This window comes from Pongo abelii, chromosome 5 (genome assembly GCF_028885655.2).
Source record: "Pongo abelii isolate AG06213 chromosome 5, NHGRI_mPonAbe1-v2.0_pri, whole genome shotgun sequence".
NCBI lineage: Eukaryota > Metazoa > Chordata > Mammalia > Primates > Hominidae > Pongo > Pongo abelii.
The window spans coordinates 116,392,894-116,464,982 of NC_071990.2; the positions used below are offsets into that span (position 1 = coordinate 116,392,894).

At 35.7% G+C, this 72,089-nt stretch overlaps 2 long non-coding RNA genes across 2 annotated transcripts; one reads left to right on the plus strand and one right to left on the minus strand.

Moving 5' to 3' along the window:
* Positions 1-2,193: 2,193 nt before the first annotated feature.
* LOC129060045 (uncharacterized) lies at positions 2,194-35,951 on the plus strand. The gene is made up of 4 exons (XR_010140325.1): positions 2,194-7,541; positions 28,702-28,757; positions 30,379-30,529; positions 35,595-35,951. It is a non-coding gene; the product is annotated as an uncharacterized LOC129060045 (long non-coding RNA).
* Positions 35,952-38,428: 2,477 nt separating this feature from the next.
* On the minus strand, positions 38,429-55,786 carry LOC129060046 (uncharacterized). The gene is made up of 4 exons (XR_008526382.2): positions 55,336-55,786; positions 40,845-40,928; positions 40,022-40,091; positions 38,429-38,629 (listed from the first exon to the last, which is right to left on the minus strand). It is a non-coding gene; the product is annotated as an uncharacterized LOC129060046 (long non-coding RNA).
* Between the last annotated feature and the right edge of the window lie 16,303 nt (positions 55,787-72,089).

The window sequence follows — 72,089 nt, forward strand, 5'->3', positions numbered from 1 at the left end:
TCACTGTGGTTTTTATTTGCATTTCGCTAATGATCAGTGATGATAAGCTTTTTTTCATATGTTTTTTGGCTGCGTAAATGCCTTCCCTTGAGAAGGGTCTGTTCATATACTTCACCTACTTTTTGATGGGGTTTTTTCTTGTAAATTTGTTTAAGTTCCTTGTAGATTCTGGATATTAGCCCTTTGTCAGATGGATAGATTGCAAAAAATTTCTCCCATTCTGTAGGTTTCCTGTTCACTCTGATGATAGTTTCTTTTGCTGTGCAGAAGCTCTTTAATTACATCCCATTTTTAAATTTTGGCTTTTGTTGCCATTGCTTTTGGTATTTTAGTCATGAAGTCTTTGCCCATGCATATGTCCTGAATGGTATTGCCTAGGTTTTCTTCTAGGGTTTTTATGGGTTTTGGTCTTATGTTTAAGTCTTTAATTCATCTTGAGTTAATTTCTGTATAAGGTGTAAGGAAGGGATCCAGATTCAGTTTTCTGCATATGGCTAGACAGTTTTCCCAACACCATTTAAGGAATCCTTTCCCCATTGCTTGTTTTTGTCAGGTTTGTCAAAGATCAGATGGTTGTAGATGTGTGGCGTTATTTCTGAGGTATCTGTCCTGTTCCATTGGTCTATATATCTGTTTTGGTACCAGTACCATGCTGTTTTGGTTCTGTAGCCATTAGTATAGTCTAAAGTCAGGTAGCATGATGCCTCCAGCTTTGTTCTTTTTGCTTAGGATTGTTTGGGCTATCCAGGCTGTTTTTGGTTCCACATGAAATTTAAAGTAGCTTTTTCTAATTCTGTGAAGAAAGTCAATGGTAACTTGATGGGGATAGTATTGAATCTATAAATTACTTTGGGCAGTATGGCCATTTTCAAGATATTGATTCTTCCTATCCATGAGCATGGAATGTTTTTCCATTTGTTTGTTTCCTCTCTTATTTCCTTGATCAGTTTTTAGTTCTCCTTGAAGAAGTCCTTCACATCACTTGTAAGTTGCTTTCTTAGGTATTTTATTCTCTTTGTAACAATTGTGAATGGGAGTTCACTCATGATTTGGCTCTCTGTTTGTCTATTACTGCTGTATAGGAATGCTTGTAATTTTTGCACATTGATTTTGTATCCTGAGACTTTGCTGAAGTTGTTTATCAGCTTAAGGAGATTTTGGGCTGAGACGACGGGGTTTTCTAAATATATAAATAATGTCATCTGCAAACAGATATAATTTGACTTCCTCTCTTCCTATTTGAATAGCCTTTATTTCTTTCTCTTGACTGATTGCCCTGGCCAGAACTTCCAATACTATGTTGTAATAGCAGTGGTGAGAGAGGGCATCATTGTCTTGTTCCAGTTTTCAAAGGGAATGCTTTCAGCTTTTGCCCATTTAGTATGATATTGGCTGTGGGTTTGTCATAAATAGCTCTTATTATTTTGAGATATGTTCCATCAATACCTAGCTTACTGAGAGTTTTTAGCATGAAGTGGTGTTGTATTTTGTCGAAGGCCTTTTCTGCATCTATTGAGATAATCATCCGGTTTTTGCCTTTGGTTCTGTTTATGTGATGGATTACATTTATTGATTTGCATATGTTGAGCCAAACTTGCATTCTAGGGATGAAGCTGACTTGATCATGGTGGATAACCTTTTTGATGTGCTGCTGGATTCAGTTTGCCAGTATTTGATTGAGGATTTTCAAATCGATGTTCATCAGGGATATTGGCCTGAAATTTTCTTTTTTTGTTGTGTCTCTGTCAGGTTTTGGTACCAGATGATGCTGGCCCCATAAAATGAGTTAGGGAGGAGTCCCTTTTTTTCTATTGTTTGGAATAGTTTCAGAAGGAAAGGTACCAGCTCCTCTTTTTACCTCTGGTAGAATTCAACTGTGAATCCATCTGGACCTGGGCTCTTTTTGGTTGGTATGCTATTAATTACTGCCTCAACTTTGGAACTTGTTATTGGTCTATTCAGGGATTTGACTTCTTCCTGGTTTAGTTTTGGGAGGGTGTATGTGTCCAGGAATTTATCAATTTCTTCTAGATTTTCTAGTTTATTGGCATGGAGGTGTTTATAGTATTCTCTGATGGTAGTTTGTATTTCTGTGGGATCAGTGGTGATATCCCCTTTATTATGTTTTATTGTGTCTATTTGATTCTTCTCTCTTTTCTTCTTTATTAGTCTGTCTAGCAGTCTATGTATTTTGTTGATCTTTTCAAAAAAGCAGCTCCTGGATTCATTAATTTTTTGAAGGATTTTTCATGTCTTTAGCTCCTTCAGTTCTGCTCTGATATTAGTTACTTCTTGTCTTCTGCTAGCTTTTGAATTTGTTTGCTCTTGCTTCTTTAGTTCTTTTAATTGCGATGTTATGGTGTCGATTTTAGATCTTTCGTGCTTTCTCCTGTGGGCATTTAGTGCTATAAATTTCCCTCTAAACACTGCTTTAGCTGTGTCCCAGAGATTCTGTACGTTTTGCCTTTCTTCTCATTCGTTTCAAAAGAAATGATTTTTTTCCTGCCTTAATTTTGTTATTTACCCAGTAGTCATTCAGGAACAGGTTGTTCAGTTTCCATGTAGTTGAGCAGTTTTGAGGGAGTTTCTTCATCCTGAGTCTTAATTTGATTGCACTGTGGTCTGAGAGACTGCTTGTTATGATTTCCATTCTTTTGCATTTGCTGAGGAGTGCTTTACTTCCAATTATATGTTCAATTTTAGAATAAGTGTGATGTGGTGCTGAGAAGAATGTATATTCTGTTGATTTGTGGTGGAGAGTTCTGTAGATGTCTATTAGGTCCACTTGGTCCAGAGCTGAATTCAAGTCCTGAATATCCTGGTTAATTTTCTATCTGGTTGATCTGTCTAATATTGACAGTGGGGGTGTTAAAGTCTCCCATTATTATTGTGTGGGAGTCTAAGTCTCTTTGTAGGTCTCTAAGAACTTGCTTTATGAATCTGGGTGCTCCTGTATTGGATGCATATATATTTGGGATAGTTAACTCTTCTTGGTGCATTCATCCCTTTACCATTATGTAATGCCCTTCTTTGTCTTTTTTATCTTTGTTGGTTTAAAGTCTGTTTCATCAGAGACTAGGATGGCAACCCTTGCTTTTTTTTTTTTATTTCTTTCCATTTAGTAAATATTCCTCCATCCCTTTATTTTGAGCCTATGTGTCTTTGCATGTCCGATGGTTCTCCTGATTACAGCACACCAATGAGTCTTGACTCTTTATCCAATTTGCCAGTCTGTGTCTTTTAATTGTGGCATTTAGCCCATTTACATTTAAGGCTCATGTTTTTATGTGTAAATTTGATCCTGTCATTAGGGCGCTAGCTGGTTATTTGGCCTGTTAGTTGATGCAGTTTCTTCATAGTGTCAATGGTCTTTACAATTTGTTATGTTTTTGCAGTGCTGGTACCGGTTTTTCCTTTCCATATTTAGTGCTGCCTTCGGAGCTCTTGTAAGCCAGGCCTGGTGGTAACAAAATCTCTCAGCATTTGCTAGTCTGTAAAGGATTTTATTTCTGCTTTGTTTATGAAACTTAGTTTGGTTTGATTTGAAATTCTGGGTTGAAAATTCTTTTAAGAATGTTGAATATTGGCCCCCATTCTCTTCTGGCTTGTAGAGTTTCTGCAGAGAGATCCACTGTTAGTCTGATTGGCTTCCTTTTGTGGGTAACCCAACCTTTCTCTCTGGCTGCTCTTAGCATTTTTTTCATTTGTTTCAACCATGGTGAATCTGACCATTATGTGTCTTGGGGTTACTCCTCTAGAGGACCATCTTTGTGCTGTTCTCTGTATTTCCTGAATTTGAATGTTGGCTTGTCTTGCTAGGTTGGGAAAGTTCTCCTGGATAGTATCCTGAAGAGTGTTTTCCAACTTGGTTCCATTCTCCCCGTCACTTTCAGGTTCACCAATCAAGCATAGGTTTGGTCTTTTCACATAGTCCCATATTTTTTGGAGGCTTTATTTGTTCCTTTTCATTCTTTTTTCTCTAATCTTGTCTTCAAGGTTTATTTCATTAAGTTGATTTTCAATGTCTGATATCTTTTCTTCCGCTTGATCGATTCTGCTATTGATACTTGTGTATGCTTCACGACATTCTCGTGCTGTGTTTTTCAGCTCCATTAGTCATTTATGTTCTTCTCTAAACTGGTTATTCAAGTCAGCAATTCCTCTAACCTTTTTCCAAGGTTCTTAGATTCCTCGAATTGGGTTAGAACATGCTCCTTTAGCTCAGAGGAGTTTGTTATTACCCACCTTCTGAAGTCTACTTCAGTCAATCCATCAAACTCATTCTCTGTCCAGTTTTGTTCCCTTGCTGATGAGGAGTTGTGATCCATTGGAGGAGAAGAGGCATTCTGGCTTTGGAATTTTCAGCCTTTTTGTACTGGTTTTTCCTCATCTTTGTGGCTTCATCTACCTTTGGTCTTCAGTGTTGGTGACCTTCGGTTGGGGTTTTCTTGTGTACGTCATTTTTGTTGATGTTGATGCTATTCCTTTCTGTTTGTTTTCCTTCTAACAGGCCCCTCTGCTGCCGGTCTGCTGGAGTTTGCTGGAGGTCCTCTCCAGACCCTGTTTGCCTGGGTATCACCAGCGGAGGCTACAGAACAGCAAAGATTGCACCCTTTTCCTTCCTGTGGAAGCTTCATCCCAGAGGGGCACACCCCAGATGCCAGCCAGAGCTCTCCTGTATGAGGTGTCTGTCGACCCCTACCGGAAGGTATTTCCCAGTCAGGAGGTACGGGGCTCAGGGACCCACTTGAGGAGGCAGCCTGTCCATTAGCAGAGCTCTAGCTCTGTGCTGGGAGATCCACTGCTCTCTTCAGAGCCAATAGGCAGGAATGTTTACTGAAACTGTGCCCACAGCTGCCCCTTACCCAAGGTGCTCTTAGGGAGATGGGAGTTTTATCTATAAGCCCCTGACTGGGACTGCTGTTTTTCTTTCAGAGATGTCCTGCCCAGAGACTAGGAATCTAGAGATGCAGTCTGGCTATGTGTTGCTTAATTTAACCATTCATGGTGGTAGTAGCAATTAGGAACAAGTAGTGTTCATTATAGATAATGTAAGAACAACTTTCACCTTTTTATAGTGCTTTTAGTAGGACCTGAACCTCCCAAATACAGATTTAACTCTCAATCATATTTTGAGAGGTAGAAAAAAAAATAGTGTTGCCTCTCATTGTATTGCCAAAAGAGAAAAAAATTCTCTTTTGATTCCAACATCGTATCTAACACCATGTTGAAAGATGCATTTTTTTTTGTGCACTAACTAGCATCTATTTATTTTTCAAGTACAGTCATTTGATAGTTTTTTTTATAGTTTTGCAAACTTTTAAAACCTTAATACATGTTAGTGTTCAGATTTATATTTTGTATGTAATAGAATGTGGCATAAACTATAATTCTCTATGTAAGTTTCTATAGTGGCCCTTTTTAGTCTTTGTAAGAAATACAGATTTCAATAATTTTATAGCTGTAGGTCATCTGCAAGAGTCTGTTGTAATAATTTGGATTTATGAGACTTTTCTGTTTTATACAAAATATATGAAATATGTTGATTGTTCAGTAATTATTTCTGAGTGAATATTGTGGGCAATATGCTGTACCAGGAACTGTGAATAAAGCAGTAAAAATGACTGAAAAGCCCTTTACCTGATGGAGCTCACCTACATATGAAGGCGAGCAACATCAAACAATGGATTCCAAACATGCCATTACAACTGTGAGAGGTGCTATGAAGAGGTAGAGCTTCCTAATCTTCAAAGTGCATTTGAATCATCTGGAGATGTTATTAAAATGCAAACTCTTATTCAATAAATGTGGGCAGAGGCCTGAGGTTCTATGTTCCCAGCAAACTTTGCAGCGATGCCAGCACTGCAGGCTGTTCTACAGCTCACACCTGTACTAACAAGGAGCCAGCATTGGGCAGAATGTACAGCAGGAAACCTGGCTGAATTTAGGAGGATAAGGATAGCTTTTCTGAGAAGTAATGCACACATTGTCCAGACTTGAAGGAGAAATAGGAGTCAATTGATAATTGAGGAGGAATAGAGAATATTTTGTGTAGGAAGAATAGCTAGTGTGAAGGCCCAGGCAGAAAGAAATCCTGTCACACACATGAACATGCAAGGCCAGCATGGTTCCAACACAAAGTCCAGGAGAGAGAGCGAGGGTTGAGGCCAAGGTATTGGCAGGGATCAAATCACTAAGGGGTTAAGGAAGGGATGTTTGGAAGCATAGTGGAGAGAGTCTAAAATGTAAGGGATTGGAAAAGGTTTGAGCAAATGGATTCTCGAGGTTGCAGGCAATAGGTTTTGCAGAGGAGAGGAATGCAGTTGAGAGCCAGGGCTCCAGGAATATTCTTCGGGGCACTCTTAGGGGTTTGTAGTCAGAGAGGGTCCTGAGAAGTTAAAAGAATGCCTCTAGGGATCCCCAAAGGATGACATTTAAAGTAAGAGGAGAGAAAGGACAGAGGACAGATAGAACTCAAAATGTCTTGATGAAGTCACATTAGACAGCAGAGGGGGAACCCAGACTTAGAACGATCATCTAAGCTTTAAGTCTAGCACCACTGTTGTGTAATAAAGAATGTGAGAAAGCTTGCTGAGTGGCCAGGAATAATGGCTTTGAAACCTGTCTGCAGGAGTCAGGACCCGCCTTAGCATCCTCCTAGCCCTGTGAATATGAGCAATATTCTTCACTGCTCAGTTGGTAAATGTCCTCATCTCTAAAAAGAGTTAATTTAAGTGTCAATGTCCTAGGGTGGTTGTGAGGATTAAATGCAACAACACATATCAAGAGATTCTTGGTATATGTTAGTCAATAAATGTTGGTCATTATTATTTGTATTCTTATATAAATCATGTATTTATTTGTTGATGTTAGTTTTCTGAGGAGATTGAAGTTTGTTATATGCAACAAATTATCTAATTTAAAGATACTGTCATTAAAAGAAATATATTTAATATGGAAATAACACAATTAGAATTATGCGGTTTCCTACTCCAAAGTTCTTGCACAGGTGTCCCTATCATTTGTGCATATGACTATCACTTTTTAACTAGCTTTGTACTTTGTTCTTTTAGTACTGTAATGATATTTTTTGAACATAGCCACCAAAAGCAACTCATGTAGGCGACTGTATCTATACATTATTTCATTTTTTGATGGTTTTTAAGTAAGTTGTATTAGAGACAGCAATTTGCACAAATATATGAAACTGGGTGTTTTTAGAGACTTAAAATTAAGACTACCTTTTCTAGTCTTTCATTTTGTAGGGTGTGGTCAAGAGATGAAAGATCTGGCAAATGAGATACACATAAACATGTTATATGGTAGCCTACAAGAAATCTCACTTATGTTTTGGGGCTCTTCTCCCTTTTTCATCTTCTCACTTACCGGAGCGTGGATGTGACGCCTGAACTGACATATCATATAGGAGAATAAGATGGGAGTCAGGCTGATGATGGAGAAGAACAAGATATAAAATACCTGCATCTCTGAACACATGCTACTATGCCAGTCCAGAATAACCTTCACCTTGGTTCCGTCATGTGAGTGAGGAATAAACTTTTATCTCATCTAAGCCAGGCATTTTGACATTTCAAAAATGTTTGTTACCAAAATTAATCCTAACTACTCTACTATCATAAATAATAAAATTAAAAGAATATATATATAACATATATATAAAAGCTTTCTTTTTTAACTTTTTAAAATTATACTTTAAGTTCTGGGGTACATGTGCAGAACGTGCAGTTTTGTTACATAGGTATACACATGCCATGGTGGTTTGCTGCACCCGTCAACCCGTCACCTACATTAGGTATTTCTCCCAATGCTATCCTTCCCCTAGACCCCCACCCCCCGACAGGCCCCAGTGTGTGATGTTCCCCTCCCTGTGTCCATGTGTTTTCATTGTTCAACTCCCACTTATGAGTGAGAACATGTAGTGTTTGGTTTTCTATTCTTGTGTTAGTTTGCTGAGAATGATGGTTTCCAGCTTCATCCATGTCCTTGCAAAGGACATGCATTCCTTTTTATAGCTGCATAGTATTCCATGGTGTATATGTGCCATGTTTTTTTTTCTTTATCCAGTCTATCATTGATGGATATTTGAGTTGGTTCCAAGTCTTTGCTATTGTGAATAGTGCTGCAATAAACATATATGTGCATGTGTCTTTACAGTAGAATGATTTATAATCCTTTGGGTATATAACCAGTAATGGGATTGCTGGGTCAAATGGTATTTCTAGTTCTACATCCTTGAGGAATCGCCACACTGTCTTCCATAATGGTTGAACTAATTTACACTCCCACCAACAGTGTAAAAGTGTTCCTATTTCTCTGCATCCTCTCCAGCATCTGTTGTTTCCTGACTTTTTAATGGTCGTCATCTAACTGGCATGAGATGGTATCTCCTTGTGGTTTCGATCTGCATTTCTCTAATGACTATATATAAATTTCTTTCATATATATTTATATAAGAAAGTTATATATATGAAGTTACTTGTATATATAACTTGTATGTATATATAACTTCATATATATAGTTATATATAAACTGTATACTTAACTATATATAATTATATAGTTAATATATAGCTCTATATAAGTATATAGTTATATATTTACACATTTTAAAAATTTTGTTCAAGCTTTTTCAAAATATCAAAGTAATTTAGGCCACAAAATAGTTAAATATGTTTGTATGAGCCTAAGATCTTCCATATATATATATATGTATATATATACTATATAGTTTACATATAACTACATACTTATATATAGTTTATATATAACTATATACTTATATAGATATATAAATAAATTATAGTTCTATATGTATAGTAAGTATAACTTATGGAAGTATTTATACTTACTATATAAACTATATAGTTGTATGTATTTATACATAAAGTATATATATACACTAAGTGTATATTATACCATATAACTATATATACTATACTATATACAGCTATATAGTTTATATACAGTAGGTATATATACTTACTATATATCATAATCATATATATCACCATTACTAAATTACTAATTTAGTATATATATTTATATATATACTGCATATATATATTTATATATATATACTGCATATATATATTTATATATATATACTGCATATATAGTATATATACCTAATGTGTATATAGTAAGTATAATTATATACTTCCATATGTAAGTATATAGTTATATATATAAACTATATAGTGTGTGTGTATATATGTATATGGAAGATCTTAGTCTCATACAACAAATTTAACTATTTTAGGGTCAAAATTTCTTTGATATTTTGAAAAAGCTCCAACAAAGTTTTTAAAAATGTATAAATGTGTATAAGTTCATAGCAGTGCAGGTATATATCAAATTATAGGAAATCAGTAATGGTTTAACAACTGTGAAGGTCAAACACATAATCCATGAAATGCAAATTTATGATTTATTTTATTAATCATAACAAATTTTGTTTCATGGAGAAAAAAACTATTTAAATGTGTTCAAAGCAGAAGCAAGAGGGGGAAAGATCCTATAAGATTATGAGTATCTTGGACAATAAGTAAAAAATTAAAAAAGAAAAATTTAAGAAAAAAACAACCAAGCCCAAAACAAGAAGAAATAAATAAACCTAAATCCAAGAAGTATATGAACTGAGTTGTCAATAGCAATAATTCCTAAAGAATACCTCTAATGAAATAACTCAGGATCTGATGTCTCATGGTTCAAACTACTAAAAGAATAGTTGAATCTGATGGGCCCATTCCAGTCTATTACTCGGTTCATCTTTGATCAAATCTCCAGCCCTGATCTAATTTCTATGGCCAAATATATCTAAATTATTTGACACTATCAACATTGCCAGTCCTCTGATAAGAAAGACATTCTCTTCAAAGGAGTCTGAGGAAGTAAGTAGCTATTAACTTTCTTAATATACTAATACATTAGTAATTTAGTAATTGTGATATATATGACTGTTTTTAACCTGTGCTAGAAATTATTTAGCAACGAGCACTCATTCTCAATCTCTTCTACGTCAATAATTTTTAAGGATTTGTATTAAATCATTTTTGCTTAAAATACTTAGAGAAGTTTTCTTTACCCTGACAGATACATTATTCTGATGCTGGAGATAGCTAGCAGAACTCAAAATATTAAGTAAAGAGAGTTATAGCCACCCAATGATTTGATACTAGTATTTTGGCATTTGAGCCACTATGGTGATGTAAGTTTTATGAAAATGAAAGTATGAAATTCTATGTTTAAAAACTGCTATATCCTTAGTATGTAGATATATATAATGTACTTTTTTTAATCAATAAGCTATTTACCTATAAACACACTGTATAAAACATGCAATAGTGCATGTTGGGCAGTAGGCTACTAGGGATAAAACTCTTGTACAAAGACCATATTTTAAGCAACAAATAGATACAGCAAAACAATGCTAATGTAAGTCCTCTAGAAAAAAACAATGTGCTTTTCTTTTAAAGGGTGAAGTTAAATTATTTTGGTCTTTTCATGTTCTATCAGCAAATTATATCCCACATGTGTGTACATAAAACAACAGCGTATACACACACACACACACACACACACACCCCAACTCTGATAAAATCCAGTTTTCTTTTACAAAATTAAACAAAATAGTTTTATTTTAAACTTCTTTTATTAAAAAAACTGTTAGTTTAAAATTATAGTCTATGATTTATAACTGTTCATTTTATAAAATATGGTTTGTGACTGATTCTATGCTTTAAAATCAAAACGGGAAATCCCAGAATTAAGTTTTACAATTTAGAGTTTGAAGAGAACTCAGAGACACTAATAGCTCAACTTCCCCATCCAAGGCAGGAATAACCTTCAAAATGTCTTTGCCAGTACACAACTGATTATTGTTCAAGGCAATAGTTTCCAAAATTGAACATTTCCATTAGCTGTAAAACCCTTTTTGATTGTGAAATTAAAAGTATCACACAGAAATGTCCACTTACTGATAATAGTTCAGAACTTGAGTATGAACTGAAGTCAATCTCTTCTTTGCTCCATGTGAAAGCCTTCTGAATTTTTGAAGATGTGCTTCATCTTTTTCCTTTAGTTCCACGTCTTTACAGTTCTAATATACCCTACCAAGTCTTCAACGACCTAATCTATGACATTAGATCCCTTCCATCTCTTCTGTCTAAAAAGACAAGGTATTTTTGACCAAGACAACCATACCACAAATGCTTTAGACTCTGTGTCTTTTTGAATCTTGGAGATTGTCAGCATAACTTAACAAGTTCATTAATTGATTGTTTCTTGATAGTAGAGATCATTCCTATATTACTCTTCATCATAAGATTCATAGGAATCTACCATTCCTATATTAATCTTCACACATAGAACAGGGCATTAGTGTCTGGCACAAATAATAATAGAACGAATTTTTATAATTTATATTGTCAGTAAGTTTGCTAAGGCTGAGAACTACTTAAAGTTAAGGCATATATCTTAAATGTATCATTTCCTAGAATATTTTGTTAACTCTTTAAATATATTACTGAGCTGATCATGAAGCATAATTGAAGCAAAAAAATTCAAAAAATATACCTCCATAATTACTAATAATGGGTCAAAATGTAATCTTATCTATTAGTTCTCTTATAATTGAAAGCCACAGTGAGACTTCAGATAATACATACAACTTTTTCTATATAAACTAACTTTTCTGTGAACAAAAACAACAAGATAATGATGACAGAACATCTCCAGTCACTGCTGCTTTGTCATTATACCAACAGAGACAATCGTTCAGTCCCACCAGTTATTATGCTGGACTATCTCTGGAATGTCAATGAATACTTTATTATTCTCTTCTTTAGAGAGGATAAGTTCAAGTTCCAATTGAAGAATCATTGACAAATCCCTAAATTAAAAACAAAAATATTCAACATTTGCTTTGTCTTAGGAAACAGGTGAAAGTCCTTTACAAATTTCCATGTTGATTAGTGGTTCTTAACATTTATTTTCAATTCTATACCTCCAAGGGTGTATTAACAGTGGTCCTCTACAAAGGAAATTCTCAAAAGGCAAAGAAAAAAGGAGCAAACTATTACATGCGGTTTGAAAAAAGTCTCTCGAAGAGATTCTAACAAATAACTTTTAACACCTCCCACTGAGCCAAAGCCCCAGAGAATTGCTGGATTTCAAATTGAATAGCATTCTGTTTCCACATTAAACATTATAACCATAAAAAAGTCAAAGCCAAATCATGAGTGACCTCCCATTCACAATTGCTACAAAGAAAATAAAATACCTAAGAATACAACTTACAAGGGATGTGAAGGATCTCTTCAAGAAGAACTACAAACCACTGATCAAGGAAATCAGAGAGGACACAAACAAATGGAAAAACATTCTATGCTCATGGATAGGAAGAATCAATATCGTGAAAATGGCCATACTGCCCAAAGTAATTTATAGAATCAATGCTATCCCCATTGAGATACATTGACTTTCTTCACAGAATTAGGAAAAACTACTTTAAATTTCATATGGAACCAAAAAAGAGCCCACATAGACAGGACAATCCAAAGCAAAAAGAATAAAGCTGGAGACATCATGCTACCTGACTTTAAATGATAATACAAGGCTACATTAACCAAAACAGCATAGTACTGGTACCAAAAACATATATAGACCAATGGAACTGAACAGAGGCCTCAGAAATAACACCAAACATCTATAACCATCTGATATTTGACAAACCTGACACAAATAAGCAATGGTGAAAGGATTCCCTATTTAATAAATGGTATTGGGAAAACTGGCCATCCATATGCGGAAAACTGGCCAGCCATATGCAGAAAACTGAAACTGGACCCCTTCCTTACACCTTATACAAAAATTAACTCAAGATGGATTAAAGACTTAAATGTAAGACTGGCCAGGCATGGTGGCTCACGCCTGTAATTCCAGCACTTTGGGAGGCTGAAGTGGGCAGATCATGAGGTCAGGAGATTGAGACCATTGATTGGCTATCACAGCAAAACCCTGTCTCTACTAAAAATACAAAAAAAAAAAAAAAAAGTTAGCCAAGCGTGGTGGCGGGTGCCTGTAGTCCCAGCTACTCAGGAGACTGAGGTAGGAAAATGGCATGAATCCAGGAGGCGGAGTGAGCCACCGCACTCCAGCCTGGGCGACAGAGCGAGACTCTGTCTCAAAAAAATAAAAAGACCAAAAACCATAAAAACCTAGAAGAAAACCTAAGCAATACCATTCAGGACATAGGCATGGGCAAAGACTTTATGACTAAAACAACAAAAGCCAAAATTGGCAAAGGGGATCTAATTAAACTAAAGAGCTTCTGCACAGCCAAAGAAACTATCATCAGTGTGAACAGGAAACCTACAGAATGGGAAAAAATTTTTGCAATCTATCCATCTGACAAAGGGCTAATATCCAGAACCTACAAGGAACTTAAAAAAACTTTCAAGAAAGAAACAAAGAACCACATCAAAAAGTGGGTAAAGGATGTGAACAGGCACTTCTCAAAAGAAGACATTTATGTGGCCAACAAACATATGAAAAAAAGCTCATCATCACTGGTCATTAGCAAAATGCAGATATGCTCTATAATAACTGCTACAGGAAGTTATCCAGGCTGAAGGGAAAGAAATTCAAAGGAAAATTCAGATATTTTAGAAATGTAGAGTTAAACCAGCAGTTTTATATTTTCTGTCACATTTTATAAAATATATATGATGCAAGCAAAAAATGTATATTATTATGAGTTTATAACATATAAATATATTCTATAACAACTATAACATATAAAATGGAGCTAGATGTAACAAATGGACCTAATATTGCAAGATTTCTACATCATAAAAAAGTGATCCAGTGAAATAGTTAAGAATGTATATTGGGGTCCTTAGAGTAACAACTAAAAACGAATGTAAAGATAGAACTAAAAATAAAATAAGCCCTTAATTAATATAGGATATTCATATGATAATTCTGTCAACACTGTCCCTAATGATGCCTGAAGTAATGGAAAATAAGAATATCTGGCAATTAATTCACGAGTTTATAATTCAAAAGCAACTATCCTTGAGAAATTCTAAGCATTCAATGCTTCCCTATGAAGAGAGAATGTGAACAAGACTTAGAGTGATAATCTATCAGCTATAATTTTTTATGTTAACTGGCTACTTTAAGGTATTTCTTATTGCTTTAATACTTGAACATATCCAACATCTAAGATACAATAAAAAATAATTTGACATTTAAAAAACAGAAAAAATAAACAATGAAAATTAACTTCAAGGTGATCCAATGTTGCCCACTGTTACATATTGACACATTGTTACATAACTACAAAATGATTTATTGTAAAACTTTAAAAAATATATGCATAAAAAGGATTAGTTGTCAACAGGAAGTCAGTGTACCACAAATAGTTTAAAGTCGGATATACATCAGTGATCAATTTTTTAAAATGTTTGTTATAGAGAGCAGAAGAGTAGCTATGTGGTTGGGGTGGAGATGGGGTGACTGCAAAGTGGTATGGTAGATAAATATTAAAAGTAATAAAAATAATGTTTTATATCTTGATTGTGGAGGTGGTTACGTGAACAAATGCATTTGCCAATACTCATTGAACCTGCCACTTAAAAGAGGTGCAGTTTAATATGTAAACTGTACCCCAAAAAGTAAAAAATGTAGACCAAACTCATTAACTTGTTGTATTTCTGGGAAATCAAATAATCATAATCAATAGTTATTGGTCAACATGAAATTTGACTTAATAATTTCAGAAAAAATATTTTGAGGAGAAAATTATTTCCTCAAATTAGCTATTTAATTTTATAATACAGCAATCTTCTATGTAACAAGTTTGATCAGAGCACATTTTTCCCCCTTAAGAGGAGGAAAAGGTTATCAAGTAACACCTGGAGAAAATAATCGGAGGACAGAGATAAAATTCAAGTAGTATATTTCCTGTTAATGAACCACAAATTGGGTATAAAATACAGGCTTCCGGAAGATAATACAGGTAGATGAGAAAATGAAACAAAGTAATGATGCAGAAAGATTCTAAAGAGCTGCAGGTTCAGCTTTGCATCTTTACTATCAGCAAACAAAGGGCCAAGCAGATTATAATGGTTTCGTCTTTACTTTTCTATTTCTCTCAAGTTTAATGTGATAGCACGATTTTAAATTCTGAGTTAATTAGATACTTCAGTGTATTAACTTTCTCTCCCTTTTTTGGCAGTTAGTATCTATACTGTTAAATTCCTCTAGCATCTGTACTTTTATAAATAGTTCACTTAAACTTTAAAAATAAATAAGAGTAATAAATTACTTTGATAGAATTAGGCCCTGTAACTTGATTATATTCATTCATCTATTTATTTAAGTACTCACAAACTGTACTATGCAAATGTTACTCCCAGCTACTGAAGAGCATGAAAAGAAATGCAGGCATACTGCCTATTCCAAGGACTTCACATATAAAAAAGCAGAGCTGGAAAAAAATTCTGAGTAGCAAAACAAGGTAAAATGGAATTACTTACCAAGTAAATTACCTAGATGCCTATTCAAGATAATAATTGCTAAAAATGCCAATGAAATTTAAAAACTTCTTAGTTTACTACCACCCAAACAAAATGGAACTTGCTTCGATCTTTAAAGATAATATGACAAACACTGAAATACTTGAACTCTTTTGCAGTTTCTCTTTTCATTTTCTCAAGGACAATATAAAAATAGTCTTGGAACATATTTTTTCTCTAACTACTGATTAAGAGCTTAAACACAGCTTGATTTTATAACAATGTGTTTATTTTTTAAATTGTAAAGGGACATTTTTGAAAGAATATATTGCCCTCACAGCCAAAGAACCCAAACTATTTTATGTTTCTCTTCTGAAGCCACTTTTATGAAACATAAATGCAATATGTTATTGGAAAGAGAAATAAATTTGTATGCATGAATTCACACTTTCTTGTGAGCCTTTTCCATGGAAAATACTATACAAATGTACTCTGTGACTACCAGTATTATAAGGTAAATGCAAAATTATTTTTTGGCTATTATTATAATTAACGTATATGAGCTATGTAAAGGGAGGAGAAAATGAATTCAAAGTGAATCTGAATATTCTGGGTAATACACGGATTGCAAATGGATTAATACACTAGGAAAGAAGTAACACTGTAGATAAATTAAGAACAAAGTAGCTTTATAGGGATTTATAACCTTATTGCTAAATTTTCTTACTAGACCTCTGTTGGCAAAATGATTGCTCACTAGAAGTTTCACAATTCTACATATTTACATTTAGAATTATAGGACTGGTTAGAATAAAGAGTAGTTTACCCCATTGTCTCTAGACCCCATTGTCTCTGAGACAGGGTTTCACCATGTTGGCCAGGCCCATCTCGGACTTCTGGCCTCAAGTGATCTGACTGCCTCAGCTTCCCATAGTGCTGGGATTACAGATGGGAGCCAACACACCTGGCCGATCAGTTGACATTAAGTAAATGAATTACCTTTGATAAGGTGGGTGAACTTCATCCAATTAGATGGAAAACATTGAAAACAAAACTGAGGTTTCCAGGGAAGAAATATACCTGAAAACTGTAGCATCAACCCTGCCAAAATTTCAGCCTGCCTGCCTACCCTACAGATTTCAGACTGGCTAGTTCATTGTGTGAGTCAATTCCTTAAAATCTCTTGGTAGAAAGATGGATAAATAAATGGATAGATGATAGATAGGTGATAGATTAGATAGATATCCTATCTATCAGTTATATTTCTCTGCAGAAACCTGACTGATACAGCAGGACTGTATTTTTTATCCTTAAGGGATGGTAGTAGAAAAGAGAAGTACGGAGCAGAGAAGAAAGAGGAAAGACAAGAGAGAGAGAGGGAGAGAAGAGGGATGAATAGCATCAAGAACCTGAGCCAAGATTGCAGAAATAGCCATAATTTTCGAGAAATATCATGGCGAAAATTCAACTTTATTTATATTACTGCAAAGGAAGTATCTATATCCTGGAAGTATTTAATAAATACTGCTATAAAGATAACACTTTTGGTCAGTGAGGATCAGGGAATACCAGATTGCCAAAAAATAAAAACACCAGCACGGCACTGAGTTTGCATGAAAACCCTTAAGCTGAATTAGGCTCTGAGCCATAGACAACATGATAATTTCCATATCCATTTCATTTAGATTTTTCTTGCTAATCATTTCAAATCTGTTACTGATGGCTTCATCCCACTAATAATTTCTAGAAATCTTAGAAAGAGCTTTGAATTTCCTGAAATTATGAAGTGAAAGAGCAAATACTATCAAGATCTTAAAAAGCAGTGGGGCATGGTGGCTCATGCCTGTAATCTCAGCACTTTAGGAGGCTGAGGTGGGTGGATCACCTGATGTCAGGAGTTCAAGACCAGCCTGGCCAACATGGTGAAACCCTGTCTCTACTAAAAATACAAAAATTAGCCAGGTGTGGTGGCAGTCACCTATAAACCCAGCTACTCAGGAGGTTGACGCAGGAGAATCACTTGAACCCTGGAGGTGGAGATTTCAGTGAGCTGAAATCACCCCAGCCTGGGTGACAAGAACATATAAAACTCCATTTTATATGTGTGTGTGTGTGTGTGTGTGTGTATATATATATATATATTTAATTAAAAGGCATATGACCCCAGCTAACAACTGTGGTTACAAAGGTGACTATGATATAAGCATCAGTTATCTATTGCTTATGTAGTTATGTATGACGTTTATTTTTACATGGCAGCTTGTGGTGAGCTTCACAGGAATTTAAAATAATTGTATTTCATATTTTAAAAATATTTCCCCAAATGTATTTTTTCCAAAATTAACTTTCACGGTCCATTAATAAGTTTTCAAAAACAGAATTAAACTATTAATATAGTTGAAGAGAATAATTTTACCCTATGCTTTTTCTGTTTTAATCATGTACATTGACTTCTCGGTTATGATATGCAGTGTAATTTTGGTAAACTTAGACTTATTTGTTTATATTCTTTCTTTTCTCCAGAGGAGAGTTAACATTGCCTACATAAATATCTACAATGCAAATGAAAGCAGGTGCAGTATAATAAATTAAAATTGAGATGAGTATAATACCTAGGCAATAAACTTGCTAATTGTGGTTGTAAAATATGTTTCTTGGCAATCCAGTAGCCAAAAACAGAAAAGAAATGGTCACATCAAATCACCTGTAATAAAAAATAGACTGGGTACTCAGAGCAATGTAACTCTTCCACATGTTGAAGTATCCTGAGTTTTCAAAAGGAGAATAGCAACTCGTGGTACTATAAACACATTCCTCAGCACCATCCTTACAATGAACAGGGCAATGAGAATTTCAAAGGCACTTTTGGATAACATCCTTCCAGGTAGGCTGAAAGCAAAATAAGAACAATCTTTTTGTCGATCAAAATTATATAGCCTAATTTCTGGATTAGGTTAAGATGGAAAAAGTACACTCTCTCTCCCAGGAAACACCACCAAAATCCCTTGGACAGTGCAGTGAATATAGGCAGAGAAATGTCCATGAAAAAGAGTCTCTTTTAGTCCAGAGAACTTGGAAGGGCCATGTCTATGGGACGTATGCATCTAAGAGGAAATCCTCTTTTTGTATTTTCTTTCTTTTTATTCTCTCAGCGTTACCTCAAAGCAAGCCCCTCTTAGGAAACTGCACTCCTGCGAAAATGTGGTGAAATAGCAATAGTGATGGCAGTGACAGTAGAGATGGCAGTCACCTAGGTACTAAAACACTGATAAAAATATTCTCATTCCTGACTAGAGAAACATGAAAGGAGCTCCTGTGGTCGAAGCATATAGGGGGAATCTCTGTTACTTGTTCTCTTTTGTCACTTTTCCTCAAAACAGACCTATTTGCAGAAAGATTGTAACAGCTTGGGAGACAAAATTTTCAGCTTTCTAGCCAGAGCACCAAAAACTGGTCCTTTGGGAGCTATAATATGTTAGAGAATTACAGGGGGTGGAGGATACAGAACAAGGTCCCTTAAAACCCTATATAATGTCCTGAACTTACTCCTGATCTGTACAGGTGAGGGAATGATGTAGAACAACAGAGCAAAGGCTTATGGAATGGAAATACTCTACAGATGGCCATTCAAGTGCCATTTATTTGACTCACTCCTGAGGACTGGATAAATAGAATGAACCAAAATAGCACTGAAAGGTATTAAAATCAAAACTAAGATTGGAACTGCAGACCACAGAAGGTGAATCTGGACTGCTTCTTGTGACATTAACTAGCAAACAACAAAAGGTACACATTCAGCAGAGGATTTTAACAAGACACAGAGACATAATCTTCAAAATTTCCGGGATACAATATAAAATTATTCAACCTAAAAAGAGGGGGAAAATGTTAAAAATTATTAAGAAAAAAGATGATCAATAAACAATCACAAAAGGATCCAGATGCTAAACTTAGAAAAATGTTTTAAAGTAACTATTCTACCTGTGTTTTATAAAATACGATGAAAAACTCTTGAAATGAAGGGGAAGATAAAACTTATCAACAAAACTGGTAAGTGAAAAACTACCAATTAAAAGTCTAGAACTAAAAATAAAATAAATTAAAACTTCAACAGAGGAGTTCAATCACAGAATGAAAATTATAAAAGAGTCACTGAACTTGCAGATAGAAATTATCCAAGCTACATCAAAAGTAACTATTGAATAAATGGAGCTTAAGAGACCTGTGTGACAACATCAGAAGTTCTAATATCTGTGTCTTTGGAGTTCCAAAAAAAGAGAAGAATGTTCTGTACGTGTGCATGTGTGCCTGTGCACACACATAAACACACACAATGTAACTTGCTAAACATTACCAAAAATTGGGAAAATACATAAATTTACAGATTCAAAATCTCAATGAACTCAAGCCGAACACATTGAAAAGAAAACCATGACCAGACACATAATCAAACTGCTGAAAAGCAAAGATTAACAAAAACAAGTCTTGAAATTAGCCAAATGAAAACAAAACATTGCTTGCAGATAAACAACTCAAATGCCTGAAGAGTTCTCATTATAAAAATGGGTGCCAGAAGACAGTGGAAGAATATTTTCAAAGTATAGAAAGAAATGAACTGTTAACCCACAAATCTAGATTTAGTGTAATATCTTTCAGGAATAATGACAAAACAAGGATTTTTTTCTCACTTGAAGGGAAACTAACATAATTTATCACCAGTAGAGCTAGTCTAAAATAAATGTTAAATAAATTTCCTCGTGATGAAGTACAATGAAAAAAGAGAGAAACTTGGAATTTCAGGAGAGAAAGTAAAGCAGAAGAATTGGTAAATACCTGAGTAAATACAACCAATTTCCTACTCTTATGTAAAATAGGTGTGATTGTAAAAAGTGATAATTATGAGGGTTTCAACGTATGTAGACACAATACATATGAACAACAACAACAAAACAGTAGAGAATAAAGACATTTATAATGTGATAAAGTTTATCATTTTTTTTTTTTTTTTTTTTGAGACAGAATCTCGCTCTGTTGCCCAGGCTGGAGTGCAGTGGTGCGATTTCGGCTCACTGCAAGCTTCGCCTCCCGGGTTCACTCCATTCGCCTGCCTCAGCATCCCTAGTAGCTGGGACTGGGACTACAGGCACCCGCCACCACACCTAGCTAATTTTTTGTTTTTGTATTTCTAGCAGAGACGGGGTTTCACCACATTAGCCAGGATGGTCTCGATCTCCTGACCTCATGATCCACCCGCCTCAGCCTCTCAAAGTGCTGGGATTACAGGCATGAGCCATCACGCCTGGCCAAATTTCTCCTTTTTTACTTGAAGTGGTAAAATATTAACTCTAAGTAGAATGTGTAAAAAGTTACGTATACCTGTATGTATGTATGTATGTAGGGCAACCATTGAAAAACAATATAGAGACAAAAAGGCAATATTTTTGTTAAAATGGAATTTTAAAATATTCAAATAACCAAAAGAAGTATAAAAGGGAAATCAGCAGAACAAACATAATGACAATAAAATTAATAATCATTCATTAATAATAAAATAGAAGACCTAAACCCAATATTGAGCAAACAGACCAACTAAAAGAGAACGTCAGATTAGATAAGTAAAATAAGTCACAAGATGTATTTTGTATCTTTTATATCTACCAGAAACTTTATGTATAATGAAATAAGGTCATTAGAAAAAGGATGGAAAAAGACGCAGTATGCAAACACTAATCAAATATTAAAGTGGCTATGTTATTACTAAAAAAGTAAACTTCAAAAGAGGGAAAACAACCAGGGATAAAAAGGTTCACTAAATAATAAGCTTACCATGAAGCCATAGCAATGTCTATACGTGAAACTTAGAGCTGCAAAATACATGAGGCAAAAAATAACATAACTGAAAGGAGACATAGAAAAATCCACTAATGGTATATACAACAATATAAATGAATCTCAAAAACATTATGCTAAGTGAAAAAAGCCAAACAGAAAGTTTCATATTGAATGACTCCATTTATATGACATTCTGGAGAAAAAAATCAAAGCTCTCAGAAAAGTGGTTACCAGGGCATAGAAACAAGGTAGTTGCTGAAAATATTTTGGGTGACAATTGCACTTGTTCTACATCCTGATTGTGGTAGAGGTTACGTAACTATGCTTTATCAAAACTCACAGAATCATACGTCAAAAAAGTGTATTTTTATTAAGTGAATTATAAATAAACAAATCACTAAATTATAGATAAATGAATTGGCGATGTAGCTAAAAATTGCACCCCTCTGTTGCTCTGACTTAATACAAAAAATTTTTAGAAATCTGAAATAATGAATCTCAGTTTTCTCAAATAAGAGAAATACTTTGTAGGATAGAATGTCTTTTCTTTTCCTGATACTTTCTTCCTCTCTGTGTACATCCCATTTTCTTGTGACTGTGTAGCTTCTTGCACTAGAACCAGCTCCTATTTCTCCACATCATTAATATTAGGCTTTGCCAGGCAATCTTTGCCCAGTGAAGTCTGGGCAAAATTAAGATTGTACCGAGTGTGAGCCTAGTCCTTAAGAGATATCGAGGGTTTTCTTTCATATATCTTGTTTTTCTCCCATTGGTAATAGATAATGTATGTCCAACTAGCACCCCCCCTTTTTTTTTTTTTTTTTTTTTGAGACGTAGTCTTGCTCTGTAGCCCAGGCTGGAGTGCAGTGGCGTGATCTTGGCTCACTGCAACCTCTGCCTCCCAGGTCTCAGTTCAAGTCCAAGCAATTCTCCTGCCTTAGCCTCCTGAGTAGCTGGGATTACAGGCACGCTCCACCATGTCCAGCTAATTTTTTGTATTTTTAGTAGAGATAGGGTTTCACCATGTTGGCCAGGCTGGTCTTGAACTCCTGACCTCGTGATCCACCGGCCTCAGACTCCCAAAGTGCTGGGATTACGGGCGTGAGCCACCGCGCCCGGCCTAGTCCACTTTCATCTCAGGGAGATGAAAGACACACGTAGCAGACCTGACCCAACCTGTAGTTTGAAGCCAAACCCAGACAAAACCAGCATAGATCAACCAACCAAGAGATAATTTGCTGACATATAGGGCAAATGAATTATTATATTTTAAGCCATTGAGTTATGAGATGATTTACTAAGCCACATTAATGCCCAAAGCTGATTAAATAGACTTTATGATATTAAAAAATGGTCCCATATCCTTAATGATAATAATTATGCTTTTATTAATACTATCTGTTGATAGGGAGAAAGGATTACAGTGAAAGCTACTATAAATCCAAAAATAATTATTAAGAAAGCTATATTTTGTTTGTCACAATAGCATTTTTATACATTTAAAAATGTAGTACATACACAAAAAGCTACTATTCAGTCTAGTTAATATTCTTGATATAATTACGGAAAATTAGAACATTTTTTGTGATAATTCTATACTCGCTCCTCATCTATATCCATCCCAATCACCCCTCAGTGCCTTCAGGAAGGGATGTCAAAAGCATTGGTTGAAATTCTTTGAACTAGAAAATAGCTTTTAAAACAAATCTCCATAGATATACTACTTTTCCTCAACTAAAGCTTCAAAATTATTTAACAGTCTTAAATTCAACATGATTATCTCGCTAAGAGGACTGTGAAGTATACCAATTATAAGTTGTAAGATAAGAGTGGTGCTAATATTTTTTGATGGTAAGCCAATCTATGAGTAAGATTAATATCTTAAAAAAAAAACAGAGAAGCTTAACAAAGACATAGCTACCACTCCTTACTCAGGTATCCATTGATTCATGTACTTTCAAATGCTTATTCAAGAAATATTTATGAAGTACCTGTTGGTGCTTAGCAGTGAGGATACATTCCTGAGTAAAATAGATGGTCCTTGTTATCATGGTGCTTACAGTATTGTGTAAGAGACTATCATAAGCTAAATAGTCACATAAATGTGTAAGTCCAAGCTCTGGCAAATACTCCAACAATAAAAACAATTTAAGAGAATATTAGTGGGGCATCTATCTAATTTGAAGGATCAAAGAAGACTTTCCCAAGGAGGTGACATTTAGTGGTAGTAAAAAACCATGAGAAAAAAAGGAAGTCTAGGCAAAAGGACTAAAAAGCCTATGCAAAGAGCACACAGACAATTGAAATAAGTTGTGTCTGAGGGCCAGAAACAAAGCCAGAGGTATTGAATCTCAGGGAAAAAAGTGAAGAGTGGCATTAAATGAGGCCGCAGAGGAGAAATGATCTGGACTTCACCAGTCCTGTGGGCCAGGAAAAAGGTTTAGGTATTGATATCAAAGCAATGGGAAACCATTTGAGGCTTTTAATCAAATGAGTGGCATGATAAAATTTTTACTTTTGTAATAAATGAATTCTTTTTTTTTTTTTTGAGACAGAGTTTCGCTCTTGTTGCCCAGGCTGGAGTGCAATGGCGCGATCTTGGATCACTGCAACTTCTGCCTCCCAGGTTCAAGCAATTCTCCTGCCTCAGCCTCCCTAGTAGCTGGGATTACAGGCATGTGCCACCACGCCTGGCTAATTTTGTATTTTTAGTAGAGACGGGGCTTCTCCATGTTGGTCAGGCTGGTCTCAAACTCCTGACCTCAGGTGATCTGCCCGCCTCGGCCTCCCAAAGTGCTGGGATTACAGGCATGAGCCACTGCACCTGGCCTGTAATAAATGAATTCTAATGAGGACAATCAAATTAGGAATAACAGGAGACCAGGCAAGAGATAAAGATATCTTAGCTGAGAAATGGAATATGTGATATAAAGAGAAGAAGACAAATGTGAGATCTATTTAGGAAGCAAAGTCAAAGTGGCTTAATGATAGATTGGGAATGGGGCGAAGAAGAAGGAGGTGCAAATAATGGATCTTAGAATTTGCTTTCACATAGCAAATATAATCCATTTATTCTACTTACTCACATAAGAAGAGAACCAGAGTTGATGGATTAAATCACAATTTCTGTTTTGAAACTAAAGAGTTCACAGTACCTTCAAACATCAAATTCATAAGTTGTGCATTTGTGAGTTTGAAGCTTAGAGAAGAGCTAGAGGTTTTAAAAGCAAGATAAGAGAATTATTTAGAATGTATATTTTTTAAAAAATACAGCACAGAAAAAAGTCGACTAGAAAACGACCAAAATGTCAAGATTTTGGTATTACCAAAGGTAGTCATTGGTGACATTTGTGACAGCTCTAAGTGGAGTGTGTTTATTTCTTGGAGTAGTAAGAGCTAAAATTGATTAGGAAGAGATTCAGAGTTATGAGGAACATAGAAATGTGGCCAGGCAGCATGAAGGGCCAAGTATGTTGATGACTATATTTAGTTCATAGTTACCAATCTACTCTATTTTTAATTTTTTCAGCAGTAATTAACTACCTGAAGGTTGAGCTCAAATATTTCTTCAGAGAAGAAATTTTGTGGAGAAACATAGTATGTTTTGGTTTGTTTTGATGTACTGATAAAAACATGTCAAGGATCTACCATCCTTTTCCAAAGAGCAGGTGTTCAAAAAAGTAATCTCATTGGAGGTACCCAGTAAGAAAATGGGCTTTATTTGCTGACGAAGTGTTTTTCCCTTTAAAATCATTTTGAATTCCCAAGGAAGGAGGGATACTTTGGCAATTCACACATGGACATAATTCCCTGGCTTGATTAACAATTTTTGTTACCTACCTATTCCCTATAAGCATTGGAGTATATAATCTATTACCTACAATATAGTTGCCATCCCATTGTCTTGAGTAAACAGTTAAATGAGGTATAATTCATTGAAAAAAGAAGACATGTCATTAAATAAGTGGATGTTTAACTTCCCAGCATAAATGAATGTACTTAAGTAAAGGGATAAGATTATCAATGACATGCCAGATAAATATTACAGATGTTAATAAAAAATAATGACAATAATTTTAGAATAAAATGCACGCCCTTTCCATCACTTCACTTTTTGACATTATTTAAATTGTTGGGCAAGTTATCTATTGAGATAGGAAGAATTCTAAGACCACACAAATAACCTATGCTCTTGTATAATCAATCCACTTCCTGTGTGAGTGAAACCTAATGAGTGTACTGGGATATCCTCACCATGATTACATTACATAATGTGGTAAAAGACATTTTGAAGATGAATTTAGGCCAGTTGACTTTGAGTTAATAAAAAGATTTTCTCTGGTGGGCCTGACCTAATCAGGTGAGTCTCTTAAAAAATACAGTGAGAGAGATTCTCCTACTGGCTTTAATGTAATAAGTTACCGTCTTATGAGAAGACCATGGCTAGGACTTAGAGGCAGCCGCTAGGAGCTGAAAGCAACCCTAGTCAACAGCCAGGAAGAAAATAGGGACCTCAGTCCCACATGGCCAAAAAAACTAAATTCTGCAAACAACCTGAATGAGCTTGGAAGAGGAATACAGGCTCCAGTTGAAAATACAGGACAGCTTACACTTTGACCTTGGTCTATGAGATTCAGCAAAGAGCCCAGCTGCAGTGTGCCTAGACTTCTGACCTATACAAACCACGATATAATAAATGAATGTTGTTTTAAGGCATTGCTTCTGATCATTTGTATGCAGCAATAGAAAATTGATACATGTATTATGGCCACATCCATTTTGTAATGATTAATCCATAACATTCTTCCACATGAGAATTATCACTTCTGTCTTCTACTTAGAAATCATTATAAAATATCTGTTAAATTTTAGAAACTAATTTTGATCTCAAGAAAATTAAGAAGCAATAAAAAATATTCACAGGCCACTTATTCACTTATTTATTTAAAAACATTGTAGGGTTTTTTTTTAAAAAAAAAACCTATAGGAACCCATGGGGTCCTATAAGGAGATCGGAGTGTACGTGGAAGTGAGAAATGTATAATCTTACAATGTAAGAATAGCTACTTCATCACATAAGCCAACAAAAATGTTGACCATGCTTTTTAGCACCAAAATGTTAACATCTGGATATATATGAGTGGTAGCAATATAAATGCAGCATTAAAATCTTTACATCTGAAATTAAGTATCAGGCTGTACTGAGAAGCCAGTCATGGCCATCAGATTTTCATTGCCTATATAGGGTATCAAAAAGCAGTAATTTCAAAGTACTCATTTGGGCTTTTCCAATTACCACTTTCCTGGGCATCAGAGAACTTTACAGTTTCTAAATGCAACTCAGAAAAACCCTTTTAACTTCTCAGTATAAAAACGTAGCAGAAATTCTTCACAAATATCATACACTCAGTAAAATAAACATTCTTAATAACACTTTGGCCTTTTTATATTGCTTCAATAGATAGTACGCTATTATTAGTTATCTCTGAACTTGTTTGATTTAGAAATAATTTGACATGTATTTTAAGGAATTATTGGCTTATAGGAACTTATGAGAAGACAGAAGAATATGTTATGGTTACACCTTTGATTATAGTCCTTGCAATTGGAAACAGTGTTAAATTGCTGACTTATTACTTAAAATATAAATTATGCATTTTTCTTACACTAGACCTCAGATAGTTATGCAGGGAAGAGAATGGGGTGGTTTAGAGCAAACCTCATGAACAAACTCTCACTTCTATAAAAAGAATAATTACTTATAATAATTACTTTGGAAGTGAGCACCTGGCTTTCTTTCCAAAATTTGTATTAGTCAGCGTTATTTCTCAAAATTTGTATTAGCATTAGTCAGCTTATCTCAATAGCCAATATCTCAATGGCTTATGACACCTAGCCTGAAGGAGCAGTCTCTGTGTGGGACATGTGTATTTTCACAGTAGAGGACAAGAAGAAGGGCTGAGAGAAACAATGCAACAGTATTAAAAGCTTCTGCTCAGACATGGCGTATGTCACATTGGCTGACGTTCCATTAGCAAAAGTAAGTCATATAATCAAGCCATAGTGCAATGAGGCAGGGACAGCTTCTTTTCACAGGAGGGGAAATGACAAAGCAATGGGTAGAGATGTATAATCTTACTGAGATGGGGGAATGAATAACTATAAACAATAGTACAATCAAACCTAGAATCGAGAGAAACAAGTATCAGCAGATGGATGGATATGAAAATTTATATTATAGATATAGATATATCAATAATATATCTATATATCATATAATAATATTCTAACATGAAAGAATTGTTAGATACTATTAGATACTTAGATATTAGTCATAATATTCTATCATATACTTGAATATTATTCAGTCTTAAAATAGGAGATTCTGACATTTTTGACAACATGGTGAACCCAATTGGCATTATACTAAGGGAGACAAGCCAGACACAGATAGAAAAATACTGCATGAAAATAGTTGAACACATAGAAGCAGAGAGCAGAATGGTGGTTACCAGGGGAGGGGACAGTGGCAGGATGGAAATGGGGAAATTGAGGTCAAAGGGTACAAAGTTGCATTTACATAGAATGAATAAATCTAAGAGATTTAATGTACAATATTAGTTAATAACAGTGTATTATATATACTGGTAATTTACCAAGAGAGTAGATTTTAGGTACTCTTATCACACACACACACACACACACACACATGCACACACACACACAGCAAGAAAGTAACTATATGGGATGATGGGTATGTTGATTTGTTTGACTGAAGTAATCAGCTCACTATGTATTTGCATGTCAAGGTAAGCATATGACAATATTTATATACAATTTTAAAAAACCTTAATAAAAACAAAAAAAATAAAAGTGTTGTCAGAATATATTGTACCTTTTCATAACCTCTTCCAATAAAAATATATTTAAATATTAGTCATTTTAAAGAGGTTCACTGTCTCATAGAGATATTTATACATTTACAGGTCAAACTCAACATTTTTCAAACTTTGGATCATAAATAGCAAGGAGAATTAAGGTATAAACAACTGTCAAATAACTTCTATTCAAGCACCATGGAGAAAAATAGGTGTAAAATATCCTCAGAAGATGAAAACATATTATTTTTAGGAAAAATCAATGAACACATAAGTTTCAAAAGCAGAATGTGAATATTCACCCATTTTAAATTATTTTAAAGTAAAAATCAAATATCACTGAAATCATCACATAATATGTCATTTCCAACAATTCATTTACTTGACCATTTTACTCTGAAAAAAAAAAATAAATGCTAACCACTATTTCCTGACTACTTTAATTTCAGGCCGACCAGCCAGATGAAGGATGCAATCTTCAAAAGTATGCCAGGAATGACTCTAGGTATATCCTTAAGAAATGTATTGCTAAATGTTTAATTTTGTTGGGAATTTTCAACATCATAGATTATGTTTAATACAAAAAGAGAGCCTGTTATATTATGTAACAAGTATTTTTAAAAACTTGTTTAAGTAATATATCTAATAGCACTGTGTAAAAAATATGTCTCATCAACTTATAAATTCACATTGAATTTGTTTTCATTTAAAAAAAGGTATGTTTACCTTTGGTGCCTGAAAAAAAATTTCATAAATTTTAAAATAAAATAATGTTATCTTATAATCTGATATAATTTTATCTTATAATCTAAATAATCTTAAAAATTATTTAAAATAACTTTACCTTATAATCTGATATCTATTTCTAAAACATTTGCAGAATAGTATTATCTTTATAAAATAACACGTGCTTTATATCTATGTGAGTGTATGTGTACCTACAATAATGTGTATCAGCAAATGATAATTTTAGTTACTATTTACTGGAAAGTAGAATGGGTGGGAGATAGGATCAAGAGTTTTAAAAATATGTTTTTGCATTGTTTTAAGCAAGGAGAATACATTCATTTTCTAATAAATATGTCAAATTAAATGTCTAAATCAGAAAGATACTTTTTGTCCTTCACAGTTCAGTTTGAATTTTAGTTTAGTATAGATCCTTGTGAAATTATTAAAATCTTCAAATAACAAAATAGCTATTTTTTAAATAATAACTCTAGATCCAGAATGTAAGGATGTTAAAAGATACATGTAAGAATATTTTTGTTTTATAGGTAGTTTAATCTCAAAAGGTCTCACTTGGTCTCAGTATTGTGAAGTCATCAATGTTATTTCAAGGGCACTATGAACATTTCTGAATGTGTTATATTGCAGAAGAAAAAAGACGTATCTAACCAATTCTCCAACTGTGAAAAATTCATGTAGCTCTCACACAGTTTTTTCATACTTATCTGGATGTTACCTAAATTATTTGTTATACTAAAATTATTTTAATGTATTTGTTTAAAATATACTATGGTATTTTACTTAAACTATAGCGTTTATGGAATATATTTGGAATTTACTTGGTAAAGAAAATTTACTCTGTAGTCTTTAAATGTCATACTTTTTATGAATTTTGCTAAAGATATATTCAAATTTGTATAAGGAACCAGGGAACTCCTGGGAAGAAAGGGAGGCCAAATTGGCCTCCTCTTTCCCACAAATTCAAGGCTACTAAACTAGTTAGAAATGGTCTCTCCCAAAGCCAGTATCTGGCAAGAGTAGTTGGCCTCAAAGTGGGAAAGATATGCTAAGGCACAAAGCAGATGAATTATGGCTTGAAGTCTCTCAGGACAGACAATAAAACCTTTCTCAAATGCATCATCCTGGAAGAAAGCAATTTTTAAAGAGGAGAGCTTAAGAGCAAAGGCAATAATTTTTTTAAAGAGCTGCAGCTTGGGGAACTCAGTTCAGTTTTGACATTAGCTCAACTTTGGCAAAGTATAACAGTGGTTTTCAAAAGATGGTCCCACCTAGTACCTTATGGGAACACTGAAACCCAGAAGTGCACTCTGCAGTTATGTTGGCAGCAAACTGACTGTGAGGTTTACATCTAACCTTCTTTCCTTGGATATAACATGGAGTGGCACAAACATTACCCCAGCAGAATCAGCAGCACCTGTCAACAGAGGCCTCTTCAGGCTATGTGTTTCAAAGCCTGTGCCAGGCTCCTGCTGTGGAAGCAGAACAGGACTGAGCTGCTGAGCTGCATCCTTCTGAAACAACCAGCTTCAGGTATGATTGGGAAGTTCTCCTGCTCAAGGGGGCAAGTATTCTCAAGGCCAAGCATTGAGTTCAGAGAAGGTGCAAATGTGATGGACGCTTCAGATAGGAGAAAGCCCAGTATGGATCTGGGGGTTTCTAAGATATTGACATTGGGAAAGGAGGTTGAGAAGATACAAGGACAGGATACTAGGCTTTCTGCTAAAATGTAGAATATTGCATGTGTTACAGTTTGGAAGCCCTATTGTTTATAAATTGAACCATTATTTACATTAATGTTCATAACAATCTGATTATGTAGACACTATTATCCCCATTTTATAGCAGGAAGAAACAAAAGTATGAGAGTTTTGCTAACATGCCTAAGGCTGCACAAACAGCAGCAAGCATACAGCTTAGGACTTAAATTAAGATTTATCTGATTTAAAGTCTCCTCAGTTTTCAGAACCACAGGGTAAAGAATGTATATTCTATTATAACCATAATTCTAAATATTGAAATGCAGACTTTGATAAGTAGAGTGGCTTGTCTCAGAGCTCAAACCTTAGCAAGTAGCAAAGCCAAGACAAAAACACAGGTTTTCCCATGGTTGACACTACATTTCATTGGCTCTTTAAGTCATTTCTTAAATTATTTTCCTGATTACTTATTAACAAAGAAACTTAGAATGTATTGCATACTTGTTTAGTATGATTTTCCCCCACAGTCTTAGATTTTTGAAATCCAAATTTCCTAAGAGTAAACACTGGGACACTGTTTACTGTCAGATATGCTTCACCAAGTGTATATTTTAGGTGAAAGAAAAATAAAAGCTTTTGTCCAACAGGATACCTCCATATTTGCACTGAAGTTCAGTTTTACTGGTTGCTGAAAGTGCAACTTTATCACGTAGTCATCATTGTTTTCTTATGTTCTTGAACCACAGAAAGAGAATCATTCATCTAGTGGGACTTGTGACAATTTATCTTCAAAGACTTCAAGTAGTGTAGAGTCTATCAAAAGATTAATCAACCGGGAGTGCAATTTTGGTTGAATTAGCAAACTGTCCAAAGTAATTGATTTGGCTTAATACAAGTCCTTGTTTATGAAAGTATAAATTTAACAAAAAATCAGAAAACTGGCAAAATGCCTCAGACTTTGAAATGTTTACAAGTTTAGGTCTTTGAGAATGTAAAATTAGTGCCTATGGTTAAAATACCTTTAATCCTGAGAGTTTAAGGATTAAAAATAATACTAATTAATTTTAAAAGCTTGGAGCTTAAAATTAATACTTAATATGGTACTTAAAGCATATATTTTCTTTATTTCATTTTCCTAGTTTTTACAATTAATACTAAGTATTTTTATCAATTTTTACCAGAGAAAAGAAATCAAATATGAAGGAATTTGTTAGGACATTTTTCTATATTTACAATGTGTAGGTCTCAGTCAAAAATTGTTCATCTTATGTATCAATATCTATTTTTTAATCACTTCACCAATTGTAATTTGTGATAAATTAATTTCTAGAAGATGACTTTATTTCATACCCTGAATGGCAGCCAAGCTTTTATATAAGGTCAAATCATTTTATTCTAATCAAAATTTTGCAGCATCTGAACAATGAGATCTAATTTGCTTTGACAAAATAAGACCTCAGAGTCACAGCAGCATAGCCAGTTTAAGCATATCAACTAATATACCCTTTTCCTTTCAGCAAACATTAATTAAGACCTACTATGAGCCAGGTATTGTAGTTGGCACTTATGGTACTAAAAACAAATAAGATTAAGTCCTTTCTTCACAAGGCATATTGTCTAGTGAGAAGGCATAAATATGAAAAAACAATTATAAATGATATAGAAGTACAGTGATATAGTAAAATACAAAATGCTGTGTAAGCATACAGAAGAGATGGTGTATTAGTCTGTTTTTGCACTGCTATGATGAACTACCTGAGACTGGGTAATATATAAACAAAAGATATTTAATAGACTCACAGTTCTGCATGCCTAGGGAGGTCTCAGGAAGCTTACAATCATGGCAGAAGGCAAAGGGGAAGCAAGGCACGTCTTACACGGCAGCAGGAGAGAGAGCAAGAGAAGGGGGTAGTGCCACACTTTTAAACCATTAGATCTTGTGAAAACTCACTCACTGTCTTCTGAACAGCATGGGAGAAACCACCCCCATAATCTAATCACTTCCCACCAGGTTCCTTTCTCAACAAATGGGGATTATAATTCCAAAGAGATTTGAATGGCGACACAGAGCCAAACCATATCATCCCACCCTTGGCCCCTTCCAAATCTCATGTTGTTCTCACATTTCAAAACACAATCATGTCTTCCCAATAGTCCTGCAAAGTCTTGACTCATACCAGCATTAACTCAAAAGTCCATAGTCCAAAGTTTCATCTAAGACAAGGCAAGTTATTTCTCCCTATGAGCCTGCAAAATCAAAAACAAGTTAGTTACTTCCGAGATACAATGGGGTAAAGTATTGGGTAAATGTTCCCATTCCAAATGGGAGAAATTGACCAAAACAAAGGGGCTACAGTCCCCATGCAAGTCTGAAACCCAAAGGGCAGTAATTAAATCTTAAAGCTCCAAAGTAATCTCCTTTGACTCCATGTCTCATACCCAGGGCACATTGATGCAAGAGGTGGGCTCCCAAGGTCTTGGGCAGCTCCACTCCTGTGGCTCTGCACAGTACAGCCCCCATGGCTGCTCTCATGGCCTGGTGTTGAGTGCCTATGGCTTTTCCAAGTGCATGGTGTAAGCTGCCAGTTGAGCTACCATTTTGGGGTCTGGAGGATAGCGGCCCTCTTCTCACAACTCCACTAGGCAGTGCCCCAGTGGGAACTCTGTATGGAGGCTCCAACCCCACATTTCCCCTCTGCATTGCCCTAGTAGAGGTTTTCCATGAGAGCTCTGCCCCAGCAGGACAGAAATGGCTGGACATCCAGCCATTTCTATACGTCCTCTGAAATCTATGCAAAGGTTCTCAAACCTCAATTTTTGCCCTCTGCATACCTCAGGCCCAACATCACATGGAAGTTCCCCAGGCTTGGGGCTTGCACCCTTTGAAGCAATGGCCCAAGCTGTATGTTGGCCCCTTTAAGCCATGGCCTGGACACGAGGCATCCAGTCTCAAGACTGCACAAAGTAGCAAGGCCCTGGGCCCTGCCCAGGAAACCATTTCTCCTTCCTAGGCCTCTGGGCTTGTGATGGGAGTGGCTGCCATAAAGATCTCTGAAACGCTCTGAAGACATTTTGTCCCCATTGTCTTGGAGATTAACATTTGGCTCCTGGTTACTTAGGCAAATTTCTGCAGCCAACTTGAATTTCTCCACAGAAAATGGGTTTTTCTTTTCTATGAAAACCCATGGTCAGGCTGCAAATTTTCCATACTTTTATGCTTTTCTTCTCTTTTAAACATAAACTCCAATTTCAGACCATCTCTTTGTGAATGTATATGACTGTATGCTCAGAAAAAGCCAGGTAACCTCTTGAACACTTTGCTGCTTAGAAATTTCTTTTGCCAGATACCCTAAATCATCTCTCTCAATTTCAAAGTTTCACAGATTTCTCAGGCAAGGGCAAAATGCTGCCAGTCTCTTTGCTAAACAATAGCAAGAGTGACCTTTACTCTAGTTCCCAGTAAGTTCCTCATCTCCATCTGAGACCACCTCAGCCTGGACTTTATTGTCCATATCACTATCAGCATTTTGGTCAAAACCATTCAACAAGTCTCTAGGAAGTACCAAACTTTCCCACATCTTCCTTTCTTCTCCTGAGCCCTCCAAATTATTTCAACCTCTGCCTATTTCCCAGTTCCAAAGTTGCTTCCACATTTTCAGGTATCTTTATAGCAGTACCCCACTCTCCTGGTACCAATTTTCTGTATTAGTCCATTTTCAACTGCTATAAAGAACTACTTGAGACTGGGTAATTTATAAACAAAAGGGGTTTAATTGACTCATAGTACTGCATGGCTGGGGAGGCCTCAGAAAACTTACAATCATGGCTGAAGGCAAAGGGGAAGCAAGGCATGTCTTACATGGTGATAGGAGAGATAGTGGGAGAAAGGAGAAGTGCTACACTTTTAAAGCATCAGATCTCATGAGAATTCACTCACTATCATGAGAACAGCGTGGAGGAAACTGTCCCCATGATTCAATCACCTCCCACCAGGTCCCTCCCTAGGCAAATGGAGATTACAGTTCAAGATAAGATTTGAGTGGGGACACAGAGCCAAAGTATATCAGAAGGCTATCCAAATCTAGTCTCCCAAGAGCTGTGTCAGAGAAGAGGAGGTGTTGACTACCTAGATTATTCACAAAGAAAGAAGAGGTAACAGCACTGCATTAAGAGGTAAGATCATTCTAGACAGAGGACACATTAGTTTGTTTTGCATCACTATAAAGGAATACCTGCGACTGAGTAATTTATAAAGTAAAGAGGTTTGATTGGCACACAGTTCTGTAGAGAGTACAGGAATCATGGCATTGGCATCTACTCAGCGTCTGGTAAAGGCTCCAGAAGCTTTCAATCATGGTGGAAGGCAAGTGGGGAGCTGGTGTATCACATGGCAAGAAAGGGTGCAAGAGAGAAGGCGGAGGTCTTATACTCTTTTAAACAACCATCACATGATCTAACTGATCATGTTAGATCTCACATGATCTAACATGATCAGTTAGATCTCACATGATCTAACTGATAACCCACTCATCTTGGTGCCCAAGAGGAGGGCACCAAGCCATTCATGAGGGATCTGTCTCCATGATCTAATATCTCCCAATAGGCCCCACCTCCAACATTGGGGATCACATTTCAACATGAGATTAAGAGGTGACAAATATCCAAACTATATCACAGAAGATGACATAAACAATCCAACAGATGTCAAATATGGAACTATGAGTGCTGAGATGCTGTGGCCAAAATTAGTCAAAGAAATAAACATAAACTTCAGTCCAGGAAGCAGCTGGAATTGTGGTGGCTGAATTGGCAGATGGTAAATCAAGGCATAAATTTGTGCTAAGGAACTGAAAATTGGTCTATGGGAGGCATTAGCTTTTTTTCTTTTACTCACTCAGGAACTCTGGGAAGAATGGTTTAAGAGTAACAGGACTGTGAGCAGTGGGATAACTATGAAGATTTTCTCAGTCCAAGTGAAGTTCTTGTCTGGGGCAGTGATAGCAAGGTGAAGAGGATTTGATAGATTTTGAAGGTACTTCAGAGGATAGCTCAACAGCATTTGGAGTTGGAATTTATAAGAACAGGGAAAAGGGGCTAACGTTTAGAATTATTATCTTGCTTTGTTTAATTTCTGTATCTTTTTTTGCCCTGATTTAATAACTACACATTGTATGCATGTATCAAAATATCACACGTATACTATAAATATGTACAATTACTATGTATCAATAAAAATAAAAATAATTTCTGTATTTTTATTGAGGCATGATTATACTTACTAAAATACTGAGATTTTAAGAATAAAGTTTAATAAGTTTTGAAAAACATACATACCTGTGTAGCCCACAACCTAGTCAAGATATAGTACATCCCCAGCTCCTCAGAAAGTCCCCTTCTATCCCTTTTCTGCCAATCTCTCACCTCCAATATAGAGCCACAGTTCTGATTTCTGTCTCCTTGGGTTAGTTTGGTTTGTTCCTTAATGTTTTCATGTGTGTCTAGATGCTTTTTCTCAGCATACTTTTGAGATTAATTCCTGTTTCTGAGTGTTCAAGTAGTCCATTTCTTTTTATTGCTGAGTAGAATTCTACTGTATAATTCTATAATTTGTATATCCATTTTTCTGTTTATGGGTATTTAGGTTATTTACATATTTTTGTTGCTATTTGCTCTGAGACTTTCTCTTTTATTCATGGATTATTTAGAAGTGTGTTTTTAAGTCTCCAAGCCTTCAGAGATTTTCCTTTTAAGTTAACCATATTTATTTCGAGTGTGATTCTGTTGTGTTCAGAGAATACAATGATATCATTCCTTTTAAATTTGTTGAGCTTCGGTTTATGGCCCAATATTATCTATCTCAGTATCTGTTCCATGACTACTTGGAAAAGTGTATTTTCTGCTGATGATTAGTGGAGTATTCTATAACTGTTGATTGGACCTTTTGGTCAATAATTTTGAGTTCTTCTATGGCCTTGTTAATTTTCTGTTCAGTTGTTCTATCAATTGGTAAGAGGGGGAAATGACATCTCCAACAATGATTTTGGATTTCTCTATTTATCTTTTCAGTTCTATTACTTTTAATCATTTTTATAATTTTTTAATTGTGGTAAAGATCTATCACTTTTTGCTTAATATATTTTGTACCTCTGTTGTTTGGCACAAATACATTTAAGATTGCCTTGTCTTGATAAATTTACTTTTTTCGTTATATAAAATCCCTTTCTGACCACAGTAAATTTATTTGCTCTGAAGTCTCTTTATTCTATATCAATATAGCTACTCTTGCTTTTTTGATTTATATTTTATATATATACAAAAAACTCCATATATTATATATGCATATATAATATATATTTCCATTCTATATTTTTAACTTATCTATGTCATTATATTTGAAGTGAATTTCTTATACACAGCATATAGTTCATTGTATTTTTAATTTTTGTCAATTTCTGTCTTTATACACTTAATGTAATTGCTGATATTTTAGGATTTAATTGTACCACTTTATTTTTGTTTTGTTTTGTTTGTTCCACCTCCCTATGGGTTAATCTTTTGATCTGCTTTTCAATAAATCTCTTTGTATAGGCCTTTTCTGATATCATCCAATGGAGAGAGGTGCCTTGTTACTGCTGGGTGGGGACAGAAGTCTAGGCTCCACATGTGGTCTCTACTGCCCAGCTGGGCTCAGGAATAGAGAGGTGGTAGTTCACTACTGGACAACAGAGATGAATTCTCAGCTACCTACTTGGCCTTCTCTGAAATAACCACAACAGTGGTTTTGGACTATCTCAGTACAACCTTGTGATGGTGGAAGTCTAGGGTTTCATCTGGCTTTTGCTTTCATGGGAGAGGGGAATAAATTGTGTTTTAATATTAGACTAAAAGTTGTATACAAAGCTACACTGCCCCTTTCTGGTCCTTTGATTAAAGAGAGCAGGTTTGTCAGAGCTTTTGTAGTTTGTGCCTGTTGACATTTCTGAGTTGTCAACTTCTATGTCTGAGATCTCTAAGATAAAAAAGAAAACCCAAGGGAATTAACAACTGTGTCCCTAGTCAGTCTCTCTTCTCTCTACCTTTCAGAACCTTCTCGTGTTTGTTTTCTTCTCTATATTGCATGCAGGGATTTTATTTGTACTTAGTTTTCTTGAAGCAGAACTACTTCATTCTTTTTTATATTTTTCATCTCTTCTGAGATGTCCACATTTGTTTACTAATTCTTTACACCTTTTCCTACATATTTATAAACCTTTCTGTAGTAGTTGTTTTAAAGTCCTTGTCTGCTAGTCCCAATAACTGGATCATCTGGAGATTGAACTTGTTAATTTTATTCTTGATTGTGTATGACATTACTTGCTTCTTTGTAATTTCTATGCTTAAAGAATTGCATTGCATATTTTATATAGGGGAACAATGATGATGCAGGTATAGTAATATTTTGTGTTTTATTCCTCAGACAGGGTGTGCTCATTTTTATATGTTGCACCTAAGCTATTGAGCCAAGAGTCTAGCTCATCTGGGACCGAGCCATAACACTAGGAAGAGTGAACTTACCTTCAGTTAACCCAACTCTTAACACCCCATGCTGCCACTGCTGCTGGGAGGCAATAGCCTCTTTGACCTTAGCACTGTTTTAGGCTGCAACCAGGGGTCTTATTGAGCCAAAGTATTGCCTTTAGATGAAACAGTTCCAAACATTGAGAAATTGCATGAGGATTTCCACATTATTTCTCCTGTTCAGTCCCAACTTTACTGCCTTTTTCTCAGCAACATTGAGATAAGTTAGAGTTACAATACCAAGCAAACTATTGTCACATTTTATGATATTGTAGACTTCAATATTTCCCACCTGCTGCTGCCGTCAACAATAGCTTGGCTGGCCTCTTTTAGACCCGGAAAAGTGACTCTGTTTTTGGCATGCTTTCTCATCCATCTGTCAAAGACATGAAATTTGTCCCCAGTTGTGCTGTGGAGGGAGTTTATGTCTGAAAATCTGTTCAGAAGACTCTTCAACAGAGTGAAGGCCTTCTGGGGATTTTACATATTAATAATTAATGGCTGTTTTATTTTACTTTTTTCTTTTATTCATTCTTTATATACATATATAATAAATTCTATAATAAACATATACATATATACGTAAGTATGTCTATGGGGCAAGTTTTACAAGATTCTCTTGTAAAAATTGAAAATGTTTTGTATTAGTTGGGAAAATAGTTATTTAAGAAAATTAGATTTAAAAAATATGTGCATTATGTTTGTGTTACATATATTAGAATGTACATATTAATTTGCTTGTTAGGAGCCAGTTTGTGAGCCAAAATGTTGAATTTGAAGTGCCTGAGTCTTCCAGGTAGAAGAAAGCACCTCACACAAGTGCCATCCCAATCTGAAGCCAAGCACAGGTGTGAGAAGCTGTTAAAGAGCTCATTTGGAGAGCTGGAAACAAGGCTATGAGTTAATGGATATTTTTAAATGTCTTTTTATCTTAATGGGAGGCACTCCATAATATTGCCAAAATTACTACACCACAAATAAAACTTATATTTTTAATGTTTTAGATAACAGAAGGAATATAATGAAAATACTCTACATCTATTTCAAAACACCTGCAAACTTTATCTTCTTGAAGAATCTCTCTCTCCTTTCCACTTTTCACCATTTGTTTCCTCTTGTCTAGTGCTAATAACTCTGTAAGTTCCCTAGATGTCTTATTGACTTTCTCCTTTAGTGACCAGGTTTCATCAGTTTCCTCTTCTACTCTCTCTCTCTCTCTTTAGCATTTTAAAAATCGCCTCCCTTTCTGGTTATTTTCCACAATCCTTAATTCTTATTCTTAAATCAAAATATGTTCTCAACTTTTTTCATCTAGAAAAGAAATAAATGAGTTTCCCTTTCAGGTCATGACTAAGTTTCTATCAGACCAACTCTTAAGTACATAAAAATAATGAACACTGGATAAAATACATAAAACAACTACCTGCATGCACTGAAGAATATAGGGAGATTAACATTTAGAAGAAGGGAAGAGCAAAGGGGAAATTTTCCATATTTTTATATCTTTTTTTTTTTTTTTACAACTTTTGACCAGAGGGCAGACTAAATCAGGTAGGCCACAACACAGTGTAGGAACTTTGATATAAAAACCTATATTTTACTGGCACAGAGAGCTTGAAGACAGACTGCATTGCAAATGTAGATACTAGAAATTGAGATGTGAATCTCAAAAACAAGAGGTCAAGGAAGGAGGAGTCCAAATTCTGTACATAAGCCCTGCCTCACTCTCTTAACTACCTGTGTGCAGGAGGAAAAAAAGTGAACTTACATTTGACGTGCTGTTCATTGCAGATGGCAGTGGCAGTTTCCAATTTTAGCTCATCCAAATTAATTGCCTGCTTAAGGGAAAAAAAGAAGCAATTATTCTTTGGCAGAACACAATAAAACGTAGATGCTAACATGCATCATTCACGGTATATAAAATACAATACAAAATTACTTAAAAATACAAGAAACTGGAAATCATAAATGATCCTCCAAAAAAAAAAAAAAATCAGTGAAGACCAATGCCAAATGACACTGATGTTAACATTAGCAGATAAGAATTTTAAGGTGATCATTATAACCATGCTCCATGGGATAAGAAAAAAAAAATGGAGTTTTTTTTGTAATGACTAAAACAGACAATAAATCTCAGAAATGAAAAAGGAACTATTAAAATGCAAATTTAAAAACTGACAGAAAATACCAGAAATTGTTTTTTAAGTCACTCAGCAGACTTAATAGCAGAATAAAGATACTAGAGAAAAAAGTGAACTAGAAAGTCAATCAACAGAAATTATGTAACATTTAAAGTAAAAAATATTGAAAAAAATTTAATAGAGCATTGGAGATGTGTGGAACAATATTAAAAGGTCAAATATATATGTAGGGTCCCAGAAAGAGAATATAGAATGTGGGATAGAAAAAAAAATTTGAAGAAATAATGTCTATTTTACTAATTTCTGAAACATGTAGATGTACTAATTCAATAAGATCATCAAGCCCAAAGCAAAACAAATACAAAGAAAATCACAAGTATGATAGTCATTTCAAAGTGCTAAATACCAAAGATAAAGCAAATATCTTTAAACTAATCTAATAAAACTTACTTAAGTGGAAACAACCTGAATACAGCTGACTTCTCCTCAGAAGGAATGAAGGACAGAAGACAGTGAGGCAATATCCTAATGGTGCTAGGGGAAAACAAAAACAACAACAATAAACATTTTACCCAGCATTTTCTATCAAGGAAAAATAACCTTAAAATAACAGCAAAATAAATATATTTTTGGATTAAAAATCTAAGAATTTTCACCAAAGACCTAAATTCTAAAATTCTAAAGCCTTGACCCTCACAAAGAAATAAAAGAGCATTGAAAATGGCAAATATCTTGGTAAAATTAAGGACAATTTGTCCTCCCAATCTACTTTTTTGGCTGATTTAAAGCAAAATTTATAATCTTTTGGGGATTATATGTTCTTATAATGTATATGACAACTGTAGTGTAAAGAATAGGGGAATTAAATGAACTACAAAATTGCAGGATTTCTGCATTACTGATGAAGTGCCTGAATTCATGACCTGGGTGTGCATTAGACTGTCATTACTCTCTTAGGTATTCACCCAAGAGAAATGAAAGCATATGTCCACACAGAGGTTTGTAACCTGAATGTTCATAACAGCTTTACTTGCAGTGGCCCCAAAATGGAAACAAGTCAAATGTCTATCAAGAGGTGAATTAATAAACAAATTATATCGTATCCATAAAATAAAATTTAATTCAATATAGTAGGAAAGTACTCATTATTTTAATAGATTCAGAAGTAAAATTCTTGTGAACAAGGAATCCAAGAAATTTCCTTAATGTAAAAAGGTCATCATCAAGAATCCTACAGCTATAATTGTACTTAGTGATGAAATAGGGTAGGCTTTTCCTCAAAGATCAGGAACAAGGCAAAGAAGCTCACTCTTAACAATTCTAATTAACATGATACTAGAGGTTACCTAAATGTTGTAACAAGGCAAGAAACAGGCCAGGTGCGGTGGCTCACGCCTATAATCCCAGCACTTTGGGAGACTGAGGCGGGTGGATCATGAGGTCGGGAGATCGAGACTATCCTGGCTAACACGGTGAAACTCCGTCTCTACTAAAAATACAAAAAATTAGCTGGGCGTGGTGGCGGGCGCCTGTGGTCCCAGCTACTCGGTAGGCTGAGGCAGCAGAATGGCGTGAAGCCAGGAGGCGCAGCTTGCAGTGAGCTGAGATTGGGCCACTGCACTCCAGCCTGGGCGACAGAGTGAGATCTGTCTCAATAAATAAATAAGGCAAGAAACAGAAATTAGAATCAGAAAGATTGAGAAGAAAAATTTAAGAAGGCCTCTGTTGGTAGATTTCAAAATTATTTATGTAAAATATATAAGGTGTTTATAAAGTAACCACTAGAATTAATACACTGATTTGTGAAGTTTACAGAATAAAAGTCTAATAAGTTAAGATTAATTTTATTTAATATATTTTAACACAGAACTTGAAAGTAAAAATGTTTAAATATTTAATTTTCAAAAGTGTCGAAAAATGAGTATGTGATATTCAAGACTCTATGCTGAAAAACTGCAAAATTTGTTGAGAAAAAATAAGGAAGATCTAAATAGGAAGATACATCCTATTTATCAATTGAAAATCTGTGCATTGTTAATATCAGTTCTCCCCACATTGATCTACAAATTTAAAGTCTTGTGATTATAACCATAGCAGGCTTTTTTATGAATTGACAATCTGAGTCTAATATTCACGCAGAAATGCAAATGGTTTATTTCCAAAGCAGTCATGAAAAACAACAGTTTGACAACTCCTGGTATCTGACTTTAAGACTTGTGTAAAGAAGACAGTATGCTACTTTCAAAGGATAAATAAATGTATCAATGGAACATAATAGTCTAGAAAGGGCAGAATTAGTCACTCATGTGTACACTCATCTGATTTTTAACAAAGCTTCCAAAGAAATCCGATGGAGAGGAATGTCCATTTACCAAATGCTGCTAGAAAACAAGCAGATATCAATACAGAAAACAGTGATAATTGACCGCCACCTCATTTCACACACAAATATTAAATTGAGATTAATCACAGACCAAAAGACAGAAGCTATGATTATTAAGTTTTTGAGAAAAAATATCACAGGAGAATATCTTCACACCAAGGGATATACAGGTGTTTCTTTCTCTCTCTCTCTCTTTTTTTTTTTTTTTTTTTTTTGAGACAGAGTCTAGCTCTGTCGCCAGGCTGAAGTGCAGTGGCACAATCTCGGCTCACTGCAACCTCTGCCTCCCAGGTTCAAGCTATTCTCCTGCCTCAGCCTCCCGAGTAGCTGGGATTACAGGCACATGCCACCATATCCAGCTAATTTTTGTATTTTTAGTAGCGACGGGGTTTCACCATGTTGGCAAGGATGTTCTCTATCTCTTGACCTCGTGATCCGCCCACCTCAGCCTCCCAAAGTGCTGGGATTACAGGCATGCAGATGTTTCTTAAACACAGAAAGCAATAAGTATAAAAGAGTAAAAAAGATGAAAATCAAAATCAATAATTCCTACTCATAAAAATAGATAACTAAGAAAAGTAAATAAGTAGCCACAAACTGGCAGAAAATATTTGCAAAATATGTATTTAACAAAGAACTAATATCTAGGATACCTAAGTCCTATAAGTCAATAATAAAAATATAAAGAACCAAATTTAAAATGGGTAAACATTTGAACAGATATTTCATAAAGAAATATATGTGATAGGGGCCAGGTAAAGTGGATGTATCACACATATCACATAAAGTACCTATAATATCAGCACTTTGGGAGGCTGAGGCAGTAGGATTCCATGAGAAAAGGAGTTTGAGGCTGCAATGAGCCATGATTATGCCACTGTCCTCCAGCATGGGCAACAGAGAGAGACCCTGTCTCTTAAAAAAAGAAAAAAATTATGTGTTAGGCCAGTGAATACACAAAAACCATTCAATATAATTAGTCATCAGAGAAATGTAAATTAAAATCATGAGATATGTACCCAAAGAAACTCTTTTAACAATGTAGACAGCACCTTAATTCATCATAAGTGACAGAAACTAGAAACATTCTAGTTATTCATCAAACACATTGTGGTATATTCATTCAATGGATAATAATAAAAAGAAATGGATATACATGCAATAACCAGGATAAATCTCTAAAACTATAGGCTGAGTGAAAGAAGTCTTTACAAGAATTTCATAATGCAAACTATTATTTGTACGAATTCTAGAAGAGGTGAAACTAATGTTCCTTCTTACTACTTCACAATATCCCCCCTGAGGTATGTACACTGCCTTAGGGGGGAATTGTGAAGTAGTAAGAAGGAGTTTTTTTGTGTTGATGATAATGCTTTTTATCTTGATAGGGATTTTAGTTGCATATCTATGTGCATTTATCACTACTCAATGCAAGGCATATTTAAAATATTTTTACATTTTATTTTATGTAAATTTTATCTGAAAAATTAAAAGAACCATAGCAAATATTTGTTCTTTTAATTATACTCATGCTGAAGTATTTGGGGGGAAATGTACCAATGCCATGCAAATTGCTGTAAAAAACATAAAAAATACTGAATTAATGAATGGATAGGCAGTTGTATGGGTATATGGATGTGGCGATACAGGTGAAATAAAATGTTAATTAAATAATAACAACATGTTTTAGTGTTGGGTGTATGGACTTTCACTGTAAAATTCTTTTCTGTATATTTAAAGCTAGTTATAACAAAATATAGGGAGAAAACATACGTATTTGACATAGGTAATACAAACCAAGATAACGAAAGCACACAAACAAAAAGTCACCCTCGAAAGCAATGTTCTTTTGCAGGATTTGCAGGTACTGGCCTACTTACTGCCTCCACTCTCATTTCACATTCTCTTGTCAATGCCTTACACTTTTTTTCCCATGTCATTTTATTGAAACTGCTGGCTCAAAAAACCCCTTTGCTACATGGAAGGGTGAAGAATTAGTACTTAAATGATTTGATATGTATACCTACTTCCTCTAGGCTCCCATGATTTCTGATTCACTAGGTTTATCCCCAGCTTTTTTTGTTTGTTTGTTCTGTTTTCTTTTTTGAGACCGTGTCTTACTCTGTCACCAGGCTGGAGTGCACTGGCACTATCTCTGCTCACTGCAACCTCTGCCTCCTGGGTTCAAGCGATTCTCCTGCCTCAGCTCCTGAGTAGCTGGGACTACAGGCATGCACCACCACCATGCCCAGCCAATTTTTGTATTTTTAGTAGAGATGGGTTTCCCCATGTTGGCCAGGATGGTCTCCATCTCTTGACCTCATGATCTGTCCACTTCAGCCTCCCAAAACGCTGGGATTACAAGCATGAACCACTGTGCCTGGCCCCCAACTTCTTTCATATTCATTCCTGGTCATCTCTTTGACCCTCTTTGACTACAATCATTCCAAATAGAATGATGATTCTCAACATTCCAACTGCCCTTAGGTACCTCATGCATTCACATACCTTTAGTGAAAGAACACATCTTAAACTAAATTTTTAGCTCATAAGTCTTCAGAGAGCCCAAACTGGATTATCCAACTGCCTGCTGGATATCTACATTGAATTATTCATACACATGTTAATCTAAAGATGTACAAAATAATTATTTGTTTCTAAACATGTTCCTGTGTATTTCTTCTATCAGTGATTTATTATAATATATGCCACACTAGCCAAAGTCTAAATTTAAAATTCACCATTATTTTTTCCTCCACATTCCCAAACACAATCAATCACTGAGTTTGATTTTTTCTGTTCCTTTTATATCTTTACAGCTCTATTTTTCTCTAATAATACTGCCTTTGTATTAGTCAAGCACATTTTAAGTCTTGTCTAGACAGTTCAAGTCTTCTAAATAATATTACTATTTCAGATGTTGTCTTCTGTCCAGTCTCAATACTGAAGCCAACGTGATCATTTTGAAATGGACCTCTGATTATATTTTAATCTTCTTAAAAATTATGTAGTGTTATCTCATTGCCTTCAGGATTATACAAAGATTAAGTCTTGCTTCTCAGCCTGCCATATAACACTTATTATTATCTTTTCTCTCTTTACATCTTGAGTGTCATATCTTTATACTTACCCATTGTAATAGACTAATAATGCCCTCCCCCTGCAAAGTTGTCCATATCTCAATCCCCAGAACCTGTGAATATGTTATATTACATGGCAAAAGGGACTTTACAGATATGATTAAGTTTACAGACTTTGAGATAGGGATAATATCTTGTGTTATTTAGATGGGTACAATCTATTTATATGAGCTTTTCAATGCAGAGACACTTTACTCATTGAAGTCAGAGAGATAAGGCAGAAAAGAAAGAAAAAGAGATGAGGTGGGAGAATGACTTGACCCCACCTCATCTCTCTTGCTTTGAAGATTAGTGGGCCTTGAGGCTTGGAATACAAGTAGGCCCTGGAAGGTGGAAGTGACCTTGAACTGACAACCAGCAAAGAAATGGATCCTTTAGTACTGATTGTACATTAGTAGAATATCAAGAAATTGAACTCTGTCAACAAGTTACAAAAGCCTGGAAGCTGATTCTCAACAAAGCCTCTAGTGCAGCCCTACTGCTATTTGATTTTAATCCCAAGAGAACTATGCCAAGCTTCTGACCTACAAACTGTGTGATAATAAATTTGTATGGTTTCATGTACAATCAATTGATCTTTGACAAAGATGACAAAAATGAACAGTGGAGAAAGGACATTCTATTTAACAACTGGTCCTGGGAAAACTGGCTAGCCATTTGCAGAAGAGTGAAACTGGACCCCTACCTCACACCATATGCAAAAGTTAACTCGAGGTTTATTAAAGAGTTAAATGTAAGACATAAAACTATAAAAACTCTAGAAGAAAGTCTAGGAAAAACTCTTCTAGGTATAGACGTAAGCAAATAATTTATGACTAGGACCTCCAAAGCAATTGCAAGAAAAACAAAAATGGACAAATGGGAGTAAAGAGATTCTTCACAGCAAAATAAACAATCAACAAAATAAACAGACAACCTACAAAATGGGAGATAATATTTGCAAACTATGCATCCTACAAAGAACTAATATCCAGAATCTATAAGGAACTTAAACAAATCAAGAAAAAAAGCAAATAAACCCATTAAAAAATTGCCAAATGACATAAACAGACACCTCTCAAAAGAAAACTTACAACAGAAAGCAAATATGAAAAATGCTCAAAATTACTTTTCATCAGATAAATGCAAATTAAAACCACAATGAGATATGCCATCTCACAAAAGTTGGAATGGCTATTACAAAATTATTAAACACATGTTGACAAAGATTCAGAGAAAAGGGAAAACTTATATACTGTTGGTGGGAAAGTAAATTAGTTCAACCTCTATGGAAAACCATATGAAGATTTCTCAAATGACTGAAAATGGAATTGCTATTCGATCTAGCAATTCCACTACTGGGTGTCCACTCAGAGGAAAAGAAATCATTTTATTAAAACAGTACCTGCACTCGTATGTTTATTGCAGCACCATTCACAATAGCAAAGACATGGAATCAACCCAGGTGCTCATCAATGGTGGACTGGATAAAGAAAATGTGGTATACATACACCATGGAATCCTATGCAGTCATGAAAAGGAATGAAATAATGTCCTTCACAGCAACATGGATGTAGCTGGAGGCCTTTATCCCAAGTGAATTAATTCAGGGAAAAAACTCAAATTCTGCATGTTCTCAACTATAAGTGGGAGGAAAACAATGGATACACATGGATATAAGGATGAAAAATGTAGACACTGGTGACTCCAATAGTGGGGAAGATGGAGGACTACAAGAGTTAAATAAACTACCTATTGAGTACTATATTCACTATTTGGGTGATGGGTTTACTAGAATCCAAAACATCAGCATTACTCAATATACCCATGTAACAAACTTGCACATGTGCCCCCGAATCTAAAATAAAATAACAATTTTTAAAAATTGTGTTTTTTAAGTCACTAAGTTTGTGGCAATTGGTCACATCAGCAATAGAAAACTAATACAGTTATATTGAACTATAAGCTTCAGCATTTCAAGAACCTTCTATACCATTTTTTGTCTCCAGAGGTTTTCATATGCTTTTCTCTCTGCCTGGAACACACTTTCTTCCTTGATTCTTATCTCCATCATTCCCATATATTATTTTCTAATAATATTTAAAGTCTCTTTTTAATCTCCTGTTTTTGATAGAGTTATTTCATTTTTTATGAACCCTTCTAAAATCTGGGCTTTTCTCCACCAGAAAACTTGTCATATAATATTAAAACTTTCCATATTCCTGCCTGTCTTTCACCTGAAGCTAACAGCCAGGAACTGTGTGTCATTTATTACATTACCTCTTTTATTAATCATAATACCTAGCATATTGTAGGCTCTTAGCAAATATTTTTTGAATGAATAAAAGCTAATGCAAAGTAAATACATTAACTCTATTTGTTTAGACATTTTGTATTTGATAAATTACATACATGCCTTGAGATTATTAAAGGCAATCACTCTATCTGATCAAACAGAAAATAAGAGGGATATATTTATATAGGACCTTCTTCCATTTCTCTGTCTATCCAATTATCCAGCCAAAGTTTGTCAGTCTTGTTATTCTAGTCTCAAGGTTGCTATCACTTACAATTAACCTGTTTTTAGCCTTTGGACTTTCTTGGGTATTTCATTCAGATATTTTACCATGCCTAATATTATCATTACAAGTCTGTGTCAACTGAATGACTATTTTGCCTTTTGGAGACCTAGCTATTTGCAAATTTGTTTGTGTAAAAGGTGTGCTGGTATCATATAACTTAGCTCTTTACCTTCTCAACTACAACTACCTGTATAAATCTGAAAGGAAAGGCCCCATTTTAGGGGAGTGGCATACTGAGAGATACTAGCTTGGAATAAAAGGCTGTCTAATTAAAGTACTAATACTTTCTGTGTTAGCCTCAATTAATTCTAATATCATGAAACCATCCAATAAATTCAAAGAAACGGCCCAAAATGGATATTTGGGAGAATTATTGTTTTGTGTTTTATTTTTCCAGCTTAAGGTGACCTTTGAATGTGTTCTCCCTTACTTTTAGAAAGAGATGGAGTGAACATAAGAAAATGCAACAGTTTACAAAGCCCTGTAGTCAGCCCTGTGATACATTTGTATGTGTCCAATAATTGTCGTTAATGTTGTTGGGCCTACCAGAAATAACTAAATTATTTAGAGAGGGGAGCTCTAGTTGTTATATAGCACATGTTCAGATCTGTCATAGCCCAATGGTCAGGAATTCAGATGGTTTTGTGGATCATGTTTCTATTTATAGGCAAAATTTTATATGTATGTGTGTTTTAAGGAGAAGAAATTCATAGCTTTTGCTAAGTTCTCAGAAGCTACAGGGTCTGAAAAAATTAAGAACTACTACATTTAAAACCACTTTTAAAAATATATAGCCCTAAGCCTACTCAATGAATTGATACACCAGTATAAGTTTTTTAAATATAAATTTATATAATGGTCTTGAATATAATGAAACTCATAGTTATTTCTTATGAATGTTGAATAAAACAAATAGTGAATAGAATTTCTTAGATTTTCTTTTTCTTCTTATTTTCTTTACTCTTCAAGATAATTAGCAACCTAATCTTCTCTTAAAATGTAAAATGATGTCCTCTTGACACTTTTTGTCAAGTAAGCATCTTTGTAATGACTTTCAAAGCTAAAAAAGAATATCAGAAAATAAATTTTTGGTTACAGTGGTAAAAATTTCACTAATGCTTTGACCTAAATTAGGGACTCAGTGCTTCCAGACATCATAAATCATCAGCGAGATGGCCTTTCCAGAACTGAACTTCATTTACTACTTTCATTGGCCATATGAAATACAGGTGTCCTTATCAGTGACCACCACAAAGAAACAGGGAATACTCTTAACCTTTTAATGGGGTCTATTTCAATATGTAGCAAAATAGAATAGAATCCACATGAAGGTAAGTGGATTATAAAAGTAGGTGTTCAGATTTTAGCAATTTAAAATTGCAAAAATGTCTCAGCAGAACCCTTAAATCATAATTATTCAACACAGGTCATTCCTTCATAATAACCAACAAAACAGTTTTGTGGTAAAAGAAAAAAACTTGAGTAAAGTATAAGAACTATCTTGGAAAGTCAAAGAATGTGGGTCAAAAAGCAGCCTAAATGAGTCTGATTGCATCATATTATTTGTTATGAAGCCACACCAAAGAAATATATAAACTTGTACTAAAACTTCAATTAGAGATGCAGCTCTATGTTTCCATGTATTAGAACTTTGGCAAATAAATTAACATATGTAAGTCTCACTTTAGTTTGTTAGTTAGAAATAGTATGTCTATTTTATAGCTACTTTTAATGATATTTAAATTAGGGAATTTATATTTTAATACATTATAAACATGTAAGATCCTGTCATTACCACCTATGTCTTCTTTAGAGAGGGCTCTCTTCTCTCATGATCGTGCTCTCTTTTAGCTTCTGTTTTCTATTTTAATTGTTTACTTTTCTTCTTATCTACTCTATGGACTCTTGGAGCATTAATTTATGTATTTATTGTATCCAACATAACTCTTAACACACGGACAGGTTTTTAATGGTTTATATGCTATAATGGACACAAAAATACTCCTGGTAAACTATTACTTACCTTATTAATTTGCCATTAGCAATAATATTTAGTCAGATCTGAGTAATAGTGTTTTCCAGTTAACTTTATTTGAGGGAATGATGTCTTTCAAAACTATAATTTACATAAACATAGAATTTTAAAAATGTATTTTTGGCTAATTCACCAAGAATATATAACAACTGTAAATATATTGTAAACACAACAGCAGTATGGAGCACTTAAATCTAGTATGTGCACCATATTGGAGGACCTAAATACATGAAACAATTATTAAATGATCTGAAGGGAAAGATAGACCCTAATATATAATAGTAGATTACCTAAATTCCCCAATTTCAACAATAGACAAATTATCTACAGAGAAAATCAATATGGAAACATTGGACTTGAATTACACCTTAGACCAAGTAGACCTAACAGAAATATACAAAACATTCCACCCGACAGCAGCAAAATACACATTCTTCTGAAGTGCACACAAACATTCTCCAGGATAGATCACATGTTAGGGCACAAAACAAATCTTAACAACCTTGAGAGGAATGGAATCATATCAAATATTTTTTGCATCCCAATGCAGGAAACTAGAAATCAGTAACAGGAGAAATTTTTAAAAATACACAAATATGTGGAAATTAAATACCATAGTCCTAAACAATTAATAGATTACAGAAAAATATTACAAAACAAATGAGTAAATGCCTTGAGGCAAGCGAAAATGGAAACAAACATACAAAAACTCATGAGGTAGCAAAAGCAGTCCTAGAAGGGAAAATTATAGTGATAAATGCTTATACCAAAAGAAAGAAAAGATATCAAATAAACAATCTAATGTTATGCCTCAAGGAGCCAAAAAAAAAAAAAAAAGAAGAACAAACTAAGTTTAAATTTAGCAGAAGAAAATGAAATAACAAAGATCAGAGCATAAATAAATAGAGTACAGAAAAGCAATTTAAAAATCAACAAAACTAAGAATTGGTTTCTGAAAAGATGAGCAAAATTTAAAAACCCTTAACTAGACTAACTAGAAAAAAAAAGAGAGAAAACTTAGATCAATACGATCAGAAATGAAAGAGGAGACATTGCTACTGAAACCACAGAAATACAAAACATCATAAGAAACTACTCTGACAATTATATGCCGACAAATTAGATAATCTAGTACAAATGGATAAATTCTTAGACACATACAATCTACCAGAACTGAATCATGAATATGTAGAAAATGTAAACAGATGAATAAGAAGAGGTTCTATCAGTAATAAAAATACTCCCATCAAAGAAAACCCAAAATTGAAAAAACTTCACTGCTGACTTGTAAAAAAAAATTGAATAACTAATATCAAGTATTCTCAAATTTTTCAAAAAAATTGAAACAGAGGGTCGCTTTTTGAGGTCAGCACTACCCTGATACCAAAGTCAGACAAGAACACTACAAGAAAAGAAAGTGTACAAGCCAATATCCCTCATGAACACAAATGCAAAAATCCTCAACATAATATCAGCAAATGGAATTCAAGAACAAATTAAATGAATCATTCACCATAATCAAGCGGGCTTTATCCCTGGGATGCAAGGATGACTCCACATATGATACATGATGCTATAAAATAAAGAACAAAAATCATATGATTACCTCAGAAGAAAAAAAGCATTTGGCAAATTTAACATCTTTATAATAAGAAAAATGCAACTCTCGACAGACTATTGATACAAGACTCAACAGGTATTGAAGGAACGCAGCTCAGTATAATAAAGGCCATAAATGACAAGCCTATGGTGAATAGTTGAAAGCTTTTTTTCTAAGATGAGAAACAGGACATGGATGCCCACTACCACTTGTTTTCAACATGGTACTGGGAAGTCCTAGCCAGAGCAACTAGGCAAGAGAAAGAAACCAAAAGTAGCTTTAAAGGAAAGGAAGAAGTTAAATCGTCTCTATTTGCCGACAACATGATCTTATATAGAGAAAACCCTAATAACTGACCAAAACTGTTAGAATTGATAAATTAATTCAGTAAAGCTGCAGGATACAAATCAGCAGAAAAAAACTTGTAGCGTTTCCATATATTAATAACTATATAAAATTTTTTTAAAAAAAGATCCTATTTACAATAGCAACAAATCAATTAAAATTAATCAAGGAGGTTAAAATTATACTGAAAATTATAAAATACTGATGAAAGAGATTGAAGAAAACACAAATAAATATAAAGCTATAACATGAATTAATATTGTGAAAATGTCTGTACTACCCAAAGTGATATACAGATTCAGTGCAATTCCTCTCAAAATTCCAATATGATTTTTCATAAAAATAGAAAAAAATTCTTATTTTTTTGTATTTGTATGGAGCCAGAAAAGTCCCAAAACAGCCAAAACAATCCTGAGCAAACAAAGAAACAAACAGCAAAAAAACATAGCTGTAGGCATCACACTACCTGATTTCAAAATCAACTACAAAGCTAAATTAATTAAACACCAGTTTATTTGCATAAAAACAGATACATTGATCAATGGAACATAATAGAGAGCCCAGAAATAAACCCACACATATGGCCAATTGATTTTTCGATGAATGTACCCAGAACACACAATGGGGAAATGATAGTCTCTTCCACAAATGGTGATGGGAAAACTGAATAACCAAACACAAACGAATAAAATTAGACCCATTCCTCACATCATATTTAAAAAATCAATTTAAAATAGAGTAGACTTAAATACACGACCTGAAACTGTAAATCTACTAGAAGAAAACAGAGCAAAATCTCCATGACATTGGTCTAAGCAAATGGATATTTTGGATGTGATCCCAAAAGCATAAGCAACAAAAGCAAAAAATAAAAAAATGAATTTATTTCAAACTAAAAAGTTTCCACAGAGAAAGAATAAAACTAATAAGGTGTTGTGACAACACAGAGAATACAAGAAAATACTTGCAAGCCATACATTTGACAGGTGGTTAATACACCAAATATATGGATGATCCTTGATTATGATGGGATTACAACCCAATAAACCCATCCCAACCTAAAAATATAACAAATAAAAATACATTTAATACCTCAATAAACTCATTGTACAGGCAAAATTATAAGTTGAACAGATGTCTAGATATTCCTCACATTATGATGGGAGTCTGTCCTGATAAACCCATTGTAACAACAAAAAATTGAAAGTTGAATCATTATAAGGGAAGGAACATCTATACAAAGAACTCAGACCAACTCAATAGCATTAAAACAAGTAACTTAATTTAAAAATTGGCAAAGAACCTATAAAATTATTTCCAAAGAAGACATACAAATGAACAAAAGGTACATGAAAATATGCTCCACATTACTAATCATTAGGGTAATGCAAATTAAAACAACAAGTTATTACTTCACATCTGTCAGAATTGCTATTATCAAAAACATGGAAAGATAAGGGTTGGCAAGAAATCAGAGAAAAGAGAACTCCTGTACTTTTTTGGTGGGAATGGACATTAGTACAGCCATTATGAAAAACAGTGTGGTAGCTTTTCAAGAAACTAAAATTAGAACTGCCATGGGATTCAGTAATCCCACTTCTGAGTATATATCCAGAGGAACTGAAATCAACATGTCAAAGTGATGTCTGCACTCCCATGTTTTTTGTAGCATTATTCATAATGGTTGAGATATGGAATTAACTTGTGTCTATCAAAGCATGAATAGATAAAGGGAATATGGTAAATATATACAATAAAACATTATTCAACCTCTAAAAAGAAGGAAATCCTGTCATTTGTGATGACATGAATGAATCTGGAGGACATTGCACCAAGTGAGATAAGCCATGCACAAAAAGACAAATATTGCGTGGTCTCACTTGCATGTGGAATCTAAAGTACATTGAACTCATAGAAGTAGAGCATAGGATAATGGCTACCAGGAGCTGTGGGAAGAGTAGGGAGAGGAAATGGGGAGATGTTAATCAAAAGGAACTAAGTTTCAGATAGATATGAAAAATAAATCTTGAGATCTATTGAGCATTGGGGTGACTACAGTCAATAATAATGGACTGTACATTTCAAAATAACAAAAAAAGTAAATTTCAGAAGTCTTCCATAAAAATGATAGGTAAATAAAGTGATGGATGTGCTAATTAGCTTGATTTAATTAGTCCACGTTGTATACATATATCAAAACATTGCATCGTACCCCTAAATGTATACAAGTATAACTTGTTTATCAAAAATAATATTGAGAAATAAATAAGAAAAGAAAATGTGTCATTTTTTCTGACTATATATTCCATTATAAATATTTTAATTACAATATAAAATTAAGGACACTTTTTTTTTTAGAAGAGATGAGAACCTAAAATTCTACAAATCCTCTTCTCCTATTTCTTCATCATGAATATCATTACGATCAAACTCTTGGTAGCTTTTTATTGATTGCATAACAATTTCTAAGACCTTTACTTGTCACATCCATTCATTATGTCATTGAGTTTTTATAAGAATCCAGGGTAATCATAATTATTCCCATTTTCAAATGTAAGGAAACAGAAGGCTTAAAGAGATTAATTTGTTTATTTTAACAAAAAATATTGATAAAGCAAGGATCTATGTACAAACATAATTAGAACCCATGTTCACAATATAATGGTTAATTCATAATTTTTTTTTCAAGGATTCTTCAGTCTGTTAAATTAGAACTTCTAGATATACCAAAAGAAGGTCACTAACTATATTGACCTTCCAACCATCATCCAGATTTTTAAATGACTTAACAAACTGGTTAAATATTTATCCATATAGCTAAGAAACAGAACTACTAAAACATGGCTCCTGTAAGTTGCAAAGTACATGCCTACAGACCTTGAAGATTTTGCCCAATCAAACATGTGGATGATGGTGATGTCACTGGAATGGCAAGTCAGTCTCTGCACTGTCTTCCATACTACCTAGGACAGTAAGAACAGCTTGAGGACAATAGCACACCATTTATAACACATTAGTCAAGGAAGCTATGTGTAGAAAAGTTTGCCCAGAGAAAAGCTATACAGTTATAAAATATTGAGCCATAAAGTTGAGGTGGAGTGGAGGTAAAAAGTTATGATTGATTTTAAAGAAAAAAATACAGTAAGCTACTTAAGGAGGCATAAGTTGTAAGTGTGTCTACTATTTCTATTTGCTCTTGGAGTGGTTTTTTGGGTGCCCAGGATGAATTCCAGAAAAATTGTGACATCTTGAAAATATATTTGATTCATAATTTTTCACTGCTGAGAGTAATTCACTGGATTGGAAACCTGAATTGAGGATAAGCCAGAAACTTTGAGGAATTTGGCAATTTAAGTGCAAAACTAACCAGAATGAAGAGAAGAACAAAATGTTGGCCCACAATATACTTCTCACAAGGAAAACCTGGTCTTGTAGCAAGGAAGGCTAAACACAAGTTCCCCCCACCCCCCAAAAAAAGGAATGAAAGCTAAGGAGGTCTTAAAACTTACCAAAAAATTTTCCATTTGTATTCTTTCATTTGCTATGAGTCAGCAGAATTTGAAAACACCATCAAACTTGGCATCAAGGGGCCAGGCTGACTCAATGGACCAAAAGATTATGGTAGACACAGTTGTCAAAGCAAAAACTGCACCATGCAATGTTAAACAGGTAAGGGAGACTAAGCCTACTGTAAGAGTATAGAGAGGCTAATCTGAGCTCAACTTTGCTGAAACAAAAAGCAGGAGAGATTTAAGAGCTGGGTTAAGGGATCTTAGGATATCTGTGTTTGCTAATTGGCATTGCTCAAAGGAAAAGTACACTTTCTTGAGAGGAGATAGTTTTATAACTTCTAGGAAGACATCCACTAAACTTAGGCTCCTACTGTCCCACAGAGAGAGGGAGAAAGGGGCTGTATCTTCCTTGACAATTACATTTCAAAAGAATGGCTCCCAGGTCCTGGAAAAGGCAGTTCTGCATTGTAAGCCTAACGGAGGCTTTTGAAAAGATTTACATCAAAAAAGGGAAGAGAAACAAACTGATTGCAAGTTTTCTAAAGTAAATGCTCTAAAAAAAGTTGCTAGGAGATCAGGGCCTGGAATCAGAAAGAAGCAGGTCTGAAGTTTAGTCAAGCTGAGAGCAGCTTTAAGGTCCATCTTGGTCACAAGTTAAGTAAGTTAGAAAAAATAAGACATAATATGAAAGCAAAAATCTCTTCTCAGCCTAATATTAGGTGTCCCTCCTCTGCATTTTTTGTTTTTAAGTGTTGTTTTTTGGTATCGAGCCCTAGGATCACTTTTCTTTTCTTAATACAATTTCCTGAAGTATATCATCAACCCACATTACTTTAATTGTTATCTGCTGAAAATTTTCAAACTATGATATTTATATTTTCAAAGGAAAATATGTTTGGCTCATAAATTCTAAGTTGAGTGTACTTGTCTTTACTGGAAAAAATATATATACACACACTTGTGCATGAGCACACACAAGGAACTCAGGCAAAAACAAATGAACAAGCAAAATAAGAATTAAAAACAAATTAAAATTAAAATAACCAAAGACCTAGAGGGTTGCAATAGAAAACTGCTATAAATGCAGTTATGGAAGAGTTTATAGGTATCAACGTTTCTTAGAAGAGTAGATTTCTTATAAAAAGTGAATTGAGGGGGCAGTTCCAAGATGGAAGAATAGGAAAAGCTCCAGCTTACAGCTCCCAGTGTGAGCAATGCAGAAGATGGGTGATTTCTGCATTTCCAACTGAAGTACCAGGTTCATCTCACTGGGGCTTGTTGGACAGTGGGTGCAGGACAGTGGGTGCAGCACACCAAGAGTGAGCCAAAGCAGGGCAAGGCATTGCCTCACCTGGGAAGTGCAAGGGGTCAGGGAATTCCCTTTCCTAGCCAAGTGAAGCTGTGACAGACGGCACCTGGAAAATTGGATCACTCCCATGCTAATACTGTGCTTTTCCAATGGTCTTAGCAAACGGCACACCAGGAGATTATATCCCATGCCTGGTTCAGAGGCATGCCTGGTTCAGAGGCATGCCTGGTCCACAGAGCCTCGCTCATTGCTAGCACAGCAGTCCGAGATCAAACTGCAAGGTGGCAGCGAGCCTGGGGAAGGGGCGCCCACAATTGCTGAGGCTTGAGTAGGTAAACAAAGCAGTTGGGAAGCTCGAACTGGGTGGAGCCCACTGTAGCTCAAGGAGGCCTGCATGCCTCTGTAGACTCCACCTCTGGGGGCAGGGCATACCCAAACAAAAGGCAACAGAAACCTCTGCAGACTTAAATGTCCCTGTCTGACAGCTTTGAAGAGAGTAGTGGTTCTCCCAGCATGGAGTTTGAGATCTGAGAATGACAGACTGCCTCCTCAAGTGGGTCCCTGACCCCCGAGTAGCCTAACTGGGAGGCACCACACAGTGGAGGCAGACTGACACCTCATATGGCCGGGTAACCCTCTGAGATGAAACTTCCAGAGGAAAGATCAGGATTTGCTGATCAGCAATATTCGCTGTTCTGCAGCCTCTGCTGCTGATACCCGGGCAAACAGGGCCTGGAGTGGACCTCCTGCAAACTCCAACATACCTGCAGCTGAGGGTCCTGACTGTTAGAAGGAAAACTAACAAACAGAAAAAACATCCACACCAAAACCCCATCTGTAAGTCACCATCATCAAAGACCAAAAGAAGATAAAACCACAAAGATGCGGAAAAAAAAACAGAACAGAAAAGCTGAAAATTCTAAAAATCAGAGCACTTCTCCCCCTCCAAAGGAATGCAGCTCCTCACCAGCAGCAGAACAAAGTTGGACGGAGAATGACTTTGATGAGTTGAGAGAAGAAGGCTTCAGACGATGAAACTTCTCCGAGCTAAAGAAGGAAGTTCGAACCCATCACAAAGAAGCTAAAAACCTTGAAAAAAGATTAGACGAATGGCTAACTAGAATAACCAGTGTAGAGAAGTCCTTAAATGACCTGATGAAGCTGAAAACCACGGCATGAGAACTATGTGACAAATGCAAATGCTTCAGTAGCCGATTTGATCAACTGGAAGAAAAGGTATCAGTGATTGAAGATCAAATGAATGAAATGAAGTGAGAAGAGAAGTTTAGAGAAAAAAGAGTAAAAAGAAATGAACAAAACCTCCAAGAAATATGGGACTATGTGAAAAGACCAAATCTACATCTGATTGGTGTACCTGAAAGTGACAGGGAGAATAGAACCAAGTTGGAAAACACTCTGCAGGATATTAACCAGGAGAACTTCCCCAACCTAGCAAGGGAGGCCAACATTCAAATTCAGGAAATACAGAGAATACCACAAAGATACTCCTCAAGAAGAGCAACTCCAAGACACATAATTGTCAGATTCACCAAAATTGAAATGAGGGAAGAAACGTTAAGGGCAGCCAGAGAGAAAGGTCTGGTTACCTGCAAAGGGAAGCCCATCAGACTAACAGCAGATCTCTTGGCAGAAACTCTGTTAGCCAGAAGATAGTGGGGCCAATATTCAACATTCTTAAAGAAAAGAATTTTCAACCCAGAATTTCATGTCCAGCCAAACTAAGCTTCATAAGTGAAGGAGAAATAAAATCTTTTACAGACAAGCAAAAGCTGAGAGATTTTGTCACCACCAGGCCTGCCCTACCAGAGCTCTTAAGGAAGCATTAAACATGGAAAGGAACAACCAGTACCAGCCACTGCAAAAACATGCCAAACTGTAAAGACCATGGATGCTAGGAAGAAACTGCATCAACTAATGAGCAAAATAGCCAGCTAACATCATAATGACAGGATCAAATTCACACATAACAATATTAACCTTAAATGTAAATGGGCTAAGTGCTGCAATTGAAAGCCACAGACTGGCAAACTGGATAAAAAGTCAAGACCCATCAGTGTGCTGTATTTCAGGAGACCCATCTCATGTGCAGAGACACACATAGGCTCAAAATAAAAGCATGGAGCAAGATCTACCAAGCAAATGGAAAATAAAAAAAGGCAGGGGTTGCAATCCTAGTCTCTGATAAAACAGACTTTAAACCAACAAAGATCAAAAGAGACGAAGAAGGCCATTACATAATGGTAAAGGGATCAATTCAACAAGAAGAGCTAACTATCCTAAATATATATGCACCCAATACAGAAGCACCCAGATTCATAAAGCAAGTCCTTAGAGACCTACGAGGAGACTAAGACTCCCACACAATAATAATGGGAGACTTTAACACCCCAGTGTCAACATTAGACAGATCAATGAGACAGAAAGTTAACAAGGATATCCAGGAATTGAACTCAGCTCTGCACCAAACAGACCTAATAGACATCTACAGAACTCTCCACCCCAAATCAACAGAATATACATTTTTTTCAGCACCACACCACACCTATTCCAAAATTGACCACATACTTGGAAGTAAAGCTCTCCTCAGCAAATGTAAAAGAACAGAAATTATAACAAACTGTCTCTCAGACCACAGTGCAATCAAACTAGAACTCAGGATTAAGAAACTCACTCAAAACCACTCAACTACAAGGAAACTGAACAATCTGCTCCTGAATGACTACTGGGTAAACAACAAAATGAAGGCAGAAATCAAGATGTTCTTTGAAACCAATGAGAACAAAGACACAACATACAAGGGTCTCGGGGACACATTTAAAGCAGTGTGTAGAGGGAAATTTATAGCACTATATGCCCACAAGAGAAAGCAGGAAAGATCTAAAATTGACACCCTAACATCACAATTAAAGGAATTAGAGAAGCAAGAGCAAACACATTGTAAAGCTAGCAGAAGGTAAGAAATAACTAAGATCAGAGCAGAACTGAAGGAGATAGAGACACAAAAAACCCTTCAAAAAATCAATGAATCCAGGAGCTGGTTTTTTGAAAACATCAACAAAATTGATAGACTGTTAGCAAACTAATAAAGAAGAAAACAGAGAAAAATAAAATAGATGCAATAAAAAATGATAAAGGGGATATCACCAGCGATCTCACAGAAATACAAACTACCATCAGAGAATACTATAAACACCTCTACTCAAATAAACTAGAAAATCTAGAAGAAATGGATAAATTCCTGGACACATACACCGTCCCAAGACTAAACCAGGAAGAAGTTGAATCTCTGAATAGACCAGTAACAGGCTCTGAAATTGGGGCAATAATTAATAGCTTCCCAACCAAAAAAAGTCCAGGCCCAGACAGATTCACAACCAAATTCTACCAGAGGTACAAGGAGGAGCAGGTACCATTCCTTCTGAAACTATTCCAATCAATAGAAAAAGAGGGAATCCTCCCTAACTCATTTTATGAGGCCAGCATCATCCTGATACCAAAGCCGGGCAGACACACAACAACAAAAGAGAATTTTAGACCAATATCCCTGATGAACATTGATGCAAAAATCCTCAATAAGATACTGGCAAACTGAATCCAGCAGCACATCAAAAAGCTTATCCACCATGATCAAGTGGGCTTCATCCCTGGGATGCAAGGCTGGTTCAACATATGCAAATCAATAAAAATAATCCAGCATATAAACAGAACCAAACGCAAAAACAACATGATTATCTCAATAGATGCAGAAAAGGCCTTTGACAAAATTCAACAGCCCTTCATGCTAAAAACTCTCCATAAATTAGGTAGTGATGGGATGTATATCAAAATAATAAGAGCTATTTATGACAAACCCACAGCCAATAACATACTGAATGGGCAAAAACTGGAAGCATTCCTTTGGAAAACTGGCACAAGACAGGGATGCCCTCTCTCACCACTCCTATTCAACATAGTGTTGGAATTTCTGGCCAGGGCAATCAGGCAGGAGAAAGAAATAAAGGGTATTCAATTAGGAAAGGAGGAAGTCAAAGTGTCCCTGTTTGCAGACGACATGATTGTATATCTAGAAAACCTCATCGTCTTAGCCAAAAATCTCCTTAATCTGATAAGCAACTTCAGCAAAGTCTCAGGATACAAAATCTATGTGCAAAAATCACAAGCATTCCTATACACCAATAACAGACAAACAGAGAGCCAAATCATGAGTGAACTTCCATTCGCAATTGCTACAAAGATAATAAAATACCTAGGAATCCAACTTACAAGGGATGTGAAGGACTTCTTCAAGGAGAACTACAGACCACTGCTCAACAAAATAAAAGAGGACACAAACAAATGGAAGAACATTCCATGCTCATTCATTGATAGGAAGAATCAATATCATGAAAATGGCCATACTGCCCAAGGTAATTTATAGATTCAATGCCATCCCCATCAAGCTACCAATGACTTTCTTCACAGAATTGGAAAAAACTACTTTAAAGTTCATATGGAACTAAAAAAGAGCCCATATTGCCAAGAAAATCCTAAGCCAAAAGAACAAAGCTGGAGTTATCACATAACCTGACTTCAAACTATATTACAGGGCTGCAGTAACCAAAACAGCATGGTACTTGTACCAAAACAGAGATATAGACCAATGGAACAGAACGGAGCCCTCAGAAATAATACCACACCTCTACAAACATCTGATCTTTGACAAACCTAACAAAAACAAGAAATGGGGAAATGATTCCCTACTTAATAAATGGTGCCAGGAAAACTGGCTAACTGTACATATAAAGCTGAAACTGGATCCCTTCCTTACTCCTTATACAAAAATTAATTCAAGATGGATTAAAGACTTAAATGTTACACCTAAAACCATAAAAACCCTAGAAGAAAACCTAGGCAATACCATTCAGTTCATAGGCATGGGCAAGGACTTCATGTCTAAAACACCAAAAGCAATGGCAACAAAAGCCAAAATTGACAAATGGGATCTAATTAAACTAAAGAGCTTCTGCACAGCAAAAGAAACTACCATCAAAGTGAACAGGCAACCTACAGAATGAGAAAAAATTTTGCAATCTAGTCATCTGACAAAAGGCTAATATCTAGAATCTACAAAAACTCAAACAAATTTACAAGAAAAAAACAACCCCACCAAAAAGTGGGCGAAAGATACGAACAGACACTTCTCAAAAGAAGAAATGTATGCAGCCAAAAGACACATGAAGAAATGTTCATCATCATTGGCCATCAGAGAAATGCAAATCAAAACCACAATGAGATACCATCACACACCAGTTAGAATGGCAATCATTAAAAAGTCAGGAAACAACAGGTGCCAGAGAGGATGTGGAGAAATAGGAACACTTTTACACTGTTGGTGGGACTGTAAGCTAGTTCATCCATTGTGAAAGACAGTGTGGCAATTCCTTAAGGATCTAGAACTAGAAATACCATTTGACCCAGCCATCCCATTACTGGGTATATACCCAAGGGATTATAAATCATGCTGCTATAAAGACACTTGCACACATATGTTTACTGCGGCACTATTCACAATAGCAAAGACTTGGAACCAACCCAAATGTCCATCAATGATAGACTGGATTAAGAAAATGTGGCACATATACACTATGGAATACTATGCAGCCATATAAAAGGATGACTTCATGTCCTTTTTAGGGACATGGATGAAGCTGGAAACCATCATTCTCAGCAAACTATCACAAGGACAAAAAACCAAATACCACAACTTCTCACTCACAGGTGGGAATTGAACAATGAGAACACCTGGACACAGGAAGGGGAACATGACACTCTGGGGACTGTTGTGGGGTGGGGGGAGGGGGGAGGGATAGCATTAGGAGATATACCTAATGTAAATGATGAATTAATGGGTGCAGCACACCAACGTGGCACATGTATACACATGTAGCAAACCTGCACGTTGTGCACATGTATCCTAGAACTTAAAGTAAAATTAAAAAAAAAAAGTGACTTGAAGAGAGTAAAGTAGATCTAAATTTCCAGATTTTCCTAACAAAACTAAGCAGAAAGAAAAGAAACAGCAGAAAGAAAATATAACCTGCCAAAGCTATAGTAAGCACAATTAGTGTTATTATTACAGCAAATTTTTAGAGAATTGCAATTTTTACATTATTGAAAACCTAAAAGATCCTTTAAAGCAAAACTTAAAAGAAGATATGGAACTAACAAATCACTAAAATTGAGACACCATATAAACCATCTAGGAAAAGATAAAGAGACTATAGAATTTTAAATTATATGTATATGTTACTGTTTTGAATCTCCTTTGTAAAGGCAAAAACATGAGACTGTCAAATTATAGGAGGCTGTTTTTTTGGGCAAAACTCCTACACTAGTTCCCAACGGACCAGACTCAAAATGGAGTTACCTATGCTCACCAAAGTGAAATTGAATTTTCATCTGTCCTTCCAAGGAATTAGAAGAGAGAGAGATAACAGCCTAATTTCTGAACAGAGAAGTTTCCATCTTCAATTAGCATGATAATAAAGTGTCCTTTTAAAAAGATTTTTAAAATTTCAAAATAGTTTTATATTTATAGAAAAATTATGAAGATTGTACAGAGTTTCCATACACCTCACATCCAGTTTCCCCTATTAACAACATTTTATATTTGCCACAATTAATGAACTAATTTAAAAAATTTTTGATACAAAATATTTGTACATGTTTATGAGGCACGCATGATATTTTGTTACACTCATAAAATGTGTAATGATCAAGTGAGTGTATTTAGGATATCCATCACCTTGATTATTTATTTCTGTGTTGGGAACATTTCAAGTTCTCTCTTCTAGCTATTTTGAAGTATATAATACATAACCATATATAATACATTGTTGTTTACTATACTTATCTTACTCTGCTGTCGAATGTTAGAACTTATTCCTTCTATCTAATTGCATGTTTGTACCCATTGACCTCTCTTAATCCCTCTTTTACCTGTGCCAATCTCTGGCAACCATCAATTTACTCTCTACTTCAATAATATAAATCTTTGTAGCTTCCACAGGAGTGAGAACATGCAATATTTGTCCTTCTGTGCCATTATGTTATTTCACTTAGCATAGTGACCTCCAGCTCCATTCCCATTGCTGCAAATGACAGGATTTTATTAATTTTTGATGGTCAAATAATATTCTATTATTGTATATACACACACATACATATGATAGGTGAGATATCTATCTATATAGCTCTCTATGTAGATATATATGTGAGCTATATATATCTCTATAGCTCTATCTGTGTCTCTCTTTATATATATAGCTCTCTATAGATATATATATCTGTGAGCTATATAGATCTATATAGAGCTATATATATAGGTAGCTATATAGGCGTATAGATAGAGATATATTCCTATATAGAGAGATATATAGAGATTTATCTATGTATCTGTGAGATATATATCTAGATATATCTCACATGTATATGATATATCCTCCTTTGCTCAACTCATTGGAACACATACTTTATGGAACAAAATGTTGCCTGATTCTAAAATCACAATAAAACCAATTAATGTATTTAAACTAAATTGCTTATTTTGTCTGTTGAAAAGATAGATGTTTTAAAGTCCAAAATATACAACCCCAAAAAGCTCAGAAAGCTTAACTATACCTCATATTTTCTTTATCTATGCATCCATTGATAGAAGTTGATTCCATATCTTTGCTATTGTGAACAGTGCTGCAATAAACATGGGGATGCAGGTATTTTTTGATATACTGATTTACTTTCCTTTGGATACATGACCAATAGTGAGATTACCAGGTCATAGATAAAATAATAGTTGGAAATTTGAACATTTCACCTCCAACAGATTATCTAGACAAAAAAAATTCATCGGAGAAACATTGGATTTAAACTACATTTTAGACCAAGTGGTCCTAACAGATATTTATAGAGCATGTTATTCAACAGCTGCAGAATATACATTCTTCTCACCAGCACATGGAACATTCTGCAAGATAGGTCATACGTTGGGTCACAAAACAAGTTTCAACAAATTTAAAAAAATCAAAGTCATATCAAGTGTTTTCTCAGACCACAATGGAATAAAACTAGAAATCAAAACCAAGAGTAACTTTGGAAACTGTACAAATACATGGAAATTAAGCAACATGCTCCTGAATGACCATTGGATCAATGAAGAAATTAAAAAGGGAAAATATATTTTTAAAATTCTTAAAACAAATGAAAATGAAAAAGCAACAAACCAAAACTCATGTGAAAAAGTAAAAACAGTACTAAGAGGGAAGTTTATAGCAATGAACGCTGACTTTAGAAAAGCACCTCTGTTTTAACACGTAACCCTAAGTAACCTGAAGTTAACCAATCATTTAGCTATTTTTCTGTATCCCTCTCTTTGCCTTTCAAAGAAAGTTAATTTGAAATGCCCAGTCTGCTTTTTGTTCTTTGTTTCTTCTTTCTTCAACCCATTTTCCGTCTATAAAACCATCCTCCTTTGCTCAACTAATTGGAACACACATTTTATGGAACAAAATGTTGCCTGATTCTAAAATCACAATAAAACCAATTTATATTTTTAAACTAAATTGGTTATTTTGTCTTTTGAAAATATAGATTTTTTAAAAAGTCTAAAATATACAACCCAAAAAAAACTCAGAAAGGTTAACAATATCAAGGAAGCACAAAGTTAGGCAGGTGTTTTAGGCAAACAAAAATGGAGAAAATAGGTCCATATTTAATATAAAGATAAATATAAGCAGAAAAATGTATTACATGAGATAAAGTCAGCTTTTTAAATGCAGTTTTATTCCACAATGGATACACGATAAATATAATCATTTTTATGCTAACATATGAAACAAGAATGGTAGAAATACAAGGGAAAATTGTCCAAAAAATAATGAGGTGCTATAGACCTGCACAGTCCAATACAATAGCCACTACTTTTGTGTGACTATTTAATTTCTAACTGAAATTAGTTAGTATTAAATGCAATTAACTTCATTTACTCTTATGTCCTAGATACATTTCAAGCATTAAGTAGCTACATATGACTAGTGAATGCAGTTTTGGATAGTGCCAAAAACTGTGTCCATCATTGCAGAAGTTTCTATTGGAAAACACTGCTATAAATATCTTTCTCACTCTCTGATATATCATACAGGAAAAATACAAATAGGATATAAAGGAAGTTCTTCATTTACAGTCATTAAATATATCTGAGGTACCAACTATACTGGCACTGGAGCTACAACTGTAAATAAAACGGATGTCATCCTTGCTGATTCAAAATACCAAACATAAAAATATATCCTGAAACAACTAATACATTGTCTTTTCCAGTATCATAGAGCATTTATTTTTAAAGCCATGTAGTCAAATATTGTGTACAGAATTGGTGGGTTCTTGGTCTTGCTGACTTCAAGAATGAAGCCACAGACCCTTGCAGTGAGTGTTACAGTTCTTAAAGATGGCGTGTCTGGAGTTTTTTCCTTCTGATGTTTAGATGTGTCTGGAGTGTCTTCCTTCTGGTGGGTTCGTGGTCTTGCTGACTTCAGGAGTGAAGCTGCAGACCTTTGTGGTGAGTGTTACAGCTCATAAAGGTAGTGTGGACCCAAAGAGTGAACAGCAGCAAGATTTGTTGTGAAGAGTGAAAGAACAAAGCTTCCACAGCATGGAAGGGGACCCAAGCAGGCTGCCACTGCTGGCTCAGTGGCCTGCTTTTATTCCCTTATTTGGCCCCACCCACATCCTGCTGATTGGTCCATTTTATAGTACATTGACTGGTCCATTTTACAGAGTGCTGATTGGTCCATTTTACAGAGTGCTGATTGGTGCTTTCATAATCCTTTAGCTAGACACAGAGTACTAAATGGTACATTTACAATCATTTAGCTAGACACAAAAGTTCTCCAAGTCCTTACCCAATTAGCTAGACACAGAGCACTGATTGGTGCATTTACAAACTTTTAGCTAGACACAGAGTGCTGATTGGTGCATTTGCAATCCTTTAGCTAGACACAAAAGTTCTCCAAGTCCCCACCCGACCCAGAAGCCCAGCTGGCTTCACCTCTCAATCTCCCCCCTAATCAGGACACCACAACTGCTGTTGGGAATTTGGCCGATGACTGCTCTAGCTACTTCCTGCTGGATGGGCCAAAGAAGGGGCCCTGCAGTTGTAGTGTCCTAAAGAGGGGAACTCTTTAGGCCAGTGGAAGGGCCAGCAGAAGGGCCAGCAGGTCGGTCCAGGGGTCCTTGGTAGAAGTTGTTAGTTGAACTCATTTGGGGTTCCATTTGTAAGACCATCTGTAGCTTAATGGCCTTGATTCTAGAGGAAACAAATTTGACAAGAAGTTTAAAAATACAGGGCCCAAAGGTGAGTAACAGCAAGGTGGCTGCCACAGGACCTAGAAAAGGGAGAAGCAATGTTGCCCAACTCCAGAGGTTGGTATAAGAGTTTGAAAGGCATTGTCTGATTTCAGAAGCCTTTTTCTGTAAATGTCAGGAAGCATCTCTTACTATCTCTGACTGGTTAGTGTAAAAACAATACTCTTCTCCTAAGAAGGTGCAGAGTCCTCCTTTCTCAGCAGTGAGGAGGTCTAGGCCTCTGCAGTTTTGGAAAGTCACTGCTGCCAAAGAGTCTATTTGGGATTGTAGAGTAAGGATAGATTTCATTATTTCTTGCAAACTGTCTGAGAAATCCTTTGAGAGTGTGGTAGTAAGATAATGAAGTAGATAAACTGGCTATTCTGGTTCCTGTAGCAGTAGCCATTCCTAACCCTGTAAGTAGGGGTATTAGTTGTATGGCTCTGTGCTGACAGACTTGAGCTTTGAGGGGTACTGATAGGGTCTGATTTCCTAGGGCAATGTTAATGTTGGGACTTAGAAAGACTAAGGTGCAGTTGCCTGTCCAGTTAGTGGGGAGGCAGATATAGGTCGATGTTCCACATAAGAAGAATATACCTTGGCTGGGTAGACAGAATTGGTTGTGTATGTTAAAAAGGTGTGTGGATTTGTTGTTTTTATTTTTCCATACTCCTAGAGTACTTGCCAAGGTAGCCCCAGTAAGTGGCTGGAAAGAGGTATTGGGAGCTCCCTGTGTTCTATTTTCCCATTGGAGAAAAAAACCATTTTGTATCTACTAGTAACCATTCGAGAGAGTGACTGAAAGAGGGGATGAGAAGGCATTCACTAGTGGTGCTGCAGGGGGTCCAGGGGTGAATGGTCATGCAGGGAATATGTTTGCCATTACAAAACCTGGACTGTTTGTTAAGCAGGGAGGAGGTGATGATTTTGGGGGGCCCTGAGAGCAGACAAGCCATTTGAATGGAGCTGTTTGGGTGACTCGGAAGTTACTATGATCAGTTGGGGCTTGAAGTTGTAGGGTTTAATTACACTGATGGGGTAGTAGGTGCCTCAGGGGCAGGCCTGATAACAGGTTGCATTGGATGCATAAAGGGGCTTGGAAAGTTAATATGGTATTCATAGTTACAGGGCTGTGTATGGGCTTTTCATTGCTTGTGAAATAGTTGAGGTTGGAAATGTAAGAACGTAAAAGTTGGATTGCATGTCCTGTTAGGGTATTCTTGGTCCTATCAGAGATGGGTAAGTTGGCTAATGATTGCATATTTAGAAGTCAGAAAGGGTCTTTTCCTTCATAATGAGGGTGGTAGATTAAGTTGGTAAAGACCCAGTTTTTTGTGGGACTGGGAGTGGCATCATAATCAGAGGCTGAAAGAGAGATACAAAGCCAACAGCCATTTGCCAGGGAAGGATTGGACTGGTTTAACAGAGAGTGGGTTAAGTTGAGAGTATTGCAGAGGTAATTAGGAGCTAGTGGAAGGGGAGGGGTGATTGTATGAGGTATCCAAGGAAGCAGGAGGGATAGATAGGCAAAAAGTAAATAGAAAGGTAAAGAGGGTGCTCTGGAAGATGACATCATTTTTTCCAGGCTGAGTTAAAGGTAGGAGTAAATTGCTGTCAGAAGGAAGGAAGATAGAAAGAAGGTTGATGTGATTAGGATTTTCATCCTGGCAGGAGCTACAGTATATAGTCCTATCACAAAGAGTATGGTTAGTATGCTACTTAATAATATGATGAAATAGTAAAAGGGTTCCATTAAAGGGGCAAGGAGAGGTGTTAAAGATAAAGATTATGTAGGTTTTCACTTATCTTTTTTAAGGAGGAAGGGGTTTTTCCTCAGGATTAGTGGTAGGAGCCTTTTTATTCTGGGATGTTTCCTTCCAAAATAGGAGATGCAAGTCCTCCAATGGTTCACAGGTGTATCGAGGCTGGTCTGGCTGATCTTGGGACTCCTGAGCTGATGGTCTCACAGGTTCCTCAGGGGATGTCCAAAATTTAACTCAGGTGTGGTGGATCCAAGATTTCATTCCTGCCACCTTAACTGCAGTGTGGGTAGAGAGGATTATTGAGTATGGTCCTTCCCACAGAGAGTCCATAGATGGGGAGGTAGAGGGGAGAGATTTGACTGACACTAGATCTCTTGGTTGAAACAACTCTGTTCCCTTTTCTCTGTGATATCCTTCAGGTAGGTTTTTAGGGGTTTGTTGATATTTTGCTGAAGAAGTTATATATTTGAATAAGTTGGTCTTTTCCTCATCAAGTAGGAGGTCATTTGTGAGAAAAGGTTGTCCATAGGGCATTTCATATGAACTGAGCCCCATTTTGTGAGGAGAATTTCAGATTCTCAACAAGGCCATGGGCAAAAGAGTAGGCCATGGGAGATGTTCCTTGTGTTAGTTTCCTTAAGTGCCTCGAGTGTTTCATTTGCCTTCTTGACCTTCCCTGAGGATTGTGGCCTCCAGGCGCAGTGAAGGTGATATTGTATCCCTAGCACCCTGGACATTCCCTGAGTTATCGTGGCTTTAAAAGCTGGATGATTATCACTCTGTAAGCCTTGGGGAAGCCCAAATCTAGGAATTATTTCATCAGTTAGGACTTTAATCACTTCTTGAGCCTTCTCTGTCTTGCAGGGGAAAGCGTCTATCCAATTTGTAGAGGTATCAACACAGACCAACAAATATTGAAATCCCTTTGATTTAGGCCATATGGGTGAAGACTAACTGCCAGTCCTCTCCAGGATAGTGACGTATTATTTGTTCCCCTAAATGGGCCTTACGATGGACCAAGGGATTATTCCTCTGGCACACCTCACAGGCTTTGACTACCTGTTGGAACGTCCAGAGTAGATTTGGCTCTGTGAATAGAAATTTGGCCATTTGAAGAGTGTTTTCAGTACCCATATGAAAAGTTTGGTGGAGGGTTTTAAGTATTTTCCACTGGCTGGCTTCTGGTATAAGTACCTTTCCTTCTTCTGTCATTAACCATCCCAAGGGGAGAAAACTATGACCCCATGAGAGTCCCCATTCTGTTTCATTTAGGGAATACTGGGGCTTAATCTCTTGGAGGGGTTTGTTCCATACCAAATGTCCTTCCATAGGTATTTCTAATGGGAGGATCCACCTGGCAGCAATTTTGGCCTCAGCATCTGCCTGACAGTTTCCTTCTGCCTTTTCTCCTTCACCTTTCTGATGCCTTTGGCAGTGTAAGACTACCACCTCCTTGGGTTTTTGCAGTGCATGCAATAACTCCATAATCTCCTTGTGGCATTTAATGGGGGTTCCCCTGGAGATTAGGAAATCCCTTTCTTTCCATATTGCAGCATGGGCATGAGGGATTAGATAGGCATACTTGCTATCTGTATACACGTTTATTCTTTTTCCCTTTCCCAGTTCTAAATCTCGGGTAAGTGCCACTAGTTCTGTTAACTGGGTGCTGGTCCCTGGGGGAAGAGGCTTACTTTCAAGTACAGTTACATCACTAACTATGGCACAACCTGCCCTTCATATCCCATTCTCCACAAATGAACTTCCATTGATATATAGGTTAAGGTCAGGATTAGCTAAGGAGACTTCTAAGAGATCATCTTGGGTGGCATAAGTCTGGACTACAATTTGTTGGCAGTCATGCTCAATTGGTTCCCCATCCTCTGGGAGAAAAGTGGCAGGGTTGAGGGCCACACATGTATATATTTGAAGCACTGCTCCCTCAAGGAGTAGTGCCTGGTATCTAAGTAGGTGGTTGTCTGATAGCCATAAACTTCCTTTGGCACCTAGTATGCCATTTACAACATGAGTAGTCCAGACAGTGAGATCCTTTCCTTGTATTATTTTGATAGCCTCTGACATGAAGATGGCCAGTGCCGCAACTACCCTTAAACAGTGAGGCCAGCCTTTTGCTACTACATCAATTTCCTTACTTAGGTATGCCACTGGTTGTGGGGTTGTCCCACGAGTCTGAGTAAGGACTCCAAGGGCTATCCCTGCTCTCTCTCTGACATATAAAGAGAAGTTTTGTCCTGTGGGAAGTCTTAAAGCTGTAGCTTGTACAGGGCCTGCTTTAAGGTTTTGAAGGCTGTTTCTGCCCCTGGTTATCATTCTACTAGGTGAGTATTTGCCCTCTGGGTCTCCTTGATTAGAGTATGGAGGGGCCTGGCTATCTCACTGTATCTGGGGATACATAGTTGGCAAAAGCCGGTGATTCCAAAGAACCCCTGCAACTGTTTTAATATCTTAGGGCCAGGATAAGCCAATATAGGCTGTATTCATTCCTTGCTGAGGGCCCTGGTCCCTCTAAGATTAGGCCTAGATATTTAGCCTGCTATAAGCAAAGCTGCGCCTTCGACCTAGATGCCTTGTACCCTTGATTAGCTAGAAGGTTCAAGAGATCTAGAGTAGCCTGCTGGCATGAGGCCTCTG